The sequence below is a fragment of the Trachinotus anak genome, unplaced genomic scaffold, assembly GCF_046630095.1.
Source record: "Trachinotus anak isolate AG129_WGS33_773 ecotype Australia unplaced genomic scaffold, CSIRO_AGI_Tana_v1 ptg000018l, whole genome shotgun sequence".
Classification (NCBI taxonomy): domain Eukaryota; kingdom Metazoa; phylum Chordata; class Actinopteri; order Carangiformes; family Carangidae; genus Trachinotus; species Trachinotus anak.
Genome location: NW_027273869.1, coordinates 8,261,592 through 8,333,680, shown reverse-complemented (window position 1 = coordinate 8,333,680; position 72,089 = coordinate 8,261,592). Strand labels below are relative to the sequence as shown.

The 72,089-nt window shown below is 42.3% G+C and overlaps 1 protein-coding gene across 1 annotated transcript; it reads left to right on the top strand.

The window, feature by feature from the left end:
* The first annotated feature begins 51,050 nt into the window (after positions 1 to 51,050).
* pim3 (Pim-3 proto-oncogene, serine/threonine kinase) lies at positions 51,051 to 55,590 on the top strand. Its single transcript, XM_071502264.1, has 6 exons — positions 51,051 to 51,810; positions 52,015 to 52,124; positions 52,226 to 52,276; positions 52,464 to 52,827; positions 53,703 to 53,879; positions 54,271 to 55,590. The coding sequence occupies exons 1-6, from the start codon at positions 51,723 to 51,725 to the stop codon at positions 54,471 to 54,473; spliced, it is 993 nt and encodes a 330-aa protein (XP_071358365.1). The 5' UTR covers positions 51,051 to 51,722; the 3' UTR covers positions 54,474 to 55,590.
* Positions 55,591 to 72,089: the final 16,499 nt, after the last annotated feature.

The window sequence follows — 72,089 nt, the reverse complement described above, 5'->3', positions numbered from 1 at the left end:
TGACAAGGTTAGCAATGGGCAGCCAGCATAAATGTTACTGTGTAATATTGGAAGAAATTAGCCAGTGATGGTGGTGGCAGTAAAGTCGTGGGAAATAACTTTGTTAACACGTGTCTGCATGTCAACGTCCAGGCTTTGAGCTGCAGCCACACGCGCAACAATCACATGCATTTTCTCCTGAAAGCACCACAACTCGTCATTGTGACAATGTAACGCTGTTGACTCTGTTTAGAGGAACACAGTGAGGGATTAATCCAGTGAGGTTCTATTTTAGGAGAGACGGACAATTTGATTTGATAATTTGATTAAAAAAGAGAGATGGGCGGGGTTTCGTACATATTTGTGACAATTCAATTTGTTGGCGTAATTATTGCCATTTATTCTCTCCTTGACAAAAACTGACCATTTTTGTACAACAAGTAAATGAAATGATAAAACATGCCCCAATAAATGTCAATCAAACTGTAACTTAGTAACACTATACAACTAATTTCAAATATGGAAACTTAAAAAAAGACAAAGCCAAATGTCTTTCCATGTATTTATTACATTATTTTTGTTTCATAGGATTTTCCTGGAGCCATTCGACAGCCGTTTATATTTGTTCCAGCTGTTAATGGCTCCTAGTGGTAGTTTCCATTGTGCATTGCATTTTGGGACACTAGTGACCATCAGTAGTACACTCCAAAGGCACATTTGCATTTTTGAATACATTCAATTTTGTCACTCTTTTAGTGTGAAGGCATCTCATACTCAAATAATATGTTATCCAGGATATTTATGTCTACATTGCATGGGGTCAAAGTTCAAATCTTTAAATGATCAGTGAAATACAACAATTAACTAACTTCATATCCAGGGTTTAACTCATGTGTTAGCAAGTGTCCAGTACGTTGAAGTGTCTCTTGAGTAAAGCACTGGTATCAGTAGAGTCTGATTGTGTTTTCAAAGACATGCCACTCATTTCAAGGGTAGTCTTTATCCTTGACATGGAAAAACTGATAGGAGCTGCTCGTCCTCTACCACTCTGTGCAGCTTTTCTCCGAAACAGCATACATTCACAGATGGATATAAAGTCTGGCTTTTGCCGAAGGTATTTTGGGGTTGCATACAGCCAAATGAAAACATTCTTCAGTAGGTCAGTCAGCCGGTCTGCATGTCTGTGTTTGGACAACTGGACAGTGAGACCTTTAGAAAGGTCAGTAGTTGGAGTGAGGTGGCTAAAGATAACACACACACACACACACACACACATGCAGCTAAAGAGCTTATGAGAGAAACAGAAATGCTGAGTCAGAGTGAGAGCAAAGGTAAGAAAAATGTGGCCAATGTTATGATCACATGTTTCTGAAGGCTGCACACTGTCTTTCTCTCTCTCTCTCTCTCTCTTACTGTCTTATTCCAGACACACATACCTACACACACCAAGTGAAAGTGGTAACAGTTAGCCACAGCAGGGTTCACTCTTCTACCTGATATGGCTTAAGTTGCTGTGTTATGACAGCTCCAAACCTGAAGTGAACCCTGAGCTTGGTGAGATCCACTGCATCACTTAAGGTAGTACAACCTGTACTCCTCCAAATACTATTAGACACACACTGCTAATCACTTCTTATCTAAACACAGTGGCTTTAAAGTTACAGAGGCAAGCTTGTGACTGCAAGGCTGATGTTGTGACTGGTTCGAGCACCATGATGTCGATGATGAACCCTCAGTGAGGACACGTTCCCTGGTGTACTAATGAGAATGAGATATTTGCTTCAATTTGCATCTTCATCAGCGAATGGAGTCATCATCAGTTGTCATCACGTGACCTAAAAATGGAACGTTGGTCATGTGATAACAGGTGGTTGTAAATGGAGGATATAAACCTTGTCTCTGCTCAAGGATGGCGTATTATGGGTACATAAAAAACTTTCTTTGCTCCTCTAAAAATCTCGGCACATGACCTTGTACCTCACATGGGTGGCTACAAACAGAGCCGGGGGTCTTGGTCCAGTGGAGATGCATTTCATTGTTTTACTATAAAAAAAAAAAATATGTATAATCAAATATCACTGTAAAACATATTCAAAATCACAATCATAATGTAATATGTCACCTTGAATCCCTTTGCCCCCGGAGCCACAAACTTCTCGTGAAGTGTGATTCACATGTGATTCACTTCATGTGAATCACAAAGGTTGGCAGGGGGGGTTTCCTTGAGGGGAAAAGCCTAATTGAGAACTGTGTGCACAGAGAGATGCATTATTCCAGAGGAGGGGTCAGCAGTTTATTTAGCATTAAATATGAGTTAATTCATAGGATTATTATGAAAAATGAGAGCAAAGCCTAATTGCCAACGTGAACATAGAGTCCATGGATAAAATAGCCCAATAGGTTCATTCAGTAGTTTGATTAGCATGTGATATCTGGAACATCTGGTTACTCCTATTTGCATGTAGCATCGAACAAGTTGCTGAAATCAAATAAGGAATTTGCAGAATACCACTTTAAAGGAGCAGCTCAACACTTGATAAATATACTGTACTAATTTCCTTCTTGTTGAGAGCTTGATAATGGTCTTAGAACCAGAAGGCAATTAGCTTAGCTTAGCATGAAGACTGGAAACAGGGGGAGAAGCTAGCCTAGCTCTGCCCAAAGGTAAAAAAAAAATACACCTACAAATAAGAACATATTGTATCTTATTTATTTATTCTGTACAGTACAGGTGTATTTTTGAACTTTGGACAGAGCCAGGCTAAGTGTTTCCCCCGGTTTCCTGTCTTTAGCCTAACTACCTCCCATGCTCCCTGAATTATAAATGGTATCAGCAGAGAAGCATTTACTGCACCAAAACAGCAGCATAAAGTACTTGTGTATAATCCAAACAGCTTTTTGCTGTTTATGATAAATAAATTATTATCATTCCCTCTGCCACAGAAAGGCTTCATACTTACTACATACTTTTAAAACATCAAATCTAAACTGGGTTTATGTTGAATCTCAACTTATTATACGACTGATCCGTGATGCAGTGCAGCAGATGTAAATTAAAATCAGTGTGTGAAGAAGATGTGGACCAGCAGTCTGACAAAGCTCCCCTCAAGAGTTCATCTCTGTCTACACCATGAGACAAAGTTCACTTTGTACACAGTGTTACTCACCTGTGTCCAACTCAAATAACTGTGATATTTACATTCTTAGGGTGCTTAGGCATGTGCCGTCTTAACTGCTGCCTGCTTTGCTTAACAATGGCTAATCCCATTCTCTATATTACCATATTACCCATGTACACGTGCATGTGTATGTGTGTGTGATTCTGTGTGCATGAGCGTGTGTGCTGTAAGCTCACTCACATGACAGAGTTGGCCCGCGCATGCTCACATTCCTATCATAGTTAGCATTTAACCACACCATTATCAAAGAATGCCGTTGTTTTTGTTGTTCGGAAGAAGCATGTGACCTGGAAGTAAGTGAGCGTGTTTGTTGAGGGTGTGCTTCAAGGATAACTGAGGTCAGAAGGGACTGAGTGACACAGTTCCTACATGAGACCATCTTTCCCTTTTATTTCCCTGGAACAGGAAGCGGTGTGCAAATCAAGCAGAGATTTTGAGCCTCTGTGTTTCTTATGAAAAGATGTTGAATTAAAGCATTATGAGCTCACCAGTCAGCTCTGATTGCACAAGATCAATGGGTCTCATGCAAGAACCATCAGTTTGAACAGGTCTGTTCTTAAGTAGTACTTACATGTGATTTCTATGAGAACATGAGGCATTCACCAATTTTCTGTTTCATTCAATTTGTCGACCCCTTTTTTTTTGACTCTTATATAAATGCCCTACCTTTCTCCACAACTTGTTTCACATTGAAAAACCTTGGTAATGTTGTCTTATATGTTTGTGTGTCCTCATTTCACTCCTGACTCTGACTCGCTTTTGGCACAAGTTCAAGCAGGAAGATAATCACACTGAAGCTCCACCTCTCTATTATTATCCACTGATTTCACTGAGATTTGTTCATAGGCTTTCCTGTCATCCATTGATCTTCTTAGCTAAAGAATATTTAACCCACCTCAGCTGTTTATCCCTCTACTGCCACCAACCCCATAAAGGCCGCATCAACTGCTTCTGTCAGGGGATCTCCAGCTGGCTGCTATTAATGGGATTGTCCCTATAAATCTATGTAATCGCCATGGTTGACTCCAAGATGAAGTCAAATAAAGTTACCGTAGCAACTCGTGTTGTCTTTCCTGATTTAACTGCATTTGTTTGCTTGTCAGATCATTTCCAACAACTCAAAGCTGCCCAATGTCGACTTCTTTTTACTCTTGGGTGATATCTCAGTGAATTAAACACATGCACAAAAAGAGTGAAACAGGGAGCCTTGCATAGATATGTGGGGGTGTCTATTACACGATTCATCACATCTCACGTCCTAATTAACATATTACACTTAAATCAGCAAATTTCACAAATTGTAGGGTAAGAATGCAAAAATACTCTGGCAATGTGTAAAATCAGCTGTAATAAATGTTCACCAGTGCTTTTTGTAACTAAACAGATTACATTATGGTAGTTTACAGGCCCTAAGGTCAAGATCTTTCCACTATTGCTCACATGTATGACAGTATGGCAGCTTACTAGACTGCATATTGCAGCTCAGGCATCTGCTATGTCCTGAGTATCATGTCTTTCATTTACCTTTACCACTCACATGTTTCCTCACTGTTGGCACTGTTGTCACAAGGTTCATTCTGACAGAGGAAACCCCATCATTTGACCAGCAGGCCACCTTGTGTGTGCAGCTCACTCACTCAGTCACTATGTCTTCAGCTTAGATCATCCAGAAATATGTGCTCTTCACTCGCAAACATTTACTGTATGTGTCAGCAATATATAACCCAACACACAGTCATTCTGTGAGCCGTAAAGATACATAAATGGCTCTGCTGCAAAACTTAGTCATCACTATAAATAGATGCTTTAGTAGCCTGATACAGTAGCACTTCCATGAATGGTGTGGAAAGCCAGAGAGTGTGTGTGTAAGTGTTCTTCTGTGGAAGAGCGCATTTGTTTCTGTCCATTGATTTGATACTCACGTGCCAGGTCCGAGCATGACCTGCGTTTATTAGCGAGATGAGTGGGTGTGTGTGTGTGTGTGTGTAGTTTCAGGCTTGGGGGACTGTTGATGCAAAGCCTCATGACGCACAGCGTGGTCATAAGACACAAATGCAATGGCAGGAATGGGTGAAGTGACAGAGGGGAATGTGTGTGTGTGTGTGTGTGTGTGTGTGTGTGTGTGTGTTCAAAAGAGGATTTGACAGGAGGGGAAGCGGGGCCACAGGTGGTCAAGTGGAGAAGGGGGCCAAGGAGGGTGTGGGGGTTGGGAGGAGGGGCATTTGGAAGTGAAATGGGGACTAAGGCAGGGACGCTGGTGAAGTATTCTGATTCAGAAAAATAACGCACCAATTTCAATTTTAACAAACCAACCCTGTCAGATACATAAAATGTATCTTGTGAAAATGGGGCACACATGAGACTAGGAGAAAAGGCATGAGGTAATGTGAGAGGGGTTGGTGGAAAGGCAGAGAAGGGAGGTAAAGAAAACATGAAGGGGATGAGAAAAAAACTCATTTTTTCCTGTTCCACTTTCTGTGAAATCTGGATCCTCCTAAAACTTCCCAGTATGATGTCATTTCATAAGAATTTGGTGTTCATTGGTTAAATTTGGACAGCGCCCATGATGAAATATTTGAGGCAGCATGTGAGGGGTTTTACAGCGTGGGTCGGATGGCCTGCGTTCAGAGGTGTAACCTTATACTTTATGTGTTGTTAGCAGGATGATTTATTGACTTTGTGAGACTCACCAAGCTGGTCTTTGATGTCTGGCGCAGCTGTCTGACTCTGTCAGTGTACGTCTCTGTCCTTGTATCCTTCTTTATGATGCTGCCAAACCAGCAGTTCAATGTTTAGCCAGAAGTAACGGATAAATGGTAAAAATAGTTAGCTTAAAGGAGCCACTTGTAAGTTCTGGTATTGCTAAATAGCGACATTGGCATTCACAGCTGTTTACTTACCAGTGTATAAGAAAAATACGGCATCAAACTTAATTCCCTTACTTGCCAACAGCTGTCTCCAGATGTGCCTCCACGTCTTTTCTTTTACGCACGCTAACCAGCTAACCACAGCCCGTCTCATCGCTTTCTGATAGCGACTCTCTGTAGCCTCCAATCTGCTCTGAAGACGTAGCACTGCTCAGTAGCGCTAACCTCTTTTTAAACACAGCAATGGCCAAAAGTCTTGTCAAGCGACATTCACTACCACCCGGTCCTGGCAAAAAACCACATCCGGTGGCAGAGAAAACTTACAAATAGCCCCTTTAAAGTGATAAATAAAAAGCTATAACAGCTAAAATAAAGGATAAATGGCTGTAATGCTGGGTAAATGGAACTGAATAACCAGTTGGGGTCGCTTATAAACCCAAAGAGAATTATCACCCAAATCCCTTGACTTGATGGAGCTGTTTAGCTGTCCAGTCCACAATTTATTTGTTTTGCCTCTCTTGGTGCTCTCATAGCATCGTTTCTGGCCACACTGGGCACATGTATTTAGTGAAAAAGCTTGAAAACCTCACTGTAGTGACACTTCCTGCTCAGCGGTAAAAGGCAGACATTTACAGTTAGTGACAAGCTGGTGAACACAGTGAAGCATTTAGCAGCCAAGGAGTCAGATGTCTCCCTCAGGAGACCAAAAACAGAGCTAAAAGAGAGTGAATGTTGGACGTACATTTACCAGACGGCCAGAAACACAACTCATAATGAATAATAATGCTTCCCAGTAACTGTGGCATGTGTAAATGAACAACACTTTGCTGATAAATTCATCCTTATGCACTTGAAGAATGATATGTTGTATATAGTGTTTACAACTTGCCCCTGAATGGCCAAAAAATAATAATGGATAATGTACCATGATGCTGATGAAGGGTACTTGGGTTGGGACAGGGCTGTGGGGGCACATCAGGTAAACCATCTGTCTGCAAGTGATGCTGTCTGTCTAGACAGGGGCAGTACGATATAAATGAGAGGTACAGACAGAGAGAGGAGAAATAGAAGACAGTGGGATGTGAGAGACTTTCATAAGAGAAGAGTATCAAAGGTAAGAAAAGAGAGAGCGTTTAACTATATCCTCTTCTGTCTTTTCCCTCCAATCTCCTCCTGTGGCATGTGGGTGGCCATGTGAAACAGTTTGTACTTCATCCATTAATATTCACTGCGCAAAATATTGTGAACATTGTGTTCCATGGCATTCGCTGTACTACTGAGTCTCAGCCTCACAGGGGAGGGCCAGGAAGGAGAGCAGAGAGGATGTAAAGTAGAAAAAAAAAAAAAAAAAAGACATGATAAGATGTGAAGAGAGGGGAGGGAAGAAACTCTCCATGTCTCTGACGGGAAGTGAGAGAAAGGGGTGGAAAGAGAGATGTAGAGAGAGAGAGAGAGAGAGAGAGAGACAGTGGGTGGTACAGGGGGGGATGGAGTCAGAGCTGACAGGGTAGCGTGACATTTTCCTGTGAGGACAAATTGTTCCAAAAAATCAACAAAGAGGAAAAAAAGAGGCAGGGTGACACTGCAGCATCGACTGCAGAAATCTTAGAGCTTTTTCTGAAACATCTATGTTGGCTTGTAGGGTTTCCAGCCACTTTTGCCTTTTAATTGGCTTAGTCTGCCTCTGCTCTGAGCACCACATCAAACCTAATCAAGGATTTCCTAATTGGCTCATGAGCTGGGTCATGTAGGAGCAAAACAGCACACTTCATGTATGTCTGTTCCACACTGCACTAAGATCATCATATGTACTGGATTTGCGCAAACACACACATTAACATGAAATCATCGCCATCTGTCCTCGCCCATATCTCGGTTAATCTCCTATTTTCATTCACTGAGCTCTCGTAATGTTAAACTGTGGCGACGTAGGGAGACTGTTATCCAATTTCAACTGGTTTACTAACCTCTTTCCCAGCCACGCCGCACTGCTCATCCTCTCCTCTCATCCCTGCCTCTCCCCTCCACTTCCTCTGAGGCTTTTTAAGGACACAGCGTACCCAGTGCCCTCCTGTCATCTGCTCGCCTCTCATCCTCCCCCCTCCTCCTCAGCTTCCCTCACTTTCTTCTCTCCTCTCCTGCTCCTCTCCTCACCTGTCTCATGCCTTCAGGTCCTTGTTCGTTCCCCCAGTTTTCCCTTCTCCCCTCTTTTGTGTCTGCAGCACTATAATGCCAAACCGCTCTGCATAGCTGGCATAGCCTGATCTCACATCTGGGCTCCAGAGAAAGAAGAGGAGAGGGCTGTTTCCCTTCCTCATGAATATTTCACCAGCAGAGAGGGGTGAGATGATAAGTGGCAAAAAATAGGCCCTTGCAAAGAGGTGTGAGAAGAGTCAACCACTGGCAAAGTGGGGGTGTGCACGCACATCCATGTGCACGTGGATTCACATTGCACACAAGTGGACGACCACCCCGTGGAATTCTCGCACGTGCACCCACATGTAGGGGGATAAATGGAGGCCTGCTCTCATGCGGTTGTATATTTAGCCATGAGTGTGCCTGTTGGCAGCGGCTGGTATTTGGTGTCTTCTCGATAGAAGAACCTGTGAGAGGGGTCAGCTGACAAACGCCACAGAGATTGGGGTAACAGGGAGAAACAGACACGGGGATGATGCATAACAAAACTCAAATCAAATCAAAAAGTTCAAATTACAGAGAAAAAGTTTTTTTCAAGAATTTTTATTGACCATAAAATAAGTAAATGAATAATAAAACGAAATAAATATTTAATAAGCCACTGGAACATTTTTTTTTTTTTGCATTTTGGTTTAGTGGTGTGGCTCCGCTCATGTTATACTGTGGAACAAGCCTGAACAAGCTTGACACAGACTGTCCCAGAGCTCACAAACCCCCTGACTGTGCCTGAGATACACAACATTTGATGAACATGAACACATACTTAAAGAGACAGTCAAAATTCATATGCACCTAAATGCTAATGTGTGTGAATTTGAGCTCAGTGTTGTTTTATGGAGTCTGAACGACACCAAATGTTTATAAGGACCTGCTATTATGAGAGATAGTTTGTGGACATACAGGATTGGAAGCTGTATGAAACACAGGAAAATAAAATGGCTACCACCAGGTAAATAAAAAAATCTAAGTTTCCAAAAACATTGGGTTGTCTGCCTAATTTTGACATTGTGACATCTGTTATTTTCAAGTTGCAACCCACCATGACATCACCCATCAGTTTGTGAACTGCTGTTTTGCAGCCTCAAATTTGGAGAAGGAACCAGAAGAAACCACATTTGGACGAGAAGGTGGAGTGAGGGGTGGGTAATTTAAAAAAAGAAAATCATGCTGTATTGAAGAAAGCTTGAAACTAGTGATTGAGACCATAAACTCATTAGGAAAACATAATTAATCAAGTGTGAGGTGGGGCCATTTTCCCATAGACTTCAATACAATCTGACTTCTTTTTGCAAACAGTGGAGTCGCCCCCTGATGGTAATTAGATAGAATGTAAGTTTAAGCCACTTCGTCATTGGCTTCACATTTTAGACCTGGAGTCTACGTCCCTTTTAATATACAGTCTATGGTTATTTTATTTTCTGGCTCACCTTTTGCTGTTGTGAAACCTTGGTGTCACTATGCTTCAATCAAAGCGCTTGCAGGATGGTCTATCACCATCTGAAACCCCTTCGCCCAACACCTTTCCCACATTGAAACTGAGGGAGCTGTGTCCAATGTCCAAGTTTTGACTGACAGTCCAACAAACATGCCCTCGTCCTGCATCATTTTTAGCTTCTGTCTCTTTTAGCATGTGCAGCCGAGCACAACACCATGAAAGCTTTTGAGGAAAGATTGTCCGAAAGCCTGCACTGTTATCTGCATCTCGCTCCCCTGTGACAGCAGGCTTTTTAGCCGAAATGTAGAGCTGTAATTGACTTCTCTTGTACGTACACAAATCATTTAGCCTTGGAAGCTTTACAGCTGCCACTCGTCTGTGCAGAAAATGAACGCCACTTGTGTATCTCAAAGCAACTCCATTAAATTTTAAAACAAACCTTTTTCCCAGTGCATCTTAAGGGGAAATGAAGAAGAAATTACCAATAGGCAAACAGCAGGATGGCAGAGAGATTTATCTGTTGTTCTTTTATAATGCAGTTTCCAGGGATGCAGAATTGTATACAACATTGTGTGTTTTTCGTGGAGTGTATGCGTAGACCAGAGGCGGGCAGGCTCCTGTCACATTATGAGGCCCTTTGGCAATTTGTTCTGGTGTGTGATTTGGACCCGAGCGACAGAAAAAGGAAGAGAGGATAGAAAAAAGTGAGAGGATGAGGAGAAGGCAAGCGGGAGAGGAAGAAGATGAACAGACAGGTAACAGGACAAATGGAACAAGAGGGAGGAGATGCACTGCGCTGAACAACCTGCAAGGTGCAGTGTACTCCCCGGAGAACCGTTTATACAACACAGAAACACACAGACACACAAACACACAGAGACATAGCTACATGGTGGCATGTTATCAATATTGTTTTTTGCAGTGGTAGCTATCATGGTGGTGTGCGCCAATTACTCAGCCTCGAGCAGCAAATGTGTGGTCGCCACGGCAGAGGAAAAGCTACATGGCTCACAACACTATTGATCAAAACCTGTCGGCCTGCCTCTGCATGTGTGTGTGTGTGTGTGTGTGTGTGTGTGCATGTGTGTGGACCTGTGTGTTTTCTGTGTGCGCAGACATGCTTTTCCCATTTCCGCTCATATGTACGTTTGGTGAATGTGAAAGTGAGGGCAGGCAAAGATGCTGTTTATGAAATTGGTATCATTTGTCTTGGATGTGGTGGAGGGTGGTGTAGGCTGCCGGGGGCTTCCACAGCTGGAAATATCCAAACACAGGGAAAAAAGCGTGTGGTCGATGGTAGAGTGGAGTCTATGTGTGTGTCTATGTGTGTGCTTGCTCATATTAACCAGTGGCATTAACAGAACAAAGCCTGGGGTGAGAACTTTTGATTGATTTGATTTGAAATGTTTTTTAAATGCATCGGGGATCTTTGAATGTGGTGTCAAAGGAGACAGGTGGTTGTGGTTCTTTAGGGACAAAATTCCAATTTTTTTGCTATGTCTGAGGTATCAAACCTAAAATTAGTTGTAGCACTCCAAACATGCCTAGCATGCTTTGTATCATTTGAGATGACATGAAGTTTTCTTGTCTCTCTTTCTTGTTAATTAACTTTCAGCCTGGTGTAATGTCACTTGATTACAGTAGTTTCCAATTTAGGATTAAACCCCCCCAAGAGGAGCTGCAAGAACTTTACCGACTGGAAAGTGGGAAAAACATATAATGTGATCCACAATTAATTTTTTTCCTCTAATCTCTGCTTTTTTCCCCTTGTGAATACTGGATAGTTTAATCGTCTAAAACTTAAAAATAAAACTAGTGACAATGGTCCGCAAATATACTTTCTTTACATAAAGGTTGTGAATTGGGACAGAGTGATAAACTGAAAGGCTGCTCAACGGGGTGACAAGCAGACCAGGCTTTATTACAGCCAGACTGACAGCGACATGGTTCAAACTGTCATCTATCAAACAGGTCAACATGCATCATTCGACCTGGCTCTGAGACCACTCTGCCAACCAGGGCTGCACATTAGCTGGCTTTGGGGAACAGGCATTTCTTTTGATGGGCGTTTCTTTAAATATAAGCGATGATTGAAGGATAAGTGATATCTGCATGCACATTACTTATAGAGCTAACAGCAATTAGCTTAGCTGAGTGTAAACGCTAGTAGGGTGGTAGCAGAGGAGAGCTAGCTTTGTTCTGTCAACAGATCAAAAATATGCCTGAGAGCTCGATAGTTTACTAATTAACATGTATGTAACATGTATAGTGTTGAATCTGCCATGGATGGATAGCTAGCTTGTAGTTCGTCAAGAAATAGCTACTGCGCTTGACTCTTCCTAAAAACATTAATTGGTATTTTTACATTCCTGCTTTTATACAGCTTAAACTAACGAGATACAACTTTATACAACTATAATTACTAAGCTGTACATGTTTCTGAACTTTATGCTAAGCTAGGCTAACCACCAGCATCAAACTTTGCACACAGACATGAGAGTGGTATCAATCTTCTTATCTAAATCTCCGCAAGAAAGAAATGAATATATTGTCAAACGTATTGAACTAATCCTCTAGACTAAAGTGACACGGAAACTCACTTCTGCGCAATTATGTGGGTCAGCAATGATGTGAATGGAACATTAGTTACAGACTTAGCGTCTGTGAGAGGTGACGACCTCTGACAGCGGTCTCACAAGAATGGGGTCAAACAGGGATTGAGGGAGCGTTCACTATATCAACGTCTATACCCGTCCGCAGTGTTAAACAGGCCTGAGCTGCTTTGCTGGGCAACATTTAATAAACAATATGCGAGTCTGATTCAGCCCAAGGTATTTTTCAGTGGAGATGATACCTTTCTACTTGCTCACTCTCTATTCAGGATGCAAACATCAACTCAAATATAAAGCTGATGCACTTTGGCTCAGTGGATTTAATTTTATTCTGAGAAAGCTTGACTTGAATGCTAACAAAGAGCGCAAATTAATTAATTCTTTCAGTCAAAGATGGGTAACTTTAAGTAAGACTGACAACTTAGGGTTTACAACATTAATGAATAATGCCAAAATGCTTTTACATTTAACACGCCACTTGATTTTTAAATGCAAGCTTCACTGAAGGTAAAAATAGATTATTCAAATGACTTTACTGAATGAAGAGAGGAGCATATGTTTAGATGTACCACAGGAAGCAAATTGAGTTTGCAACGAGAAACATCTTCCCCAGACCATCCTTTCATTCACGCTGATGTATGCAATCGGTCATTTATACTGCAGACTGCATGTAATTTGATAGGTAGTGATCTCTGATGAACGACGCTTCTGCCTCTAATGATGATTAAAATGGAGGACGCTGTATTACATTCAGATGATTGACAGAACAATGTCATTCAGAGTCTGTGTGTGTGTGTGTGTGTGCGTGTATATGCAAATGAAAGCATACACACATTTGCATGGATGTTTGAACTGTAATGACTGTGTCTACTTATATGAGTGCATTTACTGTAAGCGCGCTTGTGCAGACACACAACACACACTGCTGTTAGTGGATTGCACAGAGGTTTGTGCATGTGTACTTGCTTGCGCTGGTGTGTTGTGAAATATGTGACGCAGGCATTAATGACTTCAGATGGATCTGATCCTGCCTGCTCTTTACCATCACTTTCTCTCTCTCTCTCTCTCTCTCTCTCTCTCTATCTCTTGGTCTGCATCAAGCCCCGTCTGACAGCGTTGGCAGCTCGTCAAGTCTACTCCGCACACACGCCAATCAAACCCCGTCAGAGCAAATAAGCAATTAATCATTAGCATCCACAAGCAGCCGATGCAGGGGAAGCGAGGAGGAGGAGTGAGGAGGAGGAGGAGGAGGAGGAGGGCAAGGAGAAGAAAGAGGTATCTGGGTTCATTTGGGTTCAAATATGACCCCACCCCTCACACACTCACACACCCACACACACACACACACACACACACACACAAAGCTCCCTGGTGAATTCTGCGGTGGCGACTGTATAACAAGGGGATTATCTTCTTAATAAGTCAGGGGATGAATTATGGAAATGAGTATGTGACGGTGAAAAGAAAAAAAAAGAAACAACTGGCCAGCATCTGTTGACTAACAAAACAAACTATTGTCCTTATTAGGTTTTTCCTCTTCACTCACAGTAATGGCGATTAGATGATTAGTCTGTGATTGAAATGATTAAATGGCTCGTTCAGGGGAGACAGAGTGTGTGTGTTTGTGTGTGTAATTCTGTGTGCACACACAAGACACATTTTTTGACTCATAAAAAAGGGGGATTCTAGGGGCTGGCTTAAGGGTTCAAATTAGTCAAGAACCAGGGTTAGGTGCAGGTTAAGCATTAAAATCACTGAGTGGAGTTAGGATTATATATTTAGAGTTGGAAAACCAACTCCCCTCCTCCTCCCTACTAACGACTATCCAGCACCTTAATCACTTAATGATGCCCTCAGTGTGTGCTATGGGTGTCAGTTGTTTAGATACAACCCTCAGAGTTGTTCTTTAGAATGAATGGATTGCCATGTGTTTTCACAACCTTATAGAAAAAGGCCAGACTAGGCGCACGCATGTGGGTGGAGAAAAAAAAAAAAGTGTTACGCAGAGCAAGAGCAAACTTGTGTAGGTGAGAATAAAGTGCACTAAATGCATTGTGTTCTTTCTGGAGAGATTTGTCTCTCTTCCTATTCTGCCATTGATTTCTGCTGGTGCGGGTGCAGAACATCAATGCATGGTTGCTTTATGATTCTGAAAACGATGCCATGAACATACTATAGATATTTAGCAAATAACATCTGGAGGGTAAGAGCATTATGATCGTGTGGGTGTGAGTGTATGTTTACCTTCCTCACTCTTTCTCCCCGGGCTCATTTTATAGCCTTTATCGTTTCCGCTGTCTGTTTGCTCAGCCTCAGATAGCGATAGCAGGTTCAGCGATACTCACTGCCCTTCCTGTCTCGACTTCTAATTGGTCAAGAAGTTGATGGTCCTTTTATTGCCATCAGCTAATCTTCTGTCATTGGCCAAGGTGCCTGGGTCAACCTCTAACCCCTGCTGATAATGTCATATATCCAATTACATGCCGGATGTGACCATATAATCCTACTGGGGATTTGATTATGGCAGAAGAGGAAAATGATTTTGCTGTTGTAGCTACTGATGGTTAACGGTGTAGATTTGGAGATGAAGGCTTCCCTGGATTGACGCTTTTGATGAGATGCACTTGAGCAGAACAAGTAGATGAGTTTATGCGAAAGGTTTGAATAAAATGTTTGAAAAAAATGATCCCAGTCAAGCATGGATCCAGTGTCAACTATGACTCAATAAAGGGCAAGACTTGCACTTTGATACAATACAAACACACACATATAAACCACCCTATAGGATGCCTACCACCCCACCCCCACCCCTAACACACATGAATAAACAAGCAAACACTGGTGACTGCACCAGCACTCTTCGATGTGAAAACTTGTGATAGCTGTGGCTCCTGTGCTTCCTCCAAACCCCCCACCACCGCTAGTGTCGTGCCCATCAGGTACCAGGCCTGTACCAGGAGTGTGTGTGTGTGTGTGTGTGTGTGTGTGTGCTTTGAAGGAGATGAAGGGAGAAACTGAAACACGCAAAATATGAGACACGAAGCCAGAAAAATATAGAGAAGTGAGTCAACAAGAAGCAAATAGAGACACACAAAGAAGAGAGTGGACTGACAGACTTTCTCTGCTCTCCCAGGGGTCCAGAGGATTTCACAGCTGGGGGGGGCGGCATAGCTGTGCCAACTCCCTCCCTACACCCCCGTCACACAGATCAGTAGCATCATTATGTGTGTGTCCCCCTGGTGCACGCGCGCACACTCTCTGTGTTTACAGCCCGGCAGCAACTGTACTGAGATACTGTATGTGTTTCATTCGTGTTGCCGTCCCTCAAGCTGCATGACACATGTCACCTCAGCCAAATGGCAGGGTGCCTCCCCAAGATGCAAACAGATGATAACAGGTTCGGTCGGAAGAGGAAAGTAACACAGCTCCGAGCATTTAATATAGGGATGTCTACCGCGTCGCCACTGGCTGCTGCAGACACACACACACACACACACACACACACACACACACAAACGGTGGAATGCAAAGAATGAAGCTTTGACAGTCGGACGGTCCCTTGTTGATATCAGATGTGTGGCGATGAAGCCAGCAGATAAGATGTGGCATTTGTGATCTGACGTGCAGTATGCCTCCGCTGACTTCCAATCAGACCTGTGGGAGCATATTAGGAATGTTAGGCAATAAAGATAAGATGCTTCCTGTCCTGTGTGGCGCTGTGACCTTTGGTAACACCCTTCTAATGTCTAAATGAGTCACATACAACGGCTAAAGGATTGGTGTTAGTTTCTGTCTGTACCTTCAGTATCAAATTCTGGAAGATATGGCAAAATTGTTGTATTTTTGGTCGTCATTCCCGTTTGTAAAACTTTTATTATAGTCACTAAAGCTGTTTTCATAAATGATGCCGTAAATTCACTGCAACCCAAGGTCAATTTGCACAGGATCACTTGCTCAGTCATGTGCTCAGTTGTGAGTTAACTTCTGAATTGCTGTCACGTGAACCATCCGGCTATCTCACCTTTCACTCTACAGCGTTGGCTCCCCGTGATACTTTGCCCCGACAGCTCAGAGCAGAGCACCGCCGACTGAAGGTTGCTCACCGTATCTTGAGTTTTGTTTTCACTGAGCGCTTGAGCTATGACGCATCTGCGGTAGCTTTAGCCTTCACCTCGCTACAGCACTATGGGGAGACACTCCCTAATGTTTTCACTCTGATATCCGCATCTCAGGCATTCAGGAGGCAGACAGTCTTAATGTGGAGACACATGTTTATACAATCTATTCAACAGTCTTAGAAAATGGTGTGTTATTGGTTAAAGGATAAGACAAGAATGAGTTTAGATGATGTTGAAAATCAGTGGGATTCTGTGTGATTATTTGCTCAAAATTTTGAAGTCAAGTTCACTTTAAGATTTAAAATTCAGAGGCCAAATTAAATAAAAATGTTGGCTGCCTTCTCTGTCTGCATCTCTCCCTTCCCTCCTTCTCTTTTCCACTATTCTTCCTCCACTTCTCTTTTCTTCTGCCTCCGCTCTGTCTGTTTTTTCTTCTACTCCCCCGAGCAAAGGGGACAGCTGCTTATCCCTGATAAACGCCTGGCATTTGGTGCGGCGAGAGAAGAGAGAGATGGGAGAGAGGGGACGCGGAGAAGGGAGGAACGAGCGAGGGGGGGTTGTTGGAAGGGATGGGGGGGGTCAGATGGGCGCGGCACATCGATCGAGACGGCGAGGAGTGAAGAAGGCAGTGGGGATTAAAGAGCAAGGTTTTTTGGCAGCGGTCACTGTCGGAGTGGAGAGGAGGAGGGGGAGAGAAGAGAGAAGATGAGGTCTAATCGTGACCTAGATTCCAAGACGCCCAGACATAATAGGCAGAGCCTTACCCCACGTGAACCCCCTCGCCCCAAACCCTCCACCTCAGTCAAAACAATAACAGAGAGGAGAGGGGCCCTGTTTGGGGATGGTTCCACCCCACCACCTCAGCCCCTCCTGTGCACTGCGTTTGGCCTCTCTGTTGCTAACTCCCAGCAGCTGTATGTAACGTAGGCCCTCAAAACCTCTGGAAATTCCTGGAAAGGGAACTTAGGCAATGCTGGGGCAATGTTTGGATAAACTTCGGCCGGGGTCTTTCGAGCAGACTCCAACTTTATTGGGGATGTGGATTTTTTCCTTCGCTCAGAGAAGAGCAAAAGGCTCCCAAGTGGGCTGAAAATGGTTTTACAATGTACGGTGTATATTAAGTGCAGACGTTTGCATGTGTTTGCAAGCAAAATTTGCAGAATTTGAATCGCATAAAAGGAATAGCTGGCCATTAGTGGAAATGTGGTCATTTGAGTTAGATGAAAGGACTGATACCAGGTTGATATCTCACATGGTAGACACGCAGCAGCTTAGCTCAGAACAAAGACTGGAAGCTTACACGTTATATCTTGTTTGTTTACAGGGGGTAGCCTATATGCTGGGTTATTTCTCAGCTGTGACCAGTGACTACCCGTAGTCTCCTGGAAACTGTTCCTGGCCAAAAAATAGTTTAGCACATAGGTTTTGTAAGAATTAAATAAACATAATGTGTTTGGGATGTGTTAGCATTGAAAGGTGTCTTCTTTACCTCTGGACACAGCCGCAGTGGCTGTTCCCTGCTGTTTCCAGTCTTTATGCCAAGCCAAGGCAACCGACTGCTTAAAGCGTGAAGTGAGAGCTTTGGTGAACAATCTAAAATGTCCATTGTTTGTAACACTCAGTACAGTTAACTGAGGCAGTGGCTCTTAAGCCTTTTATCGCCTGTGACCCTAAACAAAGGGTCACACTTTATCTACCTGTAATTCCTTGTCACAGGTTGAAGTGATGACCAATTCAGAGTGTTTTACATTCTTACATTGTTTTATTTGAATGTGTTCACTGACCTTTGGATGTAATACCATCGAGTAATTCACAAGCAAAAAGCAACAATTAAACAAAGTAAAGTCTGCCAGTCCATAAACATAATATTGAGCTTGCAGATTCAATCGTGAACTTGTGATAAAACACTCCAAACTCAAGGTTCTCATATTGTTTTCCTCGTCCGTTAATCATCTTGTGACCCCACAGATTTATGTAGTGACCCCTTGGAGGGTCTCAAACCCTAGGTTGGGAACCTAAAGTATGAGTGATATGAACCTGACAGTCTGATCTTTATACAGGATGTAACCATCTAGTACCCCTATGTTTCCCTGGACAAAAATGATGTTCCAAGCCTGCTGAATATTTGTGAAACCTCTTCAGCTCATTTGGTCTTCCCATAAATTGGCAGAAGTCAGAGCTTTTATCTCCACATCAGGATTATAGCATAGTTTTTGTCTGTGTATGTCTTTATCTCTCTCTCTTCCTCTTTCTGTCTGCTCCTCTCTGGCACAGAAAACTGAAGCTTATCTCGTACCCGTTGCCCTGGTTGTGGAGTCAGACCCAGACAGACATCGTGATGTGAGACATCTCACTGGGACACATCATGTGACCGGAGGTTGCTCCTGAGAGTTGTCTCCTTATTGTACCTCATGGGACTAGACATATCCCATGTTTGGGACACAGAACACACACTAAAGAGCTGTTCACTATAACTCACACGCCTGTGATTGTTTGTTGGTTTGACACACCTACTCCCCAGTTCGTAAAGATAGTCCAGCATTTTTAAGAAAAACTTCCTTGTCTGATCTTGATTCAGACAAGAGTATTATCAACCACTGTCTCATAGTAGTTGGCATACAAAAATAAAAAGTAGTATTGTGTTCACGGCAGTTGTGTAATTCAAGCAATTTTTTGATACCAGACTATTTACTCAGCCTCTCACCGCCTCTCTGCAGCTAAAGCAGATGTTGCCAGGTGCAACAACAGTAAGCAGAGCTATCAACCCCATGATGAAGGTGGCACCTTTGAAATGTAGTAGCTGGTGGTCAAGAAATAGCCCAACATGACAGAGCAGTCTGGTCTATTTTTTTAAGTGTATATAGGTAAATATAACAGCTTTGGAGTTGCTAAAGAGCATGTTTATTTTCTTTTAATAGAGTCTGTTCTTTTAATGCTTAAGTCAAAGGCTAATTCCCTTATTTGGCCAGTTGCAGCTGATGGTAGCCTGACCTAAAACACTGGTTATTGGCTGGATTACCACGGGGCGGATCACAGGAATATTTGAAAAGCCGAGGTCAGTGGGTTGGTTGGGGTTAAACAGAATTTGGTCGTGAGTCAGGGATGGGGAGTTAGTGAGTGCAGGCGTGGGAGGATTGTGGGTTTGGTGCAGAGCAAGGGAGTGAGAGAGTGAAGGAGAGAGAGGCTCATCCCATAGCCACCAGCGACAGTGACCAGCCGTTGGATTTGCACTCTGCAATCATTCCAAATAGATCCTGTGCATCCATAATAAGCATTTTGCACTCATGCAAAGTGACAATTTGCACGTAAATACAACCATTGGACGATCTGCTGGTCTATTTTTGACTCATGGCTGCACAAGGAAGAGGCTGAATGGTAGAATGAAAAATGCATGAGTGGAGAGAGGAGCTTTATTTCATTGATATTTGACAAAATTATTTGTACAAGGGTGATTTAAAAGAAGGCAGACAAAGACAGTGTGAAATAAAACTCAGCTAACACCCTCTCAAACACTCCCAGCAGCACTTTGGTTATACTTCATGCCACAGAACAATGCTGTCATTACACAACTGGGAAAGAGACTCTATTAAAAAGAACATGAGAGTAAAAATAAAAAGGTCCCACAAGGAGAGCAGAGGGAATCTGCCAAGCTGGCTGGTACAGTGAAAACATACAATTACCCGAGCCACTTCTGTGTTCACCCAAGGCCAAGTGATTGTAGGTGTGCTCTCAAACAGCAGCATCCTTGACAATCATCCTCCATAGCAGCCTGTGGTTTCAGCTCCAAATCTGGCTGAACGGCGACTAATATAACCTAACTGCTAAAAATAACACAACGCAACCGGGATATAAATAATCCTAGCAACTAATGTCAGGGGCACTTCCTCCCTTTGTTGCACACTGAGGAGGGTCGGTGGGTAAAAATAAAGAGAGAGAGTGGTAGAAGAAAATGAAGGCGGGATCACATCAAATAAAGGGGAGAGGGACAATGTGGGCAGTGGAAAAGAAAGAGTGTGAGACAGAGTTCCTGCACACACGGTGGATAATGATGTGGCCCTGCCATGGAGAAGAGGAATGTGACAACTTTCCCTTCCCTTCCCTCAGATAAAGAGACAAGTGGCTTGGGGCCAACGTGGTCAAACGGACGCTTTAATTACAAGAGACAAAGGACGGGTAGGGAGGCTTGGGTGGTAGTGGTGGTGGTGTGTGTGTGTGTGTGTGTGTTGGCGTGGGGGTCATTGAGTGTGTGTGTGTTTGTGGTGGAAAAGGGAGTACAGAGTGGAAAGATGACTTTATAAGTCGAGGGAAAATTCTGCCTTTTTTTTTAACCATTGGGTCAAACTAATCATGTTTAATATATATTAATGCATTCAAACACACACACACACTGGATATATACAGCTCACATAGCCAAGTCCATTTCACTACATGAAAGGCTAATAAAAGTGACAAAGATGACAAGGAATTCAGCTCACAATATAATTTGACCTGATTTGAAGCCGCGCAGCTTGGCGACGAATATAGCAACACAAAACACCAAAAATGTCTAAAAATATTACTCCACTGACTGTTTGAAATCAAAAGTGCTGTCTTTGGAATGACACATTATAGCGACTCATTTTCTGTTAAATCGGGCCAACGATCAAATCTAATTCATGCTCATTCGATGTGGGAATAAATTAAAGTTTCATTTCTGTAAATGAAAAAAAAAAAAAAACCTCAATTGACTTTGATGTATTTGGGACACTTGGAAGAGGCTCAGGTCCATGACACGGCTTGACGTGGGGTTAGAGTGGACTCTCTTATTACAGGGTCGGCGTTTTCAGAGGCCGCTGCTGGCTAAACAGAGGTTGGTGGTGGTACGCTGAATAATGGATGATTGGCCCCGTGTTCTTTTTTCGAGGTAAAATGGGCACCTAGTAAATGAGGGGCTGGTCAGCGCTTGCGGCCATGGTGACATATGATACAGGGCTGCAGACGTCATTAACACACACACAAAGACACACACAAAGGTGCATGCACACACATATACAACAGTGACAGTCACTGGTCAACAATTAGCGACAGGTGCAGCTGTTTAAAAGAGAAAATGTGAGTTTGTGTGTGTGTGTGTGTGTGTGTGTATGTATGTGTGTGGGTGTGTGTGTGTGCAAATGTGAAATAGAAAACCAGACCAGGCTTTAACCACTGTACGTAAGAGACACGGTAATGTGTCCTCCCCCCACCCAGACATCAGCTTTAAAACAGGAACATGAAGGAAAACCAATCCCTCCACCACATGAAGAGAAGAGAAAATAACTCTGCTTTTCATCCAGTCTCCTCTCTTTCTTTCTTTTTTTTTTTTTTTAAACCATTTTCCTCAAAAGACTCAAACCAAACTGACCAAAACCAACTGGCCAACCTGGCTTCTTGATTGCTTTGAGGATGATATACAGGAAAATGAGGCACTTATAAAAGCAGTGACTGCTGCATGTATATGTAACACTGACATTATTTGTCAGTGGAAAGAGCTGAAAGTCAGTGCAACACTTGGCTGACGAGGGACACATTGTCTATTCCTCAGATCAAACCTCTGCCCTTTTTGATGGCAGGTCGCCCCTGTAACCCTTCTCTAACCTCATTATTTCATCAGCGTGGTCAAGTGATCATGAGAAGCTGGATCTTGTGGAAGCTGAGAAGGCAAATTACGAACACACACTTGTGCTGGCGCACATCTTGACACACAGCCAGCATAACCTGAACCTCGGGGTATGTAAAAACTTTCTGACCCCCCGGCAACCAGGGTCACAAATAAAAAGGGGCTGGGAGGTAAAGTTGACTTTGAACGTTCAGAAAAAGCCTTTGAGGACACGCAAGAAAGGATTTTTAATAAGAAAAAAAAAACTCAGGTGGATATAGCTACAACTGGCAAAAAATATTTAAAAAATTATGTTTAGTTTCGTAACGTTTTTGAGATAAGTCATGTGACATTTTACGAGTTGACCTAAAAATGATGCAGGTTGTTGCTGGGTTATTGAGACCTGACTTTCCAAAATGACATCAGTTATGTTTTCAGGTCAGCCATCAGTCATGAGTTTATATTGGGGGTTTTGAAAGGTTTGGAGTTACAAGGTTATCACATGACAACATTTTAGTCAGTGTACACCAGCGCCTGCCAAGTCAGCGACACGCACTCCTCATGTCAGACCAACCTGTCCTGTGTGTTTACTAAGCAGTGGCTCCCTGCCTGTTTCCACTGAAACAAAGTGTTTGTCTTTTCCTTGACGCTCAGATTTAATCTCTGGCTCAGTTTTATGTTGGAGACAGATGGTTCAGAGAAAAGGAAGCGAAGAGAGGAAACGATGAAAGAACAGTCACGAGAGCAAAGCAGCTATCAAATTGGCCACAGCTTATGCTTCAGCGTTATGCCATTGACCTTGAAATGCATATACTATTAACGATTCCCACGGTAAATGCACAGTTATTACCCCGAGCCACAGTCACCAAAAGTCTGTGAACGGCATAATCAGGACATTATGTTAATCTAATGGAGGTTCTGCAGCGAGGACAGCCTTACCCGCTCGCCCCTACCTGTGCTGCGGGGAGGCGGCCATGCATCCCACAAGTGAATGATGGATGTTGATTGAAGGTCATTACTTAGCACCCTGCTGAACTCCTGACCCCCACGCTGAGGGGGGTAAAAGCCCCTCGACGCAAGGTGGAACAGTGGCTGGCGGAACATCACGCATACGGGTGCATATAAACACGCATGCATGGGCGGGTTTACACACAACAAAGCTACACTCACACTCACACAATGGCTACAGCCCAAAGAGGATTCAATATCATATGCCATAATCGGCCTCTAAGCCTGAACAGAGGGGGTCTCTGCGATAGATAGAGCTTAGAGCGCTTCAATCCTATTTTATCTGCTTATATTTCCTGCGCTCATAACTTTTGGGACTTAAAACAAGCTAGGGTCAAGGTAAGGTCAACTCTTAGATGACCCTGTGGAGGTCTGTGATGTTCTGCAGAGGTTTATTCAAATGGTAATATCCGTCTACTGACGTCAACTTTCAGGAGAAGTCATCCGGGGCTGCGTTCTGATTTGTCTGCTTGAAATTTTCATTCATCATTGTGGAATAATGGTCTACACAAAACTACTCGTGACCACACACATGCACGAAGGCGCGCACCAGAGACAAACCCCGGCTACATCATCTCCTGGGATCCTGTTTAAACAAGCATCGAACAAAACAGCAGCGAGGAGAAAAAGCTGAAAATTGGATCACAACGTCTCTGTTTCCTCATTTCTTTTTTCCTCCTCCCTCTAAGCCTGCTTCACGTGAGACTGAGGGACAGGCTAATCCAACGGTAGACCCCCAGGAGAGTGGGGGGGGGCAGCGGGGGGTGTCCTGCCTTGGGGAGGAGAAAAATGGAGGAACAGAGAGACAGAAATGGTAGGGAGAGAGATGAGAGAGGTAGAAAGACGAGGGAAGCCTCCCTTAGCTGTTTTATTAAGGCTTCTCTGTGTCTTTTAGGAATACCTACTGTGCATTTACAAAGTCTTTATTCTGCTGCTTCTCTTCCCAAAGGAAGCATCGGGTAATTTCTCTCCTAAATAGACAAGCTGTCTCTCCCCACACACACACACACACAAACACAAACACACGCTCACTCCGACATACATGTGCAGGCCACTAGCAGACTTAGTGGCTATGTGGTCAGATACTGTAACAACGGCTCATTTCTCTCCCCTGAGACCTTACGGCTGCTTTCCATTATGCACCAGCCTTAACTATACATGTTTCACGGCTGCACAGGATACAAACAAAGCCTGAGTCCCGCATAAATAAATCAGCGGTACAACAGCATGAATACCTGAGGACAAGCATGTTAGAGACTTTTATGAAAGATGTATCCTCACCCGCAAGCAGCAGGTTTCAGAAATATCCACTTGTACATGTGGCTGCAGTGCTTTGTTACCATAACTAGCTGTCAGTAAATCAAAAATCCTCCATGTTTAGACAAGCAACCTCTTTGTATACAGGTTTGGTGGAGTCTTGACTGTAAGAGGCAAAATAAAGAGTTACAACAGCTCTTGTGTTTGTGTTTGTGTTTCTAGATTTGCACCTATAAGTGCGTGTATCTATTTTTTTTCTCCAGTCTTACACTGCATACCAGAAATCCTGCTATATTCCAGTAGTCTGGGAGTTGCCCAACACAGTGCTGCTCAGGGTGCTCAGGATGTGTGACAGTGGCTGCAGCAGCCACAGATTGAAAGTTATTGTGCGCTTGTTAGAGCCAATTGGGTCAGACATCTGCAGTTCACAAGAGGGTGCAAAATTAAGCACTTCTGAAAATGAAACCAGTAAGTGGTCATAACCCAAAGGGGAGTGTCAGGACACCAAGACAGTACAGCCATAGATGGGGCGCCCTCTTTCTCTCTCTTTCATTTCCTGCCATCCCTCTGCTGTTTACAATAAAGGCCCCAAAGCCACCCAATTTTAAAAACAGGAATGGAAAAAGTTAAGATTCTGCTTTGCCTGTTCTCTGCTTAACCCTAGTCTCCTGATATGTTCACCTCATTGTATAATTACCCTGTGGCTGTTCACAGTTGCCCAAGCTCCCATGGAATCAGCTACTATGATCATGAGCATGTCTGCTTTTTATCACCAAAAAAAGGAAATAAAATTAAATTGCATTAAACTTAAATTTTGAAAACTTTTAATCAAGACACCTACAGCACGTTAACGCACTAGTTGCCATAAAAAATAACACATTCAGTATGCCATAATTACAGAAGCCGAGAAAGGCCATGCTCACAAATATTTTTTTATCCCGTTATCTTGAGATGACAAAGCTCATTATCTCAAGATAATGAGATATTATCAGGAGAAAACCATTTTTTTGTTTACTCAAGGTAACGGGATAATTATTCTATTATCTCAGTATAACAAAACTTCATTATCTCAAGATAAACGGACAATTGTTTTCTCCTATGAAAATCTCGTTACCTCAGGATAACAAAAAATCCTTTTTTCCTGATGATATCTCGTTATACAAAGAGTTTTTTAATCTCAAGATCAAAAAATAAATAAATAAATAAATATTTGCGAGTATGGCCTTTCTCAGCTTCCGTACATAATTTCTTTGAAAGTTTCAGAAAAAAAAATCAGTGTAATTTTTTTCTAATTATAGTGAAAATAGAAATAAAGTTTCATTTGACATTTGTCCTGATTAAACTTTAGCTAGTTGAGTTTTATAATTTGTTTATTAAGGTCTCAAAAGAATGGTACAATTTAAACACAAGTAAATATTCATCCATTATTCATTTATTTTGAAAAAACGTTCATGCATGTTGACCCATACTTGCATATACACAAATCTGACATGTTAACTTGCTCGGCCAACCAGGTTATGCCAGTAATTAATTTGAATAAATCAATTGGATTGTATCCTGTCTCTATTTTCCTTTTAATTAGTGTGAAAGTAAATAGTTAATTCCAGGAAAACTTCCTAGGAAATGATTAGGAAGTTACAGACCCATAAAATAAAGCATTACCAGAAATCTTACACTCATTATTTGGTCCATCCATTTCCTATGTGTCATCACCACATCTGAGCATTTGTAAGTCTGTAATGTGTGAATCATGATGAACAGACTTTTAGTTTAGTAAGCCATCTGCACCTGTTTCACACTGTTGCATCTATCCATTTATGTAACTGATAAAACACAAGAGCAACTGAATGAATAAATATCTTGTTGCTGTAACGCTTCATAAAAAACAAAACAAAAAAAAGAACATGCAAGAAATTTCTCCCCCCTCCTCCTGTCTCCTTCTCCACCTCTACTTCTCTAATTGACTAACAAGAAAGGTCCTAATCCTGACCCAGAAGAACATATGCTGGGAGGTGGGGGTGGGGTAAGAGAGGAAGAGGAGAAAGAAAAAAAGATATGATGGCACAGGAAAAGGTGGTGAGATGTACAAGAGGAAGAGAAACAAGGGAACTGTGAAAAAAGAAGAAAAGAAGGAGTAAAAATGACCAGTAAGCAAAAGCAGAGATGCCCAGGATGAGTGAAAACACTGTCAGAGACGGAGAGAACGGAGAGAGAAGGAGGCAGTGAACTCATTAAGGGCTTATGCTGCGGGGATAAGGCCAAGCAGCACCCCGGGTGAGACAGGGTTAACTAATCCAAGTCACAGTCCCTCCCCCGGGATCTGGACCGCACGCTCTGCTCCACACACAGACTAAATCTATTGAACCTAACAAGATTCCAGGTGATTTCTCTCCACTTCACTCTCTCCCCCAATACATCCTGACTGAGTGCTAAAGACAGCGTCAGTGGCTGACGTCGCTGTCAGGACCGGCCGGGGTCAGGGTGAAGGTTCAGGCCTCTGAAAATTTGAAAGATTTGGCTCAGGACTGATAAACACTGCAGTGGACAGGAGTTGCTGTGGATTGTACCACCACTCTTAACTCAAAGTTTTCATCATCATTTTTGTCCACATTTACCATATTGCATATGTATCATGACAAAATGTGTGAGTATGATATGTGACTGCCCTTTTAAAGCTTTAGTCCACAGCATATAATTATGCCTTTGTGTCTGTGTTGGGTAGGGAATAAAAACTCTTCTCTTCTTCATGCACTTTTGAGGAAACGCTTCAGGCGAAGGAAGCAGAAAAATGTTTCTCCTTCTGTTTAGTCATGTGTTTTGCACCAGTGGCTCTTTTTTTGTAGACCATCATTTATGCCTGTCTCTGTGTCTAATGTCTCATTCCACTGTGTCAATCTATTTCACTCTCTTTTTATATCTTCTTTCCTCATTTCTCTCTCTGTCTCTTTGTCAGTCTTTCCAGACAGTGGGCTGTGTGCTCTTTACTACATGCTGACACTCCTGCTCCACCTTGCTCTAGCCATAATTGGCCGCCTGCCTTCATCCTCACACGAGAGAGAGAGAGAGAGAGAGAGAGAGCAAGAGAGAGAGGGAGAGAGAGAGAACAGAGCAAAAAGTGAGACAGGGAGAAGGAAGGGGAGTGGTAGCTGCCGGCGCCTGGGCCTGGTCACTGTCTTCTGTTGATCTTGGTTGTGGTGCTATTTAGTTTAAACAGTAATAGCCCGCCGCATGTAAATGTCAGGCAGCCTTGGATGAGTGCCCTGCAGCGTGAGGGCAGAGAAGTCAAAGAATAGCAGATGGATGCAGCGATAGAGACACAGAAGCACAAGCACACAGGTGCACTCTTACTGTACATAATGAAGGAGGCTGAGAGGCTGCCAGCTTACTATACTTACTATATTTCCTTTTCATAAAGATAGCACTGGGCAAATAACATTACAGGCAAGCTTGTAATTGCAGAGGAAATGCAACATGACAGATGGTTGCCCGTGCTCAATAAATTCAATTGTGTCATAAATGTTTTTTTATTGGTTCTGAGTGGCCATGTAGAGCTACACAGTGAGCTTTATGATCACTGCAATGTACATTCATCTGCAGAAAAATGGGTTCCACACCGTACTTAAGATCATCCTATCCAAATAAATGTAACCTGAAATCATTCAACTGCACGGCTTAAACTTCCTATTTCACTTGTTTTGCATTGTAATGCTTTGTTACGCTCCCCAAGTGGATCCACGTCGAAAAGCATTTTTTCCTCCTGAATTGCTTGTCTCCTCTGTGGAGTAGGAGGGTTGCTTGGCCTAGATTTGTCTGCCCTGGATACACGGGGGGGGGGGGGGCTTTAATGGGAACGTAATGATATCAGTGCAGATTTACCTGGGCAGAGTCCTGCAGATAAATGGGTCAGACGGATGAAAGAATGATGGAGCCACTCAGCAGGAAGAAGACCCCACCATGAGAGGGTTTAAAGTGGGTGGGTGGGTGGGAAGGATTTAAGTAAGTGAATTTAAGTTGTAGTATTTGTTTGCACTGAACTGGTTCATGTACAATGAATCCCAACCCAGTATGAGTTAGTTTGATTCAGTCCATTTTAGTTAAAGATTTCATTCTTAAAGGGGCTGTTTGTAAGTTTTCTCTGTGTTTTCTTGCCTGGAGCCGGTGGTGGTGATTGCTGCTTGACAAGACCTTCGGCAGTTGTTGTATTTATAAGATGAAAGGTTATATAATACGCCCTATGAGCAGTGCTCGTTCTTCAGGGTAAATGGGAGGCTACAGGGGTGCTAGCTGGTTAGCATGCTAACTTCAGTAGAAGAAAAGACGTGATAGAGACAAGAGTTAACGCTGGTGTTGCTTTCTCCTTGAAGATATCATCTTGGTTAATCTGGTGAGATCCATGGTTACTGTGGCAACAGCGACTGCAAAGCAAACCCTCCTTGAGCAGCTATTTTTTCAGAAATACAACTTAAGCGCAAATGATGCGTCTGTTTACAGTGCAGCCAAACAAACTCACATAAAGAAGTTGAACAATAATAATCCTCGGCGGCTTGTTTTGTGCTATCACTCTCTGCAATATTCTATATTGATCTGTCAGGGAAACTGATCAGTGATGTGATAATAGACTTATATTTGAAAAGATTATCGGGTCTGCTATGACAAATACTGATATTGTGTCAGCTAAAATTTAAAACAGTAAGGGTGGATTACATGCATGCATTTTCCAGTGAATCCTGTACAGGAATTTGCTGCTAATGAAAACTACTATATAGAGAGATCAAAGAGTATAAATACACTGAGTGGCCATTGCTGAAAAAAAACCAGACCAAAAATAGTATCAAAAATTTGGTTTGATCTCATGATTTGATTTGATTCAGTTCAGGTTACTCCAAATCTTTGCTTCAGCATTTGCTCTTGAAAAACCCGGTCCAATTTGATTGGATTTGATTCATGTCAGTTCAGCTCAAATCAATTCCGCCTTTGATGCCAGCCAAAGATAGCACTGTTTAGGTTGTGAATTCAAGCTGTGGCACACAGGGGGTCCTTTATACAACACAATCACAGCCTCTGACATGTCCGACACGCCTGTAAAGCGGTTGGTCCATCTGTGTTTGGCCTAGTTCTGATTCACGTTGGTAGAATTCCAGACCCCATTCTCAAAGGGAACGGACAGAGACACACAGTGTGTCTCACCCTGGATAAATGTAGCCATGACATTCAAAGACCTCGTAGTTTGGCTAGTGGATTCACTTTGGCAGGGGCAGGATAATCAGATCCTCCGGCAAACCAACTTCACATGAACACGGTGTTCATTTTAGTGTGGTGGGTTGCATAATAGATATAAATTCAGTCAGCTAAGAAACACACACACCACACAATTTATGATACTCACACACACACACACACACATACGCAGGTATGGGCCTGCCACAGAGTCGAGGGAAAATGCATCAATTGTCATTCTCACCAGAAAAGCCTGACGTCCCTAAACCGCAGAGCAGGTCTCACCCACTGCGCCGGTGTCAGCTTATACAAGGGCATGTGTGTGTGTGTGTTTATACCAGCCACCAACAATCTGGGCTGATTTGGCACAACATGACAGGGAACCTTTTACACCTGAATATGCAAGAAAGGGAGTGGAACCATTAATTAGTTTACATGTGTGCACGAGTATGTGTACAAAAATATGTGAGAGTTATGAGGGAGGAGAGGAGGAGGGGCGGAGCGCTGAATGGTTTCAAAGGCCCGGCGTGTCCTTAAACACAATAATGAGTGTACATGCTGATTTTGCACAAGATATGTGTGAAAAATGCATGTTTCCACTGAGAGTTTTACTGTCTTGTGAACACATTTTTCAAATGGTTGAGGTTTTGGAGCGATTCTTTTTACACTGTGTACAGAAAAATCGCATGTCTGATCAACAAAGGGTTAATATAAAGGTTTGTACATAATATTCATTTTGGAAAAGGAGCAGTTCTGCAACCAGTTTTACCATTGAATTATGTAAACTCAGTTGAAATAAGCTTGGCAACAGTTCAGCTTCCCTTCACTCATTCAGTTATATGCTGCACCTTAGGGATTCATAAAACACCACATAAATCTAAATACTGATCCCACTTGTCAGCTCCCACATAAATCTTTGTGAAAAATTGTCCTCATACAGTTGCAGCTTAATATATTCAGTACAAGTGTCACGTGGAACTGAAAAAGAACTCAGGTCGTGTGTTTAATGTTCACCTGTGTTCACCTGCAGGTAGGACACCCACTCTGTGCCTCACAGCGTGTTTGAGTAAGCGCTACTGCAAATGAATGCGTAACATGAAAGCTGAGCGGTCTGGGCCGGATCGGGGCGGCTGAGTAGGGCATGAATAATGGAAGCAGAAGCAGACGAGCCACGGCTGTAAAAGTTAGCGGTGTCAGTGCGGGCACCTTTTGAGGATGGCCTGGCATTTCAAATTAATTCAAACGCCTCTAAATGTGTGCTTCTGCAGAGTTTTTATCTCTCCGCTCAAACTTCCCAGTTCGATCACAAAAAAGGATGTTATTCCTCTAAACAGCAGCTTAATCCCACTGACATTTGAACGTCGTAGATGAGTTGATCTACAAGGTTTTTGAATCATTGGTGATTTGCATTAGATTCTCAAAGTGTACAGTGGTGTGTCATTGTTGGTAAAGCAATCCTAGTTACAGAACATGAGTCACAGCTCAGCTACTCCATGTTTACCCAGCTTAGGTCAACACTAGACAGGGATATCCCCGGGAATCAGGACACTCCTTGGGCCAACTTCTCTCCACCTTATGGCTTTAGTATCTTCATCTTTATTTATCCTGGGAAGGTTAACTGAGCACACCCTGCGCACTTACTGTAAGCACACAACTACAGCCTGCTAGAGTTCAATCCGAAAAGGAGAACTTTATTTGTAATAGTTTGTACAATATAAAAATCTTAAGAAGAGTCTTTTGCAATTAAACCCCTCTGGTTAAGCATTTTTCACAGTGGTAGTAATGCCATGAATCACACAGGATTATCCCTCAATTAAGTCTAGACATGGGTGGTGGTGAGGACGTGAGTCTTTACCTGGATCTGACCTGGAGCAGAGTTCCTGACGATTTTATAGGACACACCCAAAGCAGGACGCACTCTGGTGAAGGTCCATTTAGTTCCTGTTCTAGAGCTTTCAATCATATGATGTGAGCTTCAACATGACTCCCATTCAGGCTGGCTAAAATAATGGCCAAAAATGAACAAAGTAATAATTTCTACTGATAAATTTGGGTTTTTCATATAAATAAAGTTTGCATTGGTACGTGGGAAAGAGCCATATGTCCGACATGACAAAAGCTTTTACCTTCTCTTTTTACTCAGCTTTTATATGGTGTTTAACCAACTAACTGTCAGCTGTAAATGGAAGCATATAGATCCTTCAATAATGTTACAGACTTGCTTTATTACTGTGAGTTTATTCTTTAGCAGTGAAGGTGGTTACTGACTGAATCAAATTTTCCCCTCAGGGTTTTCTGTAACTGTGTGCACTTGCTGCTGTTCACAGCTAAAAACCTGTACAAACCTGTATATTCAACTCTACTCAGCTGCTGCGGATACGTACATATTTGTTGCCCTCAACACTTCCCATACATGCCAAACTGCTCCGTGCCAGAAAGCGAATTCAGAGCTTGTTTTCCTGTGGATATTACTCCTGATTCCTGCCGCCTTTGAACTTTGGAGAGATTTGCTGCTGCAGTTTGGTTAAGTTTCACAACTTTTGGTGCCCAATAGTGTCAACAACTGGTTTTCAATTTGATTTAAATGCTTTTAATTGCCTCCAGGGATCCAGAATATCTGCATCATGACAACTGGACAAACGGCATCTGCTGATTAAGATGATGTGATATAATTAAAAGCTTTACTAAATAGACCTTGAGGTGCAGGTCATTTCCTCATTTCAGCAAATGCCTACAAATGGTGTATGAACAGAAAGTTTTGGATGGGACTGGTTAATCCTTCTGCCTTGTTGGAAGAAGAAATTGTGTGACTGACTTGGACAAGTGACATATGCTATTTAATTTGAAAGACTTTTTGGGAAAGGCTTGAAGTCAGTTGATTGAATTGCATGCAGGAAATAGAAAAGCATAAATAAGAGAGAAAGCACATGAGAAGGACATTCTTGATTGGGCTTCACCGTTTAGGCTGTAGAGGTAAGAGGTCATCCACATCAAGAGAAGCTGCTGATGCAAAGTAGAGTGCTTCTTTTTCACTTCCTGCCCTGCTTGACCTTTAACCCCCCTGCTGTCTGACATCACGTCTGTCAGTTGATCTTGTGGTTGAGAAGTGATAATTGCTGCGATGCATTGCTGATTTGCTAAGGAGCCGTTTCTTGTGACCAGTTATCACAAAAATAAATGAAGCAAACATGACATTGGAATTTTCCCATTTGCGTCTGTGTGTAATGTTGTCAACAATAACTATTATGGGTCCACTCGAGAGGCAACACGTGACTCCTGTGTCTACAACAGTTATCGTAACCTGCGCGTTCTCCCCATGGTGTTTGTTGCCATATCAGAGCGTGGACTGCATCGTATTGACATTCAACAGAGCTTGTCATGGACACTTGTCAACAGTAGAAGATTCTTGGGAGGGCAACGACCAGAACTGACTCGGGAACACATGAAGGTGTGACCTGGATCTCACTATCATGTAGGCAAAAGGTGATGGGTTGACACACGTCCTTGAGGAAGACCCTGCATGTAACATAGATCTGTGTCTGATCTCACGAGCTATTCTGCCTCTCATCACTTCTCCTGCCCTTTAAATCTTGTGGGGGTTTTTTTTTTTCCCTCCCCTTTCATCTCATTTCTCACCCCTCTCTGTCTCTCTTCTGGTACATTTTGTGCTTTTAGCATGTGAGTACCATTCCCTTGAGGGTGCAGGAGATAGCAGGGGCATGCTATAGCAGTACATTGTCTTCCCCATGACACCATTTTAGATGCTTGGCGTTGTTCCACATTTGTTCACACTTCCACTGCAGGGGCTAATGATAGCAATGAAAGGAGGCTATGGGTTAACACTGAGGGCCAGTTTGTGTTAAGTAACCTGTTATGGATGTTCACAGTGTCTCTATAGATAGAGACGTCAAGAAACTGATATAAATTATGAAGCACATGAGTATGGTTTAACTTAAAGCTGCAGTAGTCGATGTTTTTTTATGTCAACAATGGATAAAATAACTGTGTAATGTCACTCATGCTGACAAACTTACACAAAATTATCACCCGACTCAGCAGCTGCTTTAAGCGTTTTAACATCTTTCGGCTCATTGTTTTGATTTCATGGCCCATGGCAACTTTAATGTTTTGGTTTGGCAACAACATTCATCAGAAACACAACCAAATGTCTGCTTATTGCTTTGTGTCTGCTGAATGTGTAAATAGGCTATTGTCTGCTAACACATTAATCAACGTTTTACTTGAAATTGTTATGATGTTGCAGTTAAAGCTTGCTCAGCGGCTCCCGACTAGCCCCTAAGATTGACTGAAGCAGGTTTAAGGAAAACTAAAGATTTAGCCTAAATATAAGGTAAATGAATGCATTCATCCAGCTGTGTGGGGCCATAGATACCTTTGAGGAGTTTTAGCAATCTACATGCTTTACTTTTCTTTGAATACCTTTAAGCCAACTTGTGACCTAAATTTCCTGAAAATCCTGGCTACAGCCCAGAATCAGGAGTGGAAGGAGTTCAAGGAGTTCAGATAGTAGTTTCAATGAAAAATAGACCATGTGTCAATCATCTGTTGTGCAGCATAAAAAGCTGAACGTTCAGGCCTCTACCTGTGAAAGTGTGATTACTTTAACTTCTATTATGCTTTGTTCAGTTTGGATCGGCCAGAAATACAGAAAGGAGAGGGCCAGGTCAAAAAAAAGGTGAAAAATCTTAACCTTGACTTGCACTGTTAAAAAATAAAAATAAAAAAATAAAAAAAATGAATGAACTGCAGACACATTGATGTTCATTGTGGCTGTTAAATCAATAAAACACAGATGATCAGATGTAACCATATTCAGTTTTTTTTAAGCTCTGACATTTAGTGGAACACGTCGGTATAGACCCTATGAAAGGAACTGATGAGCGTAACCCACGAGTGATGATGCTCAGATGATACTTGGTGACTAGCTCTCATTGTGTAACTCAGGCGCTCAGCATCACATGCAGATGGGGAGTCCAGGATGAGAAAGGCCATGTGCTAATGGCAGAAACACTGAGGCACATGTTTAAAATGCACATGTATGCCAAGAGCCGCACAGACACACACACATGCTGATAAGTGAACGTATGAAGAACCATCACATACTGTACGCTGAAGAGTTCCACTCAGCGATACGCTGAGCCACTTGGGACTTTCACACCTTCTAACATGAACTCTGCAACCCCTTCACGACAGCACCGGGGGACTGAGGACAAAGTCACTGAAAGAGGCATGCAAAGATATAGGGCATATGTGTGTGTGTGTGTGTGTGTGTATTTATCATGTGTGTGGGTATGAGTGTGAGGGAGTGGGGGAAAGAGGTGTTACCATGTTCTGTCACATATGTTCACACCAAGGATATCAGAGGTACCTGGGAGGTTAGCAGTGTCAGAGTCATGCTACATCTCACACACACACACACACACACATACCACAAACGCAGAACAAAGAACACAGATTCCAGTGTTTTTCAGAGCAATATAGACCAGACTGTATGAGCTTCTTCTCTTCACAAACAAATCCAATCCCATTCTTATGAACATGATATCTCAGTAACACCATCAGGGAATTTCTTTGGCAGAATAATCCCCAAGGATGAACTGATTAGATTTTGGTGGACAAAGGTCAAAGGTTAAGGTCACGGTGATCTCACAAAACATGATTTCGGCCTTGTGAATGCAATATCTTGGTAACTCCTCAAGGTTATCCCTTTGGCGCCAACATCCACTGGAACTCAAGGATGAACTGATTAGATTTTGGTGGTCAAAGGCCAAAAGGTTGAGGTTAGTGTGACTTCAAAAAAACACTTTTCAGCCGTAACTCAAGACTTCACACAGCGATTATGATAAAATTTCACAAAAATGCTCAATATTTTACATGACTCTGGATAAACAGGGATGTAATCTGAAACTAGTTTGAGTGGTGGAGACATACAACCACAAGGTGGTAATTCTAGTTTTTCTGGCATCTGATGCATCTCATTTCATTTACTAGAGTTAAAACAATTGCCTATGTGCTCATTTTTTCAGAAGCTTAATAGGCCTGATATTATATTTCATCAAAATGTAATAACATCTGATGAGGTTAGTGAAGGGGCTCTGTATTTAAGGTGAGCCGCGGCATCTCCACTATAAAACATTTCAGAGATCTTGTATTAATGTGTTCCTCCAGACAACAGACTGTATGTAAACCTAATTATCAGATTGTCCTATATTATTCTTATTATTCAAGTGCCATAGTTCACTCATCAGTTATTTAATTAGAGATGAAAAAAAAATTGCATTTTGCAACAACTCTCTTCATATAATTACATTTTGAATATGTATGCGTGAGCAGCCTCGACCAGTGAACTGACAGTAAAGAAATACAATTACATAAAAAGGTCATTAGAGTTCAAAAAAACAAAAAAACAAAAACACTTTTTAGTAGTTTAGTTGATTTTTGTTCATGCCTTTCTTTATGTCATTACATCATTATCAGATATCAGAAATAATGAAAAGAAGTGTAATTCATAAAATAAGAAAAAGAAATGGGTCTTTACATCTTTGGCTATTTTGCTCCGTTGTGCGATAATTTCTCTGATGTATTTAATGAGTCATTTCATGAATTGAATCACGGTGAGAAATGAAGGTGCACTGTAACAGAACGAGGCATATGAATAATATTTCATGAGCTAATTGTGCTTAAAGGGTATTCTCAAACTGGACTTTCCAGTTGCCATTCAACCAAGTCAAATTAGCTCTCCATGTAAATTCGCCTCATTTTCAGTCAGGAAAAAAAAAAAAAAAAATCATAAATGAGCAATTCAGCCATGGTTGGCACTTCCATTTCTGCCTCCAGTCTCTTGGAGGATACATGTTGGATTTTCCCCAGATTGAGGTTTTGTGGGTGATTGAATCATCTGTTTTGTCATTTCATGCTGATTAAAAAGCAGAGTTTCGAGATCCTCCCATTAGTAAGAGAACAACATGTTTTTCTGCAAGTGAACATGAACTCAGCAACATTGGAAACGTGGTACAGTGCTGCTAAGACACTGAATCATTTATCCCTAAATACTGTTCCAAGCAGATGACTTGCTGTGAGCTACACAAATATGATGAAATGTCTGACATTTTGTTTTATCTATATACTATCTTAAAACAAACCATTGGCTAATGCAGCCGGAAAAACTGCAGTAACACAAAACTAAAATGAATTCAGGTCCTTGGAACATTTAGCCTTTTCAGCAAGATTAAGAGTTTCTGTGTTTAAATACCTCAAATGTATCTAGATATATAGACACATACATACACATAATGCTATAGTACTACAAGAGGTCATGTAATGTCTCTGAAAAGTGAAACATGACTCTTTGTCATTGGTTTGGCAACAAGCAATGCAACAGTATGCAAGTCACACCACCTCAACTTAAACATTCGCCTGGCAGAAGCTTATGCAGCAGAGTTTTTGTTGTAACAACAGAAGCTCATTTACAGCTACTGACAAGAAGTGTGTGCTATTTAGCTTCCTCTCGTTCAGCTGAAAGACACCACGGTTCAGATGAACTGAGAGGAAGTGAGCGAGCACTCAGAAATTCATTTTTATTAGTGAAAAAAGTAAATTAATAGTTCAACTTCAAAAAAAAAAAAACAAAAAAAAAAACACAATGTGCCATTTTTCACACTGGTTGTTGTACCAATTAAACAGTGCAGCAGTTACTCGGTGAGCTTTAGAGGTGCCTCTAGGCAGATTTCGTTACCTTTATACAGCACAAGGCTAGCTGCTTCCCCCTGCTTCCAGTATTGGTGCCAAGCTAAACTAAATGGCTTCAAAGATAGCACACAGTCATGAGAGTATCAACCTTCTCATCTAACTCCAAAAAGGTCAAACTACTTCTGTGCATTTGCTTTGTCTTGCAAAAAATGATTGCCAACACACATGTAAGCACCTCCAGGTTGCGCTTGTCAGGTGAGAAAAATGTAATTGCTCTGACTTTTATATGGACTATACAGTGATACTAGTTACATTTCAATGTGAGTTCATCAATATCTTTAATAATAACTTTCCAAAACAGCTGAAAAAGCAGTTAATGTAGTAGGAGATGGACAGTGGTCACATTGTAAACTGATTTTATTGTGAAACACAAGCCTGCACACAAGAAACTGAAAGTGAATTACAAATATATTCAGAGCACAATTAGGCCTGTTTTCCCCTCTTTATACAGTTTCAGTTTCATTTCATCTCAGCTGTCATAATTTTTTCCAGATGTTTTCTATGGAATTCATCAGTTTAGCCTTAGCCCCTAATGTCCACTGACTAACCAGACAGGCCTGAAGGCAGGGGACTTCCAGGGTCCTGCCAGGGTCCCTCCCCTACCCCGCCGACTGGCTGGTGAGGGGGAGGGGAGGCCTGGCCTTTATGGAGCTGAATGGATGAAGAAATCAAAACCTCAACAGGCCCTATTGTGCCAAAGCATCAAAAGGAGCGGTGGCATGGCGGGGGCTTTGATCATGAGGCAAACACGGTGGGGGGGGGGTTAGAGGGAGAGAACACCCCTGCTCATGAGCTCATAAAAAGACACTAACACACAGGTGCAAAGGCATAGTGTGTAAGCGTGTGGACAGGGACATACTGTGCATACACAATCACACTCTCATACATGCATGCATTGTCACACGAAGAGTGCTGTTCACTTTGATGCCCATCTGTGTTTGTACCTGAGGCAAAGTCACATGATCACTCCAGGTAATGTTTCACCATTGAATGCCACTGAAGTCTGGACTGGATTTACCACTGCTGGACTTTGATTGGGTTTGCCATTGTATTTGCCAAATTGAGCACCACACCCAACCATGCTGTGTTTCTGAAAGAACGCCTGAGCAATCATTGGAAAATACCCAGAGTCTGTCGAGATCCTCTCTGCAGTTAGTCTCTGCAGACACTGCCAAAATGCTATCATATTCAACCCAACCTACAGCACAAGAGAAAAGTCACCAAAGGTCAAATTCGTACATTATATTTTTGCAGGGACCAAAGTGGTGGACTGAGAGATAAGTCACGTCAGTAGAATGGTAAAAAATACAATTAGTGAGGAAAATCTGTATTTATAAGTTTATTTGAATATAAATCAAATAATATCTGTTTTTTAAATGTAGTAATAATTTACCTGAAGCAGTCAAAGGGGTGGTCATTGTGCAGTAAGCTCTAGTTTAAGGCTTTGGCCCTTTCCAATTTCTCAGCACCGACTTCCCACCAGCATGGGTGATGTTTCAATAGACCAGCAGAACCCAGCTGCAGCTTATGTCAAATCACTTTGGGTCAGCAATGATTTCGATTACTTTCTCCAGCCTGACACCTTGTTATGGTATTTTCATCAATCAGCTTCCAGCTTCTCCTGCCCTATTTCACGCTGCCTCGCTAATCTGTGCCCACATATACGCTGTTTATGTTGCTGTGTACCGGGTTACTACATTGGAGTCATGGACCAGCGCAGCAGTATTCACTTCTAGCAGGTTTTATTTCAGGGTGTGTGCCAGCATTCAAAATAGATCAACATGGAAGACCTTTAAAATTACAAATCTATTTTTCCACAGTATTTTTCCACAGACTTATAGCAAATGAAGAAGGAGGAGTGTACACAGTTTGAGGACTTCCTGAAACTGACCAGGTGACATTGGATCAAAGAAAGTTTGGTTAATGATTTTACCCATGGAAGAAAGGACAAAATACCTTAAGATAAATGAGACACTTTGTACTAAAATGAGTGTGTGACCTAGTTCAGTTCAGTTTTAGGTAAGGAGTCCTGCTCAGCGGTGTCCACAGAGCGACCTGCTCTGAGGCCCCGGTCACATGTGGCAGAGTTCCCAGTGGAAAAAGATCAGAGGGAGAGGTGGACCATCCATCGGCAAGCAGGCGGTCACCTTGGAGCACTAACCTCAGAGTGGTCAAACAGCGGAAAGTCACAGCCTATCTTAATCAGGGGTTAATTCTGTGTTCAGATAAGAGATTAAAGGCAGCAAACCTACAGTTCAAATAACCATATGTTTTTCAAAACACACTCCACTACTGCCACTTTGTTATTAAGACTAGATTTGATCACTCAAACCTGCATGAAAATCGCTGAAACTTATGTTTCATCATCTAAAAAAGCAAAGACATTCCCAGTATTTTTTCCTCTTTGAAGCTTCCTCATGACTTAGTAAAAAAATGCTATAACCATAAATAGTGTAAACCAAATTTAGACATTTGCTATTACAAGAGAACATTATTGTTCACACTGTAAACCACTGAGACACATTAACAAGATATGCAATTTGCCAAAATTACAAATCTAAGAAAATGTGTCCTGTTAAACAGATACCTCAGCAGAAACTACTGTTTACCTGTTTACCAAATTAACAGATACTATTGCTACTAAATGGGTGACGGGACAACGACACCAGCTCAGGTCTTTGGGTAAAGGTTTGGTGTTTCCCCAACTTTAAGGAAGATAAAGTTTTGATAATGAGATAGGATTGTTGACCCTTCAGCAAAAACAATTATGAGACCTACTCCCCTTTCTGAGCCCCTCTCCTCTCCTAATACTTCCCTAAAAGCAGGTTTATACGTATTTCAGTCAGTTAAATGTTACTAAGACTGTACTTGTATTTGTTCCTCAATTACAGCTACAATTCCTTGATGAAACAATACAAAAACATTCATCTCCCGTGTAGATATTATTGTCTTTTGATATATGAAAGGTAAGGACCAGACTCACTGTCTATACTGGAACTCGTGGCAGTCGGTGGACTGTTTTTGCTGGTTCATGTTCAAAATGGAAAAGTGGATGGAGAAATGTGAGTTGGGGACTATTTACACACCAGCACAGTGTTGATGAAGGACAAACATAGCTCGTGAAAGTCAAGGTGTTCTCCCTGTTATGGAGAGTTTTTGCGATAACCTTAATCATAGTTTCCTAATCAGCTGAAAGGGGACAGGGGCCTCTGGAAATAGTTGGCCCCAGCCAATGTGGTCACACCGCCCCACTGGTTTTGGTGTGTTTGTGTGAGCTGGGTCTGTGTGTGTATATGTTCATGTTCGCATGCAAATGCAGAAATGTGTGTGTGTGTGTGTGTGTGTGTGTGTGTGTCTGTGCATGTGTGTGTGTTCTGGGGTCTTGGACAAACAAAGGCAGGGGTTCTGTTGACGAACCAATTAAAAAGCAGGAAGAATGGGGGAGGACAAACAGGCCCAGCATGCTTTGCCCATCACTCAAATTGGAGATGGCAAGTGGAGTAAAAACAATCAGGTTGTTATGAAGCTCTTTCGTGTCGGTAGGTACAGTTAACAAGTGTTCCAGGAAGATCTTAAACAAATTATCAGCTGTGCATCCATGTATGGAAATAACTTAACTGTTTTATCTGTTATTTATTCACTCCTATTCATTCCGGCCTCAGTTCCAGAGAAACCATATTTAATTTGGAAAAACACTTCCTTTTAGTGTCAGGCAATATGGAGAGTGTTTCTAGCACTTGAATTTGTTCTTTATTCTGTGTTCTGTTTGCTTGCAACTTGAGTTCTCTCCAGGAGCACACTCAACAAAGCATGCACTTAATTTGTGTTGTTACACCATATCCAATGAACACCCTTTGCTGTGCCTGAATTTCACTATGTGGATTTTTGGCCATTTTAACGCCAATGTTACCTCAAGCCATCAGGCTATTTCCTATTTTGGTGTCTAACATAACATGGTTAAAATGCTGAAATTGTTGATTTTATGAAATAAAAACCAAAACTGTTGATGTGTGATTTTTGGAAATACCTGGAAAACATGATCAGGAAATTTAAGGTACTTTTAGTGGAATTACTGAAAAAGTATAGTATTACAAACAAAAAAGTATTGCTGTGATAAAAGTAATATCTTTGGTCTCTCACATTAAAATCCACCGTTATGTTGACCATCCAGCCAGATCTCGCCCTTTTGTTCTGTAATTTTAACATAAGCATATGTCATTTTGGGGCATTAGCTGAAGTAATTCATGCTGTCTCACACTACTGCTAGATATCGCTAACCAATAAAAAAGAACTATGGGTTGTAATAAGCTAAGATAGTTATCAGCACAAAAGACCAAATTACGGGAGGGCCATCTAATTAACTCACAAGCAGCCATTGCCAGTAATACCAATATAAAGACATGGAATGGGAGTTTCTCATGTTGTTTGAATAAAGCTGTGTTGTTGACTTCCCAGTACTTGAGAATGAGAGACAGAGTAATTGCTGATCAAGACAGCATGCAATTGCATCTTCCCTGGCTGTTATGAGCCTATACATTCTTTCAATACAGTACGTTAGATGCTCTGAAAATGCAAACAAGAATGCTGCCACATATTCTGTATACAGGGATCTGTAGGAGGAGAAGAAGAAGAAGAAGAAAGAGCATGGCAATAAAAAGAGAAGTGGGGGGGGGGGGGGGGGGGGCTTCTACTCACAGGTGTTTCTTTCCTTTGAAGAGGGGATTCCTCCCTTGCCTTTAAGGAAGAAAATAATTAACACCTTTGCGGTTGCCATGCCAACACGCAGTCTCTCACTCTGCTCTCAGCTGTGAGCATTCCTGGCCGTAATTACCCACAGTTCAAGGGCCCTCCATAATTACCCACAATCCCTCTGCACTTCCATCTGAGAAGGAGACTGAGGTATGAGGAACAGAGAGGCACTGGCAGTTATTTGCATATTCTGCCTTGTAAGACGACGCATAGCTTTGAAAGGTCACATGTGTTCAACAGAGGGCATGGCAGAGTCACTGCGAGCCTTAACATGACATTTGCATTCACGATTCATACTAGTTTCTTTGCTCTTTCTCTTTTTTATCCCCCCAGCTACTCGCTGTCTCACCTTCCATTCAAAACTGCATTCAATTTATGTCGCTTTTTAAATTTGATCAAAATTACCATGAACTGGGGATGAGTTTCTTCTTATGGGAAACTTCTTGAGAGCCAACATCATGTCACGTTCCGTTCTGGACAATTTAAACCCCAATTATCCATATTGAACTAGTGTTTATTTATATATGAAGATAAAGGCACTACTTTCTCCCGGGGATCTATAGTGGTTGATACTTCGTGTGCCTCTGCATTCAGCAAACGGCCAAGAAGGAATCCCAGTAATTATTTCCTCAGAAGATATGTACAAAGAAGTGCTAATTATCTTGCTCACATATATTTACATGAATAATTGGCATTCAACAAATACACATCTGGTCATTTTTCTTTGATCATTAAACAATGCTGCCATATTGTCTTTACCCATTACCCACAGTAAACATTTGAAGACTTTCCTAGAGCATCATCATCAGCTTCACATGATGATTAAATTACACATGCCAATATTGACACATGAGAAGAAAGCTTATTATATTCACAGGAAATAATTGGACATGTTGCATATAATTATTCAATAAGCAGCCTGTGTTACCTTCGACAGGCACAGGCTTCCAATGGGGAAGTTGTGATTACAACGCAAAAGCTAACCAATTACGACAGAGGACTGGAGTCTTGTATTTCAAACTGCTGAGCGTGCAAAGCCTATTGACATGCAATTAGTCGGGCCATCATTAGGAGGCATTTCATCGCTGACGCGTCTCGATTAATTCTCATTACCTCCCTATTTGTGTGTGTGTGTGTGTGTGGTCTGGCAAGGATGGGACAGAATGGAGCGTGACTTTTCAATGCAGAGGGGTCATTATGTTAATCAGTATCATTACTGAGACCCAAAAGACCCAAGTGGAGTATTTTTATAGACAAGGACCCCCTTCTGTCCCTTTTTCCTTTGGAGATTTCTCAGATGCTGTCGGTTCCTTTAAAGGGCCACTCCACCAATTTTACACGTGAACTTCATTTCACTCAACCTGAGGAGCATTACACAGCAGGAAACTCAGATAACTGTTCTATAATGTCTTCTGCAGCTCTGAAGAGAGCTTACAAAAATAAAAAAAATAAAAAAATAAAAATTACCCTGATGATGTCATCAGGGTCGTCTTGGCTTGGGCATGAGACTTTTTAAGAGGAAGCATTTGTAATAACCAGGAGGCCTGGGGTTTAGAAGAGTATTTAAGGTCTTCTAGTTTTAATCTGTTTGTTGTGAGTCCCTCAACATTACGGAGATTCAATACTAAATTGCTGCAGTAGTCCTTTAAATCCATGAAAGCAGAGACGCCATTTTTTCCATATAAGGAACTTTAAGTGAAAATCAAGCATTCTTTTTATTTAAATCCTCATTTCTTCTTTCTGCACACACACTAACAGGGAACTGACCCGGTAGTCTGTAAGAGGCTATACCTCCTCCCTTGCTTTGGAAGGTAGTGGTAATGAGCTGCCAATCACATTCCCACCTTACATCTTTTAATTACCCTGATCATGTAAACCCGAACAGAGCCAATTTGAGCATTAGAGTTTGAAGACCTGATAATGCGGACTCCAATCTCTATTCTCCAGTCACCGCTTAGTTCATTTCAGTGTGGGCGCTCAGGTGTGAAGGATTTAAGCGTTGGGGGCGGGGCAGTGGGGGATCTTTTTATTGTGCTGGTGTCATAGGTGTCGTGGCGAGGGGGTCTGCAGCTGCTTTGCACACTATTGTCACCGTGTCATAACATCAGGACCTATGGATTAGGGCCTCCTGAGGGTTAAATTTCTGCACAATGTGTCTCCGCAGTGACATGTGGCTATTAGCCACGCTCGTGAATAAATAATGATGTGATCACAGCAAAGATAGAAGATGAAACATAAACACACAATGAGCCAGACATAGCTTTTATGTATTGATGAGCAGTTTGTGTGTTTATACTGTATGCGTGTCAGGCTTCATGCACATGCATCTTTGCACATAGACACGTTTTCTTCTGAATCGCTGTGTGATTCTAAAATGTGTGCTCGTGTGTGCGTGGGCACAGACTGCTGACCAGGCAGCCTGTGCCACAGCTTGGGCCCTCACAGACACACAGTCAGCACAATGCCTGTCACAGCGGCAAGCCAATCAGATCGCTCGGAGCGCGGGCCAAAGGGCAGACAGGAGCCAATTGTCGTGACAGGATCCTCTGTGCAGTGGCATGACTGGTGGCTCAACAGTTGTTTATAACACCTGCAGATAGTTCTGACTCATACTGACGGTTGCTGATATATTTTCTTTGTTGTTAAATGAAATATAGTATCAAAGGAATCAGCCTTTTTAGCTATAAACATGCTGGGATAAATTTTTCATCACCTGGCTGTCTGCTAAAGACAGGAAGGTGCACCATCACAACTTTAATTTAATCTCTATGCTTAGTAAAGGCAGGAATATGAAATTAAAACAACAGAGGTCATGAGTCAAAGCCCACCCCCCGACTCCCTGACACAAGCCTAAATTCTGAGTCAGCCGCACCCCCTTATTATTATTGCTGATCTAAAGGTAGTCAAATGTGAGTAATACTGGAATTAGATTAAAAAATGCTGTCCATGTTACTAAAACACCCAAAAACCCCAAATGAAATACTGAGATCGCAACCTTAGTGTCCTGAATGGTAGCTATGCAGCTAAAGCAAATTTAAGTCACATTCACAGTAATACCAGTAGACATGGATTTCTAAGCAGGAAATGTCTTCCACAGCTTATTGTGCAACCTTTTCACCCAATATTCCAAATATTCCAAAAGTCTTATTTACTGTACAAAATGTTCACTGTTCATTTGCTATGGCTAATCATGATAAACTGTTCTAGTGCATTTTGGTTCTACACTGCCCTTGAGTATTTCTATTAGTGTCGAAGCTCGTCTTTGGTCGGTATCAAAATCTCTAAACTGATTGTACAAAAACACCAAGGACAGTGACCTGATATTGAACTGCAGCCTTTCGCACAACCCCCGTCTTATTTGACTGAATTCATTTAAAAAAACATTCATTTGTTTCTTTTTTTTCCCCTTCCCCTCCTTTGAGATTGGTGCATATTAAAAAATGAGACATCAGTTAAGGGATAATGCTTTTTACCTGGACTCATCTCATTAGAGTGAAAATGTAACTAGCTCTTACATTCTGAACATGCAGGGTACAATCTGAGCTCCCTGGACCATCTCTGGCCCCGCTGCCCTCCCCTCCAGGGGCCATGGGCCTGGGGGATTTAAGGCTTTGGTCTCAGTATCCTCTTAAGACAGGGATGGGCAGTTAAATGGATCAAGTCACTGAAGGGAAGTGGAGCACTTAGCTGAAACTTTCATGTATACAGTATGAGGATGGTATATATGCCAGCTCTGCTGCTGAGGATTAACTACCAACACAGCTGCTTGGGGGGAGGATTTCTAAAACAGTTTGAGCAATAGACTTCGAAAGTGATTACTGACTGGTAAATAACAATCTCTTAATAGGGATAAGAGGTGAAAACTCCATTTGGAATGTAAACCATTTGTGTCAACTGTTAAGTAAAACTCTCAATGTTGCTTTGATAGCTAAAATTGCATCCATGTGGTTGCCTAAGGAGACCCCCATTAGAGGGAAAGCGGTGAAAACATGGCACCTGTTTTGAATTTTGCCATCAAAACTGTGCTAATCTTTCTGACTGCAAAATGTTTTACTGCCTTAGTTCTGGGTTGGGCAACATGCCAGCGTTTTTACATGGTATACTTCAAGGCCAACGCAAACCCAAAACCTGAACTAATGCAATAAAAGCTTGTTCCTATCCAAATGATCAAATGGGATTTGTTTTTATGAAATCTCCTACACTAGCCCTGCAGCCTGTTCTGTCCCGTCCTGCAGTAGCTATTTATGTAAACACTTACACACACGCCCAATAGACACTGACCGTGTGCACACGCAGGAGATGGAGAGTTGAGACACGAATGAGCTCGGCTAATATGGATGTTTTGTGATAAAAAAAAATCAAAAAACCTGCTATTACAAAAGAGGTTTGGTAACAGAGAAGAGTGCGTTTGCATGCGTGAATGTGTACTTGAATGGTTTTGCGTCAGCACAGTGTGCGTGTGTGTGTCTGTGTTATTTGCCAGTCATAGTAGTTTCACTGAGGCCATCAGTAAGCTGGCACATCAGCTGCCTGAGTCACATCAAAAAGAATAACCACTTAACACCAGTGACATATTAGATTATATGTTAGGATTCCTTTTTACCAAAATTAAATCAGGCACAAAAAGCACAGAACCACTACAGAAGTGTCCTCCTTTGACTTTTTGGCTGGCTAGTGGTACACATAAATACACACACACACCCACATATACACTCCAGTTTGACCCTGATCTATAACTCTCTGTGTTGAAACAGGGGTAAATATCCATCTGAACATTAACAGAAGCAGCATATCCTCTCTATATTATCAAGGAAAACATGGGAAGTGTGAAAGTGAAGGTGTGAGGGAATGTGTAGAAAGAGCTAATGAACAGTTATGCAATGTGGCTGCCAGATTACCGGGCTGACTAGGGACCTGACATTGTTACATAATGCTGAGTCCAGACAGTAATCCATATAGCAACCTGGCTGGCATGCAGCACACATGACTAGTAGCCTTAACCTGTCCTGGACAGGGTTAGTCCAGTGGCAGGAGAAATACACAAAGGAATATTAGAAATATGTTTGGATTTTGATATGTATATTCTCAATGTATTTTACTGCCTTTAGATATTCCACTGAAGGCCTGGTCACATTAGAAAGTGGCAAAAACAGAAGAAACTCCACATGTAGTGACTACTCATCAGGCTAGTAAATGAAGTACTGCAGCTATAAGGTAACTGAGACCAGAGGCTGGGACATGCTAGTGCTAGTCACAATAGCTTACCTAGCTTCTTATTTTAACGTGCTGTGCCTTTTATTCCCATAAGGGTCTTGGGTTTCCATTCAATAAAGACTTTTATTGTGGAGAGGAAAAAAAAACCCTGCAAGCTGTCAGTTAGTAAGCTTGTTAGCTCTGTCGCTAAGACAGACATTGATTGGCAGTTTATTTAGCTTACAGGAGCTACATGTAGGTTTTTGCTATTGCTACATAGCCAACATTAGCATTAGCAGCTGTTTACTTGCCAGCTAAGAAATTCAGTATCAAACTTCATTTCTTTACTCGCCAAGAGCTGTTATCATCGGAGGGAAGCAGCAGCAATGTTGACTCTTGTTTTCCTTCTATTCTCATCACCTCTTTTATTCTACTTAAGTTAGCATGCTAACCAGCTAGCCTACTATTTGTGGGCCAAACTTTATCAGAGTTAAACTTTTAAATGCAGGTGAAAGCCTCAAATAGTCATTCACTTTCTGTGATGGCACAAAACAAATGTTTGTATAAAACTGTACAACTGTACAATTTTCATGTATACACACAAGGCTTCTGGAAGACCATTTTGATGCACAATGCATCCTTACACAAGGATGCCGCTGCAGTAAACATGCCTGCAGAGAACATAAAGCATGTATATCCCGCACACATGTTGAGGAATCAATCCCCAGCACGAGGCTTGGCAAATTCAGGCCCTCAGATTTCCCTGGCAGAGAGTACCAGCTCAACCAAGCTGGATCAATTTCAATCAGCGGCTTACCAAAATGATGTGGCTGCCACCGTACTGCCATGTTGGGGCTAAAAATAACCTTGGCCGACCCCGAGGTTCTGATGTGGCCACGTACCCTCTGGTGAGTCTGGTTTTAAGTGTCCCCAATGAAATCCATTAAATTACAGATGCAAACGCAGCCGTACCCCTTATCAAAACTATTTCAGCTCGCTGACACAGTTTACTAAGGCAGTAATTAGAGCAAAGGAAAACGGGAGGCATCCCAGGCACGCGGAGAAAAAGAGAGACACGGCGAAAATGAAGAAATAGGAGAGAGAAAGAGGAGGAGGGTGGACAGTGACAGCTCATCAGTCGGCCACAAGCCATTTCTCTTTTGCTCCCTCTGCTCCCTCCCTTCATCGTTTTCTCTGCATCCACAGATCAAAGGATCGGTGAACATAAATAAAGGCCCTGATGATAATTTCCCATGAGAGCGGTGAACAACTGCATAGCACGCGTTCATATGAGGCCGTGGTAAAACAGCTGTCTGTGCTTCTGCTGTCAGCATGCCTGGTTGGCCAAGTGCCTGGCTGCCTCACTCACTCCTGAACTGCCAAGAGAGAAAAAACATTATAACAATCATGAATAGTTCATAACTTTGCAGGTCCTTGTTGAGGGCAAAGCCTAGGAAAAGCAGGAGCTATCTATACATATAATATTCTCGAATACTTGGGAGTGAGAGATCTATACTGCGTGTTTAATGCATAATGTAGTGAGGTATACTTTAGAGAGGTTGCCTAAGGTGCAATGTAGGGGGTGTGTACGGTAGAGAGAGAGGTATGAGCTTTATTTCACCTCATCAAACAAAACTATTATGTTCCAGTTAGTCGTAGTTATAGTAGTTTTGTTTAGCAGCGCCTCATTAAGCTCTGATAAAGTGAGCAAAGAGTAATGATGATTATTTTTATCCTGCCATAGTATCTTTTTCATACCCATTATCAAGTAACTGCTGCAAGCCGACCGAGCATCCACTACGTGAAAGGCAGTAAACATCGTGAACAGGACACCGATGTATCACGGGACTGACTCTCAGTATCATTTCAGCCGCTATACCTTTGCCCTATCCACTCCACCTCCATTTGCACACTTGCATTGAGGACATGCCATACTGAATGCCATCCTGAATATTATTTTGGTCCACCTGTGGCATCTGCTTCTGGTGGAGAATGGCAAGTGCACACCATTTTTTATAGCTTTCTCTGTGATACAGAGTCCTCCTCACTCTGCAAGTGTGACTTCACGTGGAGTGACACTTCACATAGAAATGCAAATGAGGAGAGACCTTTCTTTTTTTTCTTTTTTTTTTTTTTTTGGTAAGAGCTTTAGACATAAAAACTCATTCAAGCTCACAACTGCAGCCAATTTACTATTTCTAATTCACTTGAGGTTGATCTGTTTGCTCTGTGGGAGGAAACACACAGCAATACTAACAAGTTTCACATGGAAATTCTGCAAGATATTTGGCTTTTGACAGGACTGTGAAGTTTAAAAAAAAAAAAAAAGCGTTACTTCAAAGAGCTACAGTTTTACAAGCAATTACTAATAACAACTGTATGGGTCAGAGCTGCAGTTCCTCTGAAAATAAACCCATGACCACAGAATGATCATGCAGAAGGGGTGCAAGGTGCTCCTGCAGGGAATAGACTGTTGCTAACACTGGTGCGGGGCTGAACGCATTTTCTTTGAAGCATAATTCCATGAATGCATTGAACTCTTTGTTGTTTATGCTAATGTTTTATAAGATAAAAGCAAATCAACCTTTGAGGTTCTTCCATATGCCCCCTCACAGTCTGCATGTACACGGTACTATATCCCTTAAAATGCAAATACAGTATATCTGCTCTCTTGACACAGTTTCTTTAGCGCAACACAAAACTTTGTACTTTGACAATGTACTAGAAACACAAAGCTGTGTACATTATCATATGGTGAATATAGAGCCTCACTGCGGGTTAGCCCACAGGCTGTTATGTGCTGCCTGTGTGTGTGTGTGTGTTAACATTTACATAACTTGGCAGGACTATAGCAAGATAAAGTTCCCTGGAACTCTCAGCTGCTTCTGTTTGGTTAGTGGTCACACACACACACACACACACATATACACACACACACATATACACATACATGCACACATGGGCTATCAAAGGTAGCAGAAGATAAAAAGTGGAAAGTTCATCGAGACCCAAGGTCACGGTATATGTGTGACAGTAAAACTGGAAAGTTTACCTCCTGAAAGGGGACAGCTGGCTCCACAAACCTTGGCCGTCTGATTGGGCTTTCATGTGCTATTCTTGTTATCATGACATTACGCTGTTTTGTTTTCATGCTCATGTCAGCGCATGTCAGTGTCACAGCGCTCTCACCTATCATCGTTATGTATCATCCTTCAAATAGTGATTATGTGTAATGTAGCCTGTTGATGTGCCATCTCATCATTCAATTTTGGGACCATAACGCCGTGTGTTCGATCATGTTCTGGGGTCATTGATAAATTTAGACGTGTCAGGCTCATTAAACTTGGTTAACTGAATGTTAAACAAAAAATATAGACTGTCACTGTATGAATATACTAGTTTTCTTTTTTTTTTTTTTACATAGGCTATTTTAAATAAACATTGATCTCAAGTGTGTGACAATGCTCATTTTAAGTATTAGGGATTGTAAACCAAAAAAAAAAACAAACAAAAAAAAGAAAGCATAACTGAGTTTAAGTACACACTTCATAACTGGGAGAAAATTGTAAAATGTAGTCAGCCGATTGTGGTGAAATATAGTATAAACTGTCCCCTCCAACCATAAACTGTGTGTGTGTGTGTGTGTGTTTCTGACTTCAGGGCTGCGGAGGAGGGAGAGAGGGGGGGGCTCAATATTGCCGCCACGTGCGCTCAAATGCCTGCTTTACTAAAAAAACTTTGCCCGGATTGGTGCAGATACGAAACACGGTATTTATATACGACATCCAATTGGTCGCAGCCTCCGAGTCGATAGTGAACACAGCGCAAAGCTCCCAGACAAGAGATTCTTGGGCGTCTAGTACTATGAGAAAGTAGTGCGCGGTGAAAAAAATCATCATTTCGATGATATTTTGGAGTAAAGGCGTGATAGAATTATAGCACGTGCCAGGAAGTTTTATTTAAATGCGTATCAAGTTAAAAAAAAAAAAAAAAAAAAGACAATTTCACGTTGGAATTAAACAGAAGTGTCGACTTGTATTGGTTGGCGGAGGGATACCACCATCCCACTGCGCGTCAAAATATTGGCTCGGGAAGACCGCGCCAAAGCTCAGACAGCGGCCACTCTTCGGGATAACTACACACTGCGGAGGGCCTTTAAACGCACTGCACGGTCGACACGGCTACCATACACATCGGAGTGCTCGGTTGTTGTTGTTGTTTTTTTTTTTTTAATATCTAAGAGGACTGTTTTTCGTCGGAGGTGCTTGACTCAAGACACAGAAGTCAGATTTCATGCCGGTTTTCGGGAAGCGGTGCGCGGCTTCACGGTCGTGACACGACTCTGACGGGCGCGGTGCGGCGGAGTTGGCGCACTGCTGGGCTGGATATATTACTCTCCTGCAGCCGAGACGGTCCGCACCACCTTTTAAACTGCGCCTGAATCCACCTCTCCTCTCACCACACCTGTTCTTTTGACTCTCAGCGGGGGGGTAGGAATCGTCTGCGCCGGCTCCTCAGCTCGAATATGTTGCTGTCAAAGTTTGGTTCATTTTCGCACATTTGCAATCCTTCAAGCATGGACCATCTACCAGTGAAAATACAGCTCCAACCAGGTAGGTTACCGTCCCTTATATTGCATTTTTTTTTTATTTAAAAAATGATGAGAAGTGGTTTGTGAAATTTTTATTTATTTATTTATTTATTTATTTTTTTACCCCGCTCGGTTAATTCAGAGCGAGCCTCCACCATCGCAGCTAGTAAATGACTTGTTGTGGAAATATTGCCCTCACCTTAACGCGACTCGCGTTTACTTGCAGTCAAAGTGGAAAAGGAGCCTTTCGAGAAGGTTTACCAGGTGGGATCCGTGCTGGGCAGCGGAGGGTTTGGGACCGTGTACGCCGGCAGCCGGATCTCCGATGGCGCGCCGGTAAGACCGCGGACGGGGGACGGGGGTCTGTGTTTTGATCTGACATGTGGCGCCGGGGATGTGATCTCTGAGGCATTTGCTTATGTTTTTTTTTTTTTCAGGTTGCTGTGAAACATGTTGCAAAAGACAGGGTGACCGAGTGGGGCACAATTGTAAGTAGTCTTCCCCGATGTGTGTATGGTTTGTTTTGGTCCCCCCCCCTCTCTCTCTCTCTCTCTCTCTCTCTATCTCCCGTGCACGGCTGCTGCAGGGTGGGGGTGGTGTGTTGTTAAAGGGAGAATGGCTGTGTTTTACCCCCGCGTCTTTATTATTAACCCCCCCCCCCTCTTTCTGTTGCAGAGTGGAGCCATGGTGCCTTTGGAGATCCTGCTGCTGAAGAAGGTCAGCTCGTCTTTTCGCGGAGTTATCAAATTGCTGGATTATTACGAGCGGGCGGACGGCTGGCTGATCGTGATGGAGAGGCCGGAGCTCGTCAAGGACCTTTTCGACTTCATCACCGAGAAGGGCGCCCTGGACGAGGACACCGCTCGGGGCTTTTTCCGCCAGGTTTTGGAGGCGGTCAGACACTGCTACAGCTGCGGTGTAGTTCACAGAGACATCAAAGATGAAAACCTGCTTGTGGACCTCCGCACCGGGGAGCTCAAGCTTATTGACTTTGGCTCAGGGGCGATTCTCAAGGACACAGTCTACACCGATTTCGATGGTAAGCAGTCGCCGCCACCCTCTTCCTGTTGTGTCAATCAATGCTTTAAGATGTTTCGGTGCTGGATCTGTAATTAGTTTTTATGAAAACATATCCGTGTGGGCTGGGTTGTGTTTGCCCTTGATGCTCCGCTGGGCTATATTCAGACATGGAGGCGTTCACGATGCTGTGACGCAGTGGTCTGTTTTTGGTCCAGGGTTTTCCTCGCCCGGGGTCTGGCGGCTTTATCATGATCACGGATGTAAATCGATGCTGCCAAATGAAAATCTTCCAGCATTTGAATGTATGACTCGTATGTTATGGATTCACAGATGGAGTCACAGATGTGACTCACACTTGATTAATCCCACTGGTGTCTGCTTTTTTATCTCTGATGCATCCCGGTCCTGTGAGCTGGAGTGTACTTTTATGTTTCCGGTTGTTATGTTGTTTAGTGAAGCTGGAGTCACAGTCACAGGTTGTGGGTATTAGGTCAGTGCCACGTAACATCTGTTTGTTGTGAAACCCGAGTCGGTGGTTCACGTGATGGGCTCACATTGCCTTTTTTTTTTTTTTTTTTTTTTTTTTTTGTTTGGTATCCAAGTTCCTCCTTCCAGGAGGGAGGGGGCAGGAAAGGAAAGGAGGGAGGGAGGGAGTAGACGCAGGCAGGTCACCCAGTTTGTGTTTTGTGGCTGAGGGAAGATGGAAAGCATTTCTACTATGACTCAGCCACTTTAGACTCAGACACATTAATTATTTTCTTTTTTTTCACTCAGAGTCTCTTTGCTGTTACAATATTTTGAGCAATGGTGTTCTTACACAAACTCTTACAGCCAGCTTTCACACAAGCTCACCATCACCTCTTCCTCTCTCTCTCTCTTATCTCCCATTTTCAGGTACAAGAGTGTACAGCCCACCAGAGTGGATCCGCTTCCACAGATACCATGGTCGCTCGGCGACGGTGTGGTCGCTAGGTGTGCTGCTGTATGACATGGTGTGTGGAGACATCCCCTTTGAGCAGGATGAGGAGATCCTCAGAGGGAGACTGTACTTCAGGAGGAGGATTTCAGCCGGTAAGTCGACCACAACAACACACATCACTGTTGCCCTCTAGCCACAGCAGCTGGTACAGCCCCACATCCACTTCCCAGTTTGACTGTTATGAATCAGTTTGATAATGGATTACTAGCTGAAATGGCTGGTAGACAGATTGGTCAACCCTGAGTAAAACTGAGGTTTTGTTTTTTACAATTTCCTTCAGTACATTTTGTGTAACAGGCCTAGTAACTCCAGAGAGGTAACTCAATAAAAGGATGTGTGCTCTCTTATCATTGGCTGACTGTGCCGCCTACACATCAGGATACTGCACATCCATACAAACTGAATCACATGCTGTGCAGCTACATGGTTCCTAGTAATTTCACAGCCTCTTATCCTCAATACCATTTTTGTCCCTTCCTCCAGAGTGCCAGCAGCTGATCAAATGGTGCCTGGCCCTGAGGCCTTCAGACAGACCCACCCTGGAGCAGATTTGCGACCACCCTTGGATGAGGGCGACGACCGAGTCGCCCAAGTCACCAGAGGAGCCGGTCGCCGGTGACATCCGCCTCAGGACCATCGACACAGACTCTTCTTCAAGCACAAGCTCGAGCAAGGAGAGCCTCTGAGGATGGCTCTGATGGACTGAAAAGACTTTTCTGGGGAAAGAAGGGGTGGGGATGGAGGGAGTGATATGGACTTGAGGCCAGCAGCCTGTAGCCCAAATGACCCATCAGTGGCTGGGCGCTTGACTCCACTGGTCCGGCAAGAAAAATGTACTTTAATGTTCCTCTTTTTGTAGGGAATTTCTAATTTATTACTATTTGTTCTTCCTTATCTTATTTCCCCCCTCCCCTCTTTTATTTTTCTTTCAGTTGACTATTCTTGTTTCCTTAATGGGAGACATTTTGCTGTTTGGACGGTCTTACCAGCACTATTTATTCCACCCTTCCCCCTTTTTAACTTTATTTTACTTGTTTTGTTACTAGGCTGGTATATGCAGCTGGCAAGGCCCTCCTATTCAGACATGGCTGCTCTCATAGAGCTTGGAGAAAAACCTTTTTATTTAAATGTTTTAATTTTGATTTTGGAGTGCCTTTTTTTGGAAAGCTGCTTTTCTGGGGGCTTTCGTCAACAACTCTGTTTTATGGAGCCTGGCCTGGCGGTTAAGTTGCCTGTGCTGTGATGGAAGGAGGGGTTTGGGCTGTTTTTTTTTTGTTTTGTTTTGTTTTTTTTATTTTATTTTTTATTTTTATTTAAAATTTTTTCCCCCTCCTCTCCATCACTGTAAGCCAACCAGCCCCAGCCAAGAGGCTAAGATAGCATTAGATAGGAGAGAAGGAGGTGGGGGCTCTTCCTGACAATGGAATACTTGAAACACTTGACTCAACTCTGTGTCGCTCTCTTTAACGCTGCTCACTCACTCTATAGCCTGAACAGGTGTTTGGAAACTGGATCCTGTCTTTTCTGAATGTCTACAAAATGTCAACACACACACACCTCCTCCCCCCCACCACCTTTCTCTCCCTCTCTTCTCCACATGCCTGTTGCGGGCTGCATGGCCCCCACTTCAACTTATCTTTTCTTTTTGCTTCCCCCCGTCTCACTGCTTAACACTACATGGCCCCCACCCCTGACCTCCCTCAGGGTTTGGGGTGTGAAATGCACAATCAATGCAATATTCATGGACTCAATTATGTTTTTTTTTTTTGTGTTTTTCTTTTTTTTTTTTTTTTTTTTTTTTTATTCAACAAATATTGTACAGCGTGTTTTTTTTTTTTCTTTCTCTTTTTGTGTGTGTAATTTTTTTTTCTCCCCTTTGCATTAATTTATTTGTAAACATGTAGACATTCCACACTCTGTGGCTATTTATTTATTTATTGTCTATGCTTAAAATCCCCTCTAAAAATTGCATATCCTTCTTGGCCTTTGGTTTGCATTCCTATAACTTATTTCTATATTTCAACTTTTTTTTTTTTTTTTTTAATTTTAGATGTGGAGGATGCACTGAAGCAGTTGTCGATGTAAAGCAGAATAAAACAAGTTTACTTAAATTTGAAAAGAGCTTTGAATGTTATTTAAGTACTTTAAGAAAAAGTCTGTTGGTAGTGTCAAATGGCTAAGTATCAGAGAAATCCACCTGGTTTCCATACTGTCTAGATGAATTTGAGTTCTATGGAAAGCTAAACAACGGGTGAAACAGCTTTCGTAGTCGTCACATAGCGTCATATTGGAGACCTTTCAGTTTGGCTGTGTGACTTGTGGCTGTGAAGGATGGATATTGCTATTTTTTGATACAGAAGTTTCAATTAAACTCCCATTTTTATGTACAGAAATAAGTCTGATGTCTTGATCATTTTATTCATGATGGATTATAAGTTGTTGAGTGAAAAAGAACATGCTTTAGAGAGACTGCATGAAGACACATAGTAGTTTGTAAATGAACTCCCAATACCTTGCACACGTTAATCAAACACCCAGACAATATTCCTCATTCACATGACAGCACTCCCCTGGGAGGGCTGGCGAGGCTAATATACATATCCAATATAGCATGTGGTTCATTTATACTGCCTATAGTAATGTTAACGACATTGTTACATGTGACACAACTGTCGGCGGGGCTGAGGAGAAACATCACAGGAGCCATTAACTGGATGACAACCTGCAGTAACAATGGGGCTGATAAGAGACAGATGAGAGCTGAGGGGAGGAGAGGGAGTGATGCTGGTATGACAGAGGAGAGAGAGGAGATGTTATGCATCATCACACACTTACACACACGCAGCCTCTAAAATATAATTGCTTTTCCATTTTATGCCCACTGCTTGCCTTCCTACCATGCAACATAAGTCACTCCATTATTGGACGCAGGAAGGCCGAGATTAACGGAGGCCGATGACATGATGCGTCTGTGCATGCGTGTGCAGTGTTTATGTGTGTGTTTGAGGGGTTTCCAGGAAGCCGGGAGGAGTGAGTGTTTGGGAGTGGTGTGTGTTTCTTCAAGGGAGGTGCTGCCCCCTCTGGTGAGTCAGTGCCGTGAGCACTCACCTGAGGGACTTCACTGGTGATTACAGAGGAAACAAAATAGCTCGAGATGCCCCCTGTAAAGCTTTTATCATGATAATGAGTAGCCTATAATGTTGACTCTGTAAAATGATCATTTATACTGTGTCTATATAAGGTAGACATGTATACATAAATCGACTTTTCTCCACAGCCGCTCATGATAAGCACACTTTCCAGACCTCATGACTAAAATCCTTATCCCTGTGTAAAAAGAAGTCATCCCGATAGCTCATCCAAACGCCTACACATGCAATTATACTTGACTGGCTGCTTCCAACTCGACCGGAGTGGAGACATATGGGCACTTGAAGACTTCATAAGACAGCTGCTCCCTAAATCTTCTCAGGGATCTAATTCATGATGAAGGGATTGATTTATATGCTTGGGAAAAGGAGTAGATTTTCTTTTTTTTTTTTTTAATTACCCCCCAGAACATACATCTTGGTACACGGAGCAGACAAGTTCAGGCATTTAAAGCAGTAATCCAGTATTATTTTGACTATATTCACTGTATAAACCAGAGTTTGTTTAGTTTTCTCCAAAACTCCAAAAACTCTTCCTTTAATGTTGTAAATAGGCACATAAAACTTGGACCAGGATGAAATAACCTTCAGTGGGGGACATAATATAGCTGGAGACGCCCCTTTTAATCAATGAAAAACTTAATTCCTTACAAGCACAACCCTGTCATAAAACAGAGCTATAAATGATCGCCTGTGACAGACCCAATATGCTGACATCTGTGTTTCTATATGCGTCGCTGGTAATCCCCTATTGTCTTTGCGTCTCCAGGCTTTTTGACATGCAAATGACCAGAGACTTGTCTTCATCAGAATCCCTTCTGCTCAGACTGAGAACCGCAGCGAGGCCTCACCCACTCTCACCGTGAAATCCCCGTTAAAGGCAGCAGGGCATATGCCTCACTGTTGTTTCCCTCAGCTGAGGTCTGATCCCACAGGCTGGTTAATAGCATCCATCACTGCCACTTAGTTTGACTCTATAAAGATCCCTCTGCACTGTAGGGATCTATTACCACATCAAATCGTGTGATGCCAGTCAAGACAAGATTTGGATAGAGACAGTTCCTGGCATTCAACATATATAAAATATGAAAGCTGGAGTGTGTCATGGTGTTAAAAGAGGTGCTATGAATCACTTAACTGTCATAAACCTTTAACACTGCGGTTACTTCTCTCTTAAGTATTTCTTTTATCTTTGCTTTGTCATTATCTGCAGTTTTCTGAGTTGAATTAAAACCCGCACGTGACAATATTCACCGAAAGTATATTAATGCTGTGTAGACGTCTCAAGCAACAGCTCTGTCTGGATGCTAAAGCCGGGGCTAGCAGGCGGTCAGCTTAGCAAGCAGACAGCTAGCCCGGCTCTTTTCAAAGTTGAATTCATCTATAAAGCTCACGAAGTGATACATTATATCTAATTTGTGTAATTCACACAAAACAAAGCACAGATGTTTTTACAGGGAGCTACGTGCTCCAACTCGTACTTGTCTGAGGGCAGTGACTTTTCCACTGGTAAACCAACTACCTTACATTAACGACAGCTTTGTCCATCCGTTTATGATATGCTATGCTAAACTACGCTAAGCTAATCACCTGCTAGCTCTGTCTTCATATTTAGCATGTGACATGAAAGTGGTATCAAATTGAATCATCTAAGTCTCGGCAAGAAAACAGATAAGTGTATTTTCCAAGACTATTCCTTTAACTAACATCCACTCATAGTATAATTATGATCATGTTGATTTTTAAAATTTTTTTATTTTATTTTATTTTTCCTTTATTTTGAAGCTTGATGTGGAGAAAAGTTGTGGTATATTTCCCTCAGCATCTCAAAGATTGGTTTAGTTACTTATGTCCCTACATAGTTACTTAAATGGCTGTGTGTTTGTGAAATGCATATTAAGTATGTGCTGCATATTTGAATTTTGAACCCTTTAAGACGAAGTCGAGGTCACTGCGTTCAGAGATTTTTTTTTCTCTGTGTTACTCTGTATTCTCTGAACAAAAGTGCTGGCGCGTTAAGGCTGTCGGTGGTGGCCGTCGTAGGTGACAACTCGACAGACACAGAGGAAGATGCCAGATGGACTCTGGGCCCGAGGGCCCCGATGGGCACAGATGGGTGGGTGGGTGGCACCCACACAGGCAGCACAGGCTGCAGCGCCAGCACCAAGACAAGGAAATGAAGAGAGAGATCACACCACCCCCAGTCATACTACAGTTCACACTACTTCTGTGTGAGTGTCTATGCATCTGACCTTTGAATAGGGACATTTGATCACTTGTATGCAGTTTGCATACGTGCATGCTGTAGAATGTGAGTCCATGCACAGTACATACGTCCCTGTGTACGTCTGCATGTTGCAATTCTGCACGTCTCCATACTTGAGTCTGTGCATGTCTCACACACCTCTCCCACTAAGTACACGGACGGTAATAAATATAACCTGTGATTCATCCTCTTTGTGAAAACTGGAGATATTTTCTGCTCCGCTGCATCAGCCTATATCTCTCTTGAAAAGAAGCAGACTACATCCATGAAATCAGTAAGGCATCACAGCTTTGACCTGGATCCACCTGGTGGGACTACTACTGGTTTGAAGGGGAAAGTATCAATTCCAGCATTTTAACTGTCTGGAAATGGAGTATTGAGCTCATGGGAACAGCTCAGAATATCCAGATAACAAGAAACACACTTCCCACTTTCCATTTGTGGTTGTATTTTTAGCCATACGAGTGACCTGGCTCCTGGATTGCAAATGTCACTCTGTTTGGCGGTCAGTGCACTACTTTCATCCAGACTGAAATATCTCAACAACCATTAAATGGATTGCCATAGAAATTCTGTGCAGACATTGAGTGGTCCCCAGAGTATGAACCCTAAATCCTGGTGATCCTCTCACTTTTCCTTCAGTGCTTTTATTCTATCAAGGTCCAATATTTTAGTCTTATGACCAAATATCTGCAGAGCCTCAGCTGCACTTTGTGTAAAGTGCTAATTAGCAAAGTTAGCATGCAAAACAAAACCATAACAGAAACCATTAGACATGTCATTGTGTTACATTGATGAAATTATTGTGAAAATAAATTATTCTAATATCATATTATAACCCCTGGGGTCCCTGCAACCCACTTGAGAACCACTGATTTAAAGGTAAATTCCGGTTTATTGTAACTTGGATCCTGTTTGCACAGCTCTTATCAGTTATGATAAAACTGTACTCATCAAATTAATTGTTGAGATCTGTGAACACGTGACTTTGCTACAATTTCCCTTAGGGTGAGAAACACGAGCTGGCAGATGAAAAGACAGGTTGTAACAACTATTGCTCTCCATGGATCTGTCCAAAAAGTGAGCCAAGTACATGGTTCAGTCTACAGTCTGATGTTATTAAGAGGTATAAACATTTCTGTGAGCTATATTTACAGTCATAGATCTTTCCATCCTTCGCTTTGACAGTTACTATTTCTTGTGCCAGAAGGCAAACTTCCTCATATAAAATGCAGTTAACGTGAATGTCTGTTTTTTGTGTGGTGAAGCATTAAAAATGGATAGGGGGAAAAAAGAAAGGGGTGGGGGTGGGTAAATCTTGCCCGCCTTGTATATATCCTTTTCTTTAAACCATGTTTATGTACTCATGTTGTGTATATACCTTGTTGTTAGCCCTCAGGGCTGCGGGATGCCTGACAGCCTACTCTGGAGGCTTCTTGCTCTCTGTTACCCAGAGCAGAGGCTCCGCAGGGACTTTCCATTTGTCTGGCTCAACGTTCATTAAAAGCTGTGCCACCGCCAGCGAGGAGTACCTGGCTCCCCAGCCGGTGGGAACCTGCTGCCGTCACTGTGAAGGAACCCATTGTTCTGGGTCGGCAGGACACACTGTAAACATAAGGGTAGAGTGTGTTGCAGGAGAAGAAACAGCGAGGCACGTGCAGAGACATCACACATAACACACAGACAGGCATACACACAAGCGCACAAGCAGATCCCTGAGATTAAGCAGAAACAGGGCTACAAAGCCTCGATCACTCCTGCGCGCTCGGCTGCTGTTGCCAAGCTCCCAAGCAACAACATCCACAACAGCAGATCTCAGCAGGTGAATCAAGGTGACCAAAACAACAGCGTAATACTCTGAAGTCAGAACAGTTTGTCCATCGTGTCTAATTGTGAGCATGTGTGAGGGGCAGAGAGGTGGTCGGACAGGAAGAGATAAAAATGGGGAGGGAAAGCGAAAAAAGTGAGAGGCAGGTGAAAGGAGAGGTGGAATTAAAGGGGCTGAACAGAGAGAGTGCGTGTGCAGAGAGGGGAAGAGGAGGAGATAGGGATCTTAATCGTTAACAGTCTTTTTACAAGCTGGTAACGTGATCAAAGGAAACACTGACCCGGTGTTCATTTTTGCCCTGTGGCTGTTATCTGTTTCTCTCCAGCCGGATGAGAGGAGTCCTTTCAGCTGATGAAACTCGACGCTATCTTGGGAAATTTTAGTCCAAGGAAAACAAGTGTTGTTGCACAAGAGTGTTTTGCTGTAACGGTGACAAAAGAAATCTCTGTTTCACATTCATACAAAAAGACAAAAATAATGTAGAGTGACGAAAGTTTCAGGCTGTTCTGCAGCAAAACATGTTGATATTTTGTAAAGGAAATAAAAAAAAAAAAAAAAGGATGATAGTGGCATCACCATGTAATTTTGTTTTCTTTGTCAATTTACAAAAAAGTCAAATAAACACCAAAACTCTTACATAAGCTTGTATAATCTATCCCATATACAGCAGATATACATTATAGTGTAAGCATGACTGGATTAACCTAGTAGGCACTGGGGCAGAAATTAGCTGATGGTCACTTATTAACCTTCCTTTTCAACCCGTCTTTGGGGTTTGTGTTTTTTTTCTATGACCTCTACCCACTACCTCTACTACCTAGTCATTTAGCATGTAGCACAAAGCTCTTAAAACTAGATTTTGACACACATTTTTGACTCTTACGGTCAGGGCCTCACCTTAAGGCCCCTGACATTTATTGAGTTTCAATGTCCCAGTTCAGGTGCAGCATTCTTTGCAGGCTGCATTTGAAGACTGACTGCATCACAGCAGCGCGACTTGGCTGTCTCTTTTCCTGGGCAACAAAGGCTCCAACGGGTGGATCCTTCGTGGCCCAACCTATCCGAAGAGTCATTGTACGATGGTAATGAAAATAATATGACTTATAACTTAATATCTGGAAAAACGATATTCCAGCCGAGACTCTTGCTTATCTTTTATTTTCATTTAAAGATGCCTGAGAGGTTTTTACAAGTTCAAGGTTGAGCATGTTTGATGAACTAATGGAAAATATTTAAAGAATGAAAATCATTCAAACTGGACTAACTCAGTTTTCATGCAGTGACATTGATATGTTTTCCAAGTAACAAGGCACGATGACTCAGTGGTTAACACTGTCGACACACAGCACGGCGTCTCCAATTCCTTAGCTCTGTCTGTCATGTGAAAAGTTTTCAACTTCTCAGTCAGTGCTCAGGTTTCTTCTCCCACAATCCAAAAACCTCCAGGTCAGGTAGAGCAGAAGGAAGAGTGCGCCTTGTGATGGATGGCGCCCAGGCCAGAGTGTTTCCTTTTGGCACAATGCATGGTGGGAAAGGCTCCAGACCCCCGTGACCTTATAATAAACAGGTACTGAGGATGAATGACTGAACGTTCTCACGGTTGAGGGCACAGCAGGTCTCCCCGTCAGTCAGCTTTTGTTACAGAGCCTCAGTTCAAACATTGCCCCTGTGGATATCAAAAATTCATTGGCGGAGCGAGCACAAATCTTGTATAGTGTCTGCGGAGGTGTAAGAATGGATGAGTGACTGTTTTCTTTCTTCTGCAGTGAGGTCTCTGTTTGCTCCTTTGTGGCTCTCTGGTGTCAGCCACTCTCTTTCTCTTGTTGTGGTTTCATCGCTCAGGGCACTGAGGAGTAGTGGAGTGTGAGGACGGATCCAGAGAACTAGGAAAACTAACTTCTTTTAAAGCTGCTCTAATCAATCCACCAATCAATCAATCAATCAATCAATTTAATTAATCAATTTTACTGTTCACTCTTACCTCTCTCCTCAGCATCATTTCCAGGTGCAGAGGGCCACTGTTTTCAGGCAAAATAAAAGTGTAGATAAACCCACTGTACACAACCTGCATTTATTTCTTCCTTGTTACAGTTCCCAAAGCATCAGCACGTCAAAATGTCTGCATCAGCAAGGAAAACACAACATTTCATGAGGTAAATTTCATATCAAAATATCGACTAGTGTAGCTTTGAAAAAAATCAAAACACACTGAAGAGCCTTTGAGCCTCTGTGGCACGATTGGTAAGAGTAAGAAAGCATTGTGCGAAAAGTACAGACGTCTTTGGAAACAGCATTTTGGATAAAAATAGAGTGGGGTGAGAAATCTGAGGGATCATACTGAGAGTTTGAGCCTGATCTCACACCTGCACAAGTGTAACACAAGCGTCTTTGCCAGTTTCAGACTGACACAGTTGTCTTGAGGCAGTGGAACGTGATTGTGCGATTGACCAGCAAAACCCTGGTCTCCTGTGTACGCACAAGCAGAGTGCGCCACAGTGTTTCCCATTCATCACCTAGTCGAAATTCTTCCAACCCCAGTTTTATAATGAACCAGAAATTTAGTTACCACTCTCATAATGTAACATAAAAGATGTCTCATGTTTTGATTTGTGTCCTTTTGTCTTTGTAGAGCTGTGCGCAGCTTCATTGATTCGCTAAGCTCTTTCTTGGCCCTCAGGGCGCGCAGAGCTGCTGCGTGTGTGTGCCATGACTGCTCACAATATGTAATCAACTCACCACAAAACAGAATCTAACTCTGTGTGAAACACTGCGCCATTATAGTCGCCAAGGTGCAAGCGCGCCTGGCTTTTAAAGGGAATGGGAGATGGCACTCTGATTGGTTTACTGCATGTTCTGCCAAAAACGCTCCAGTGATGAATTAAGAGACTAGATATGACCCTTTTGAACCATGCGTCTGGTGCAGAGACTGCTTTTTCTGCCATTAAATTAGCAAAAGTGATATGGACATGCCCTGAATGCAGTTGAGCCACGCGCTTCAGACAATGTGCTTCAGACTGTTAAAATAGAGCCTTTAGAAACAAGTCTGGAAATCACTCCCTGTTTGGAAATCCAGGAAGAGAAAACACATGGCAGCATGGACGGTGCGTGGAGACCTACATATCAAGAAGTATCTTTGTTATGACTAACAGCTCTTGTATATAGCAATCAAGCTAAATTTATCACGTTGCAGGGTCACTAACTTTCTACTTTTTTCCTGCACTACCTCAACACCGAATCTGAAAGCTCTGGCAAGATAAGATAGTAATTTTAGATCTCGTACTCCTTCAAAATAATCTCAAGACTTATTCTTCTATGACCCACTTCTGGGCCCAGACTGTCTCTTTAAAGAAAAACAAGAAGAAGAAGGAGGGCACACTAAAAGGGTTATATCACAGAAGTGAAAACAAATCTACTTCCCTTTTATTTATACTGAGTAAATATCATTTCATGGTAGACGGGCACAGTTTACATAAGCAGGGCTCCGATTACAAGCTGTGAGAATGACAGGTCATGCAGCCTCCCATTCAAGACTGTCACGAAAGCTGGCGCGTCTCCTAGATGACAATGATTAAAGGGCGCGTGTTTGCCAGAGGTATGTAACAACCACTTCAGGCTGAGCTTTGCTTCCCTCATGTTACGAGGAATGTATGGGAGCTGCTCAGAGAGGGGAGAAAACTACCACTGTGTGGGGAAACAACTCCCTCACTTCTGCCCCTCCTCCAGGATTCTCGCTCAACCACATGCAGTAGGTGTACCATCGAGAGGCACTTTCACCACTCGCTCAGCATGAGGACATGTGTATGGGCTTGGTAGGACTCTGGGAATCAGTGGGAAAAAAGGAGAAAATCGTGGGTGTTGCTTCCTAAGAACTGAAATATGCTGAGAAATGAAACCAAGAGCTTTTGATGATGCCCATAATAACTAAGTACAGATAGCTTTGTTGACTTTGAAATATTAACAATTTAACAAAGACAGTATTCTCATAGTTTTTTCTATGAAGCCTGTTCCACGTCTGATTCACCAAACTCTCAAACCGCATAAACCTGTCATAAATCGCTCCTTTCAGACTGATGAATACCAGCTATTCATGAGGTGCATGTTGGTGAGATTTAATCATTAGCATAATCAACCCTCCCTGAAACTGTCACGTGGCCCCAATACCAATGTCCCCTCGAAGGCCTAAATCCTGAACCCTCACCTGGCGAGTGACTGAGTGTGAGAGGCTGCGAGGGCTCAAAATGATAAAGAGGAATGACACAGCACTTTGTGACATTATCATATTACACCAAAATATTTTGCATGTGGGAGCTTTTTTTTTTTTCATTTCCTCCTTTCACTCCCTGTTAATATAATAAAAAAAATATGTTGGATAAGCAGAGTGAAAGCATATTTGGAATTCAGCACCATGCCATCAAAGGATGAATAACTACACAGTCCTGGCTCTGAAACACCAGTGTTTATACTATGGAAAGCCAGACCACATTATATTCACATGTTTCAACATAATTTTTCTTATAATGTTACATTTGGGTTTGTTCCTTTCATGTTTGTTTGTGAATCATTCTTCTTTTATCCTCTTTTTTCAACTTTATGGCATTTGTTTACCATTTTTTTTGTTTCTTTTTTCTTCTTCTAGGCATCCCCTGGTAACCACGGTAACCCTGTTACGTCACAACGCTAAGAACTGCGAGTAATTCCTTCAGGCAACGTCTGCAGAAATGCGGACTTAGGCAAAGCGTGCATAAAGAGTCTTTGTGCACTTGATGGTTTGACAGTAGGACCGCTGTAATTTTCGACAAGGAAATATTTCAATTCTTTTTGAATTTGTTTCAAAAACAACGCATGAATCGCCAAATGTAAATCTCAAACCAGCCATGCTTGGTATGTATTGCTATTGTTTTAAACGGTGTATTAAGACAGGGCTTTATCTCTAGCTATTTTTCATCATTACTCTACGTGCTGCACTCAAATCTGTCTCCATCAACACCTGTTTGTCCCTCCTGCTCCATTCAAGGTGACCGTGTTCACCTGAGCACCGGAGCTCAAGGCATGACTCAGCATTGCTGCGCGTCAGCATCAGCCTCGCGTCCTCTTATTTACAAAAACAGTCCGTCATGGAACAGCTCTGGAACAGAGTGACCCCGCTGCACCGCCCGCATGTCACGAATGAAAACCCCCCAAGGAGCTGAATCAGTGACGAACGCTACTGCTGCTGCTTCCTCTGGCCTCTCTCTGTCTTCCCCGGGATCCATTCATTCACTGGCCTCTTTTCATCTCATTCATTCTCATTATTCTAACCTTGATATGTGTCACTTTAAGTTGGAAAAAATGCACCTGACATGTTAAAAAAAAAAAAAAACCCACAAAGAAATGCTTTCTGCTGTGTCTTCAGTGCAGAAAAATGTCTTGAAAGAAATACAAGCATGTTCTCACCCTGAGGTCATTTTCTTTTTTTTTTTTTTTTTTTATCAATGCGATCAATTGTTTTGGTTTTTCCTCAGAAGTTTCCCACAGATGCCAGCGATAACATGAGAACACTAGCACCCTGAACAACACGGGGTAGGAGAGAGCCAGCAGGTTTTGGGAGATGTCAATCATTAATACAGATGATTTTCTTCTTTCCCACAGCATTGTTCCTGGGAATCCGCTGCTTTTAAAATGAAGATGTTGACTGGGTTTCTCAAAAGGTACATTGATTGCACACATGTAGGAGGCTCTGGTTTATTTCCTGTTTACATAACTCACCTGCTTTTCTTCCTGTACACCTCTCTACCTTTCCTCTCCTCATACATGATTTTTCTGCCTAATTTCACCTTTCTTCCTCAAGCTCCTTCTGTCAACCTGCAGCTCCATCCTCCTCTTCCTCTCCTGTCCTCACACCCACCTTGTTGTCCTCTTCCTCCCCTCTACCAGCTATATCAGAACTCCTCCTCCTCCCTCACCCCCTTGTTTACCTGTGGCTCTGTAGCCACGGTGATGGCCGCTGTTGTCACAGTGATCACGTTACAACTAGGACAGCCAGTTCCGAGAAAGGGGAAACAAGGGATTCCCAATAATAAGCCACCATTGTTCCCAAAAGGCTCTCCGCTCCCACGACACACACACACACACACACACACACACACACACACACACACACACAAGAACATGCAGATAAACGAGGAAAAGGACACCAGATACACAGTTACACATGAAGGCACAAATATGTACACACACAAGCAAGTTTGTGTGTGTGAGGGTTGAATGTCCAGGTGAAGGAACAATAACCAAAACAAGTTTTTTTTTTCGGGACTTTAACATCAGCCTCTTGGTCGAGTTGAGTGGTAGATATCAGGAATGTCTGACGGTTATAATATCTTCCACTTGGTGAAAAATTAAATGTCAACCACTGTAGCACAATTTAGATATCTAGTATTGGCGCTAGTACAATCTATTCAACCGATTAAAAAGAAGCCGCACTCCACACATAATGGTCAAATCTAAAACAACAGAGGTCAAATATTCTGACTTTTACTTCCCAGTATGGTTCAGGCTCCAGAAGGAAACATGCTAAATCTAATGATTTACACAATTCAACTTAGTGCTGTCTTAGGTTGGACTCCTCCTACCTAGCAGGTGCAATCTGATGCCAAATTTAGCGACGCCAGCTTGTAATACAGGGTCTTTGTTCACAGCCTCAAGTCCAAGTGGAGATGACCCTGATGACATCATCTGGGTTATTTTCTCCTTCAGAGCCAAAGAAGACATTGTACAGCTGTTTAGTATCATTATACACTAACAGTACCTGTCAATGTTATGATCTTCATGTGTGAAATTATTGGAGTGCCCCTTTAATTTAACATTAATGGGAGTAACCAGGTTGAAATTCATAGGAATATTGCTTGAATCCTCCCAAGGCGAGATTCACTGGTTTTAGTTTTTTCCACTGCACCCACAGATCAGTCATCGAACAGCGCAGCCAGCGCTGTAACGTCTTCCTCTGGTTTTCTGCTAATGAAAGTGGAGGAGCTCTGTTTGCTGGCTATCAGCTCTCATGCTGGTGACTCAGTTTTCCTTCTCTCTAATCAATCTAAATGCCTCCCATCCTAAGTAGTGGAGGATATTTCCTGAGAAAGAGCTACTTTATATCTACATCTTAGGATATTAAATACAAATGTTTGACTCCACGGTCAGTGCACCGCCTTGTTGTCACTTACCAGAAATGTGTGCGAACGAGTAAAGCTAAGAGGAAGGACTTTTGTGTATCATATAGGGCAAAGAGATCATAGTAGCAAAGCTGAAGTCAGTGCTGAGCGGTGGATTTTCACTCACACTGCTACACAGACGCCGCCGCTGCTCCTCTGGCTCCGCTGCAGCCGAGCACGAATCCCCACAGGCTCCTTTCTGCAACCCAGCGTACCACAGGAAGCTGGGCTGGGCAGCAAATGCTTAAGTTTTATAGGAAGCGAGTGAGTGCAATGCAGTATAACCTGCAGCGGGGAGCTCAGATGCTGGCCGAACAGAACTAGGTCACATCCAGCGTCATAACACAAAACAGCAAAGTGGAAATATGGTTGAGCATTGAGGCCACTGATTACGGCCTACTTTCTGCCTCTTTCTGCAGCCTTGCTGTTTTCAAAAGTTATATGGCACACAAAAGAGGTTTGACACAGAAAATGTAGTCCAACTATATTTTGAACAATCCCTTTTCATGAACAAATACAGTTATATACCTATATTTAAACCTTTAGGCACCAGAGGCGTACATTTTAAAAATAAAAATGTACATTTCTTTACTAGATTGGTGTTTAGAAAGGATTCTCTATGATTTTTACATACATCATGAAAAACAGAACAGGGGTCAGTGGATCAATATAAACTACTCTAACACAAGGTTGGTTTTGTTCTTTCATCTTATCCTTGCATTCCTTTTGGAGGTCGAGCGAGAGCACATAAACTCAAAATAACTTTCTGTGAAGCACCTTGCTCTCCTGTTCTCTGCCAAAAACACAAGCAGAAGAACAGAAAGAGCCAGAGTAACACAGGAAAACTCTGGAAGTCAACCAGCGAGAGATACTAATGTGGGTGTTTCCGTGTTCAGGTGGATGGCAAAGGTCCTGGGAGACGTTGTTACTCAACAAATGATGATGCTGCCAGGACTGAGGACACTTTAAGAGCTTTTTTTTTTTTTTTTTTTAAATTTAGGAAGAAGAGGAAGCAAACAGGCCATTAGTTTTACTCGCTAAGAGTGCTTTAAGCATGTGGTGAGAAGCTCACAGCAGAGGATTGCTTCTGCTCCACTGACTGCTGCGCTGAATTTCAGATCTGAGAGACCAGCATCACGACAACATCACTGTTGACCCATAATGAAAACCAATCTACTGCAATCTACTATTTAATATAAATGCTTTGCCACAACTGTGCACCGTGTGTGCTGTTTCTGTGTCAGTTCATTCATGCGCATGTTTGCGTGCTCCCTTATTTGCTCCTGGTTATCACTGAGGTCACCAACACGACTCACTCGCCCAGTGTGTCAATAGAAATGGTTAGCATAGAGCATCAGGTCTATTTTTGGAGCTGTTCGCTTTGCATAAACAATGTAGTTACAATGGACTTGCGTAAATCTGTGTTGACAGAGATATGAAGCATGGTTAAATTCCTGTGACATTTAAGCTGAAACCAGAGGAGCCAAAACTCTCCATTATGTCATCACCACACAGGTCCAGGAGAGACTTGACTAAAATTGATTTTCCGTGGGCATGTGAGTATTTTTGTATCTCCTTTATGGCTGCTATCACTACTGTGAAACAGAAAAAAGCCCAAACAAGTATGAAGTCACTTCCAATTCACAGTAAATACAATACCCTCTGCAAGGTGGTCAGGCGATATACTGATCGCGAGGCTGGAGGTTCGATCCCCAGCTCCTCCAGTCCATGTGCTGAAAGTTTAACATTGAACTCGAAACGTTCGCTTCTCAGAAAAAGAAAAAAAAAACTTTAAACATATCACGTTAAATGAGAAGCTAGACAACACTCTTATATCTGTGTTTCTTTATTTTAAATAGTCTTCTAAATTAGCACGCTAACCAGCTAGCCCTGGCCCAGGCCCATCTTGTTGCTCTGATAGCGACTCACTGTCCAATCTGCCCTGAAGTCGTAGCTACTCAGAGGGCGTATTACAACCTCTTGTCTTGTAAATGCACCATCACCACCACCACCTACCTTCTGCATTAAACCCTTTGGTTTTGCTGGTTGCCTGGCAACAGCTATGTTGAGTTGTTGATTTTTAGACTTTGTTTTTTGTATGTATCAAACAAAGGAAATTTTACTTATTATACATAAAAAAAAATGTATGAGCTTTAGAAGTGCTGGCATGCAGATTTAGCCATCTTTGGCCTGAGCAAAGCTAGCCTCTTCTTCCAGTATTTGTGCTAAGCTAAGCTAACTGGCTGCTGGCTGTGGCCTTATATTTAACAGACTGGTAACAATCTTCTCATCTTACCCTCAGGAAGAAAGTGAATAAGCTTATTTCCCAAAATGTTACACTATTTTTAGTTCATGTATCTGAAATTCATTTAAAGTGGTCTTTTACCATGCATGGTAAAAACTAGTTTCATTCTCTTGGTGTCATGGGTCAGATGAATTCTGATGAATGTGTTTTCAACCCATTAACATGCTCCATATGTCACGCGCCACAGTTATTATTTCAGATGTTAGGACTCCATAATTAGGACTTAATAAGTCTGACGGAGTAGCGTGTAAAGTGTACACTGCAGCTAAAAGGAAACTTTACTTTGTGCTCCAGCTCTGAGTGAGCGATATCATTCCTGGTCAAGCGTTGGTGAGTTTGGTATGCAAAGAGCCAGGTGTCAGAGCCAGAGTCAGGCAGCGTACAGGTGACGTCATGGAGAGGCAAATTTTATATGCGTGTGTGTATCTAAGACATTGGCGTGTGTCAACATTTCCTATCACATTTTCCTACATTCCCTTGTCATCCTCAAACACATACACATGCTTGCACTTTTCACCACCCACGCAACTTTCACGTTCTCTACATGTATGAGCAAACACACTCTCTCTCTCTCTTTTATCCTTCCTCAATCCTCGGTGTGATATTCCACATGAACTCTTCAAAAAAAAAAAAAAAAAACCTCCACAGCAGGATGATAAGACGTGATATGACAGCATGGATCGTGCTGGTTACTGAAGCGAAGAGGACAAATGCGAGGCATGGTTAAACAGAAAAAAAAAAAAAAACACTGGTCAGCAACTTTATTAAACTGAGCTGGGACTTGCTAAGAAACCTATATATGTATAAAACCTATAAATATACCTCTGTCTATGAAGTCAGCCAATCCCAGCCTGCCTGGCTGCTGGGAAGGATCTTACCCAGCAGGCTTTGGGGGTTCAGTGGTAGGCTAGAGCGCAAATGCAGGTCACAAGGAGCTTGAGGGAGAAGGATATCTGCTTTAAACATATATGCACAGAGCAACATATATGCATATGCATATTATCTTTATGAAACATATTTTCAGCCTGTTATGGTTTAATGTATTTCTTATTTTAACATTGTGTACTCAAGCACAAATTAAGCCCAGAGATATAGTGCAGTGTTTTTCAGTGTGAAGGAGAGGATTTAAAGTGCATAAAGGTTCAGGTGAACAGAAACTTTCACTGAATATGGAAAATGGAAAAAGCTTTTGTTTTCCGACTGGTTCAAATAGTTAATGTGTTTTTGACCATGTTGTGGCCTTCATCTCTGAGAATATGTGCAGTTCCTCAACTGCATGGTATATTTCCTATGATCTGTGTTTTATTGACTGTTGAGGTGTAGAAAATTGCATCCTAGGCTCTTTGAACATGGCCAGTATCCAGCAAATTTAAAAGAAACTTGGTCATTAAGAAAACAAAACAAAAGTTTAAAGTAAATTAGCCTGCTTTAATATGTGTTTTTCATGAAACACATTCTTACGTGTCAAAAGCTGGTTCGCTTCTTTGCCAAGAGTGAGATAAGAAAATCTATGCCATGCTCTTTAAATATGCATCTTAGCTTAGCATAAATGGAGAAAGAGCTAACCTGG

What these genes read in the sequence shown, in the direction of transcription:
- pim3 (XM_071502264.1), top strand. Translation starts at nt 51,723, where the DNA reads ATGTTGCTGTCAAAGTTTGGTTCATTTTCGCACATTTGCAATCCTTCA. An exon ending in TGACCGAGTGGGGCACAATT is followed by an intron (nt 52,277 to 52,463) that starts GTAAGTAGTCTT and finishes TTTCTGTTGCAG; the next exon opens with AGTGGAGCCATGGTGCCTTT. An exon ending in AGTCTACACCGATTTCGATG is followed by an intron (nt 52,828 to 53,702) that starts GTAAGCAGTCGC and finishes TCCCATTTTCAG; the next exon opens with GTACAAGAGTGTACAGCCCA.